Here is a 72,089-nt window from a genome sequence, read left to right as displayed (position 1 = left end):
TGTACTTGGCTGAGTCTCAGAAAGTTCTGTGGAATGATAATGACAACCTCACATATCAAAATAGGGGTTTATGAAACACTGTTCATTCTGAGGGACCTTTTAAGTTAAAGGGTTATTGACCTTGAATTCACATTGGTGAAAGGTAAAGAAGTGATTATTTCATATTTTTATTTTAAGAAAGAAGACATTGTGAAATATCATGGCTCTAGAATACCACCACTTAATAGTAAAAATGACACATGTTCGAATTGAAATTCTTTTTTGTTCATTTGTTTTATTTCTGTTATTAAATATTTTTTATTTTTTAATATACACATATATTATTACACGTATTTACAATAATCTACTAACAACAAGAAGAACCATGAAACAATCAGGAATTATATAAATGTTATATTCTTAGTGTTTGGCTATTTGTCCAGACTAGACTTATATAAAGTCTGCCATAAAATACTTCCAGGACATCAAAGAAAATTCTAAGTCAAGGACTAGAAATGTAGTTAAGTTGATATAGTGCTTACTTAGCTAGCATAAAGCACTGGGTAACATCCCCAGTACTGCATGAGTAAAACAAGTAATAGTGAGGTATATCTAAGCACAGCACTAAAGAGAAAGACAAAGGAAGATCAGAAATTTAAGGTCATTCTTTGATAAATTCAAGCCAGTTAGTTTAGTGAGTAAAGGCACTTTTCAATTTTGATGCCCTCAATTCAGCCTTTAAACCTTCATAAATGCATTGTGCCATGTGGATGCCTATACATTTCCTTACACACATATGTACACACACACAATAAAGATGTATTTTTTTTTTTGTGTGTGTGTGTGTGTGTGTGTGTGGTTGGTTTTTCAAGACAGGGTTTCTTTGTGTGCCTCTGGCTGTCCTAAAACACATCTAGTAGACCAGGCTAGCATTGTACTAGCAATACACTTGCCTCCCTCTGCCTTCTAAATTCTGGGGTTAAAGGCATACACTACCACTTACCATCTGGTTTGTTTATTTTAATTTTATCAGTCCAAGAACTTTTTTTCTGTGTACATGTACCACGGGCATACCTCCCACATTTGGTGGCCAGAAAAGACTGTCAGATCACCTGGAACTCGTGTTTCATATGGTTGTTAACTTACATGTGTGTGCTGGCAATTAAAACTCGATCTTCTGCAAGTACAGCAAGAGCTTTTCATTATTGGGACATCTCTCCATCCTCTTAAAAAGAACTCTTTTTAAAAACAATAGCTTATGATTAGCCAAAGTGGCAAGAGATGCTGACACAGGGCTCAAGGGGAAAAGAATGTGATCACTTGTAGCACCACCCACATCATCACTGTTTTCTTCGTGAAATATAATTTGTAATTTGTCTTGAAAGTGTTCATCTTTATGCAGTCCTTAATGATCAGGAGGAGCAATGCCTGGTTTTAGACTAGAGTCCTCTACCCCCGCCCTCCACATTTGCTGTACCAGATATGCCCCTCAAAGAGAAAGCAATGTAAAAGACTTATCCTTTGAGCCAACAACTTTTTTAGACACAAATTCAAGCTGGCCTTGAACTCACTATGTAGCTGAGGATGACTCTGAACTCCTATTCCCCATCAGTCCCTATTTAAAGTACAAAAATCATAAGGATGTACCACCTTCTCAGGTTTATGTGTGGCTGGAGATGAAATCTAAGACTTTCTTCTTGCTATGTAAACACATTAGGAATAGAAATAAACTTCAGCACACACCTATACACTCTGGAGTTTAGGGTCCACTGTATTTATTCTCCAGGTAACCCTCATGCCAGCCCTGTGTATGTCACTAAAAGAAAGACCTGCACATTTTAGACAGATAACATTTTTTCATCTCACAGCTATTAAATATAACTCAGTATATTTGCCATCTAATCCAATGCCTTGCTAGACCATAAAACAGACTTCCTGGGTCTCTTTGATCATGCCATCAATCATAAAGAAAGAGACAAAGAAAAATAATTTTTGAAACAGATACCTGAAAAGAAAAGGCTAGAGTGAACTGAGTGGATAAATCACAGTCAAGTAGTTTGACTGGAAGTAATGAATGTGACCAGCACAGGCAGGTGAAAAAGGTGATGGATGGGATACTGTGTGCATCACAGCTAATGCAGGCATTGCAGTGGCCTGGAAAGGATAATGCATGATTCCACAAACAGGTAAGTCCTGTTCTAAAAGCAGTTGGTTGTATGTAGGTTCCTTTCTCCAGAAGGGTAAGTTGGAAATCTTGTAACAGAGTTTTCTTCACCCTTCTAGAGGATAGCTGAGAAAAGCTCTATCTGGAAAAAAAAAGTAACAAGGAAGGCCTCCTCAGCAATGAGGAAGCTTTCTGGTCAGATTCACTAGGTTGAGGGAACACAGGGTGGCCTTGTGCTTAACATGGATTGAGACAATGGGAGTCCATATCCCTTCCAGTGGGACTCATAAAAGTCCAGGTAACTGACCACACTTGCTTAAAATGAAGATAGTCAAGAGCCAACGAGCTAGAGTTAATTTACAAAGTTTAATGATAAAAGAAAGCAAAGAGAGGGAGAAATGGAGGGAGAAAAAGGGAGTGTGTGGTCCCACCCCAGATCTCTGGGTTTTTTAACCAAGGATATCTGAATTGCAAGAGCCATACCTAGGATATTTGGATGGCTGAGCTTGTCTCCAGGTTAGCTTTGATATGTATTTATTCAAAGAGCCAACTTTTGACACCTTTTGTCCTAAGGTCTATGTGGTTTGTTTTGGAAGTGTCCCTGCAAGGAACTAGCATTTTAACACATTTGGGGTCTAGAGGGCTGTTGCCAGCAAGGGCTATACTCACCCATTTTTTGAGCACAAAGCTTACCAGGAGAAGGCATCTCCTCCACCTACATACAAAGGCCCACAGTTGTGGTAGGAACTACAGACAGGTATGTATTCCTTCCCAAGAAGCTCTTGGTGGAACTCTGTGGCTTTTAAATTAGGTGCAAATTGCTTTACAGGAAGCCAACCTTACAGTTATAAAGGATCAAGGGAAGGTAGGTCCTACAGGATAGGTTCCTGGACCAGACTTGTTTTAACAGTAAGATGATTTGAATTTAAAAGAAATATGTTCTAACAATTCCATATCCATCTTGTATTTTATTTAATTTTGTATTTTCTCTTTGTTTTTGGATGGGTATATCAAACTTAACGCTTTTTCAAATACTCAACTCTGATTGATTGATGTCATGTACTTTTCTTATGTTTCCTTATTTCTCTAGTTTCTACCCTAACATTTATTATGTCTTGCTGTCGACTGGGCTTATGATCAGCTTCATGCTTTTCTAAAGACTTAAAGAAAATCATTAGGATTCTTACCTTACATCTGATTTTCTAATGTGAGTACTTTCCACTATATAATTTTCTCTAGCAATAGAGTGTCATAGCTGTGTCCCTGAAGATCTGTTAGGTTATAACTTTAATTTTTGTTGTTGCTATGAATTTCAGAAGTTTCCTTTCTGATTTTTCAAATTTGTATATTTAATATATTTTACTAAAATGCATTGATTCCAGTAATGGACTCAGAAGGTTTATTTTATTTATATATCTTACATGTATATGTAAAATATTAATCCAAAGGAAAAATATATACTGACAAGTTAGAGAGATAGCTCCATGGTTGCAATTCTTTCTATGAAAGAGCACATGTAAACATAAAGACCTGAGGTTAAATCCCTAGAACCCATGCAAATGCCAGAGAATGTGGTTACCCACCTGTACTACCAGGTTCGGTGGTCAGAAGAAATAGTTCCTGAGAGCAAATTGATTACCCACACTAACCATATGGAAATCTCTGTTTGGTTGAAAATAGTGATCAATGATGATTCCCAACATGCATAAGCACCTCTGCTCATATATGAGTTCATATATATGGAAATATAAACATACATACACACATACCCACATATTGCATAAATATACATACATACATTCATACATATATACATACAAAATGGAAATGGAAAGTATATTACTCAGTCTCTACAGATATTTAGATTCTTTATTCTCGGTGTTGAGTTCTATATTTAGTCTAGTATCCTCTTCAAATCACCCTGGAATGGCTTTGTTGCTTCACTATTGAAGAGGAGTGAAATACCACATCAGGTGTAAGGGAGAACTCCTAGCTTAAATTGACCCTTTTAGGCTAACCTTTGTGTCTTTATTTATTGCTCATAGAATTGGGTACTAGGATTTGCCTAGTTAAAAGACCAATAGAGTGAGACATGAGGGTTGATCTGCTTCTTCCTGGTATCTGGTGGGTAGTAGAGCTGGTACTGCAATCCAGATATAATAATATAAACTTCCACCACATGTGACTCTGGAAATCATGAAAATCCAGGCCAAGCTAATGTTACCAGTTTATGATTTAGATTGAGAGATAATTGACAATAAATACAGAGTACAAAATTTGTAGAAAAAAAGATTGATAAGCATATCCGCTGAGATTGCTAAACTCAGTCATCTGAGTCTATTCTTGGAAGCCCAATTTAGAGACAGAGTCTAGAGTCGATGCAAAAGCAAAGGAAATAAAAAGCTCCAAGGAGATGGAAGATGCCATCCTGCAAAAACTCAGGGTTTAAATATCTTTACAGAAATAGAATATAGTGACAATAGCTAGTTAAAGAGTGCTAGGCTAACAATAGGGAGTATAAGAATGGTGAGATAAATTCTAAGAAGGATGAGATAGGGGTAGTAAATTCCAGGGGCAGGGTCGAGATGGAGGCTCGAGGAGAATTTTTAACTTGTTCCTCTCAGTTAGCTGCTACTTTGCTTGCTCTTGTTATTATCCTGACATTCTTAACTTGTTTGCTCAAATGACAAGGCTATTGTCATGATGACTAAGTCTAGGCCACCTGGAATCTTATATTTCCTTAGCAAATAATAAAACACCATTTCCTTAACTAATAATGAAACACCATTTCCTTAGCTAATATTGAAACATCATTTTCTTAGTTAATAATGTCACTGCTGAATTCAGGCCATCTAGAATCTAACATTTCCCCTTCTTTCTTGTAACTATTCCAATCTTAGAGTAGTCTGATTACAGTTCATGCTCTGTTATGGTGCCCTCATTGTCTAGGTGGGCATATTGTTGTCTTGGTATCATTATTTTTACAGTATGTATTCTTTCCTAGGTGAAAGTCAGCAAGTTATTGAGAACACATGGGCCAAAGGTTAGAAGTTGGTGAGGATGAGGAGGGGTCTTAGGATAGTGGAAATTAAAATTGTGAGCCATGGAGAAGAATTGTACCAAGACTCAAACCACCCTTGATTGGCTTTTCCATCTTATATGCATTTGGCTAGGCCCTCATGGTCATTGGCCACAGAGTCCTCTATGACTCCAGAATGGTCAGCATAATAGCAACATTTTTCTTTAAGGGCTGCATTGAGGCCCCCTCTTGTTTTATAACACCATTTCGGATAGAGAAGATACAAAGTTTGACTGGTTTAAACAAAACTAAAAGTCTATTTTTTTATAGTCATTTGTCTCTCATGCCAGAGAGTTGTTCTTGACTTAGCATTTCAGCCAAAAAGATGGGAAAACAGGCATTGTAGTCTTTTCTGTAGCTTATTCAAGCTGACATTAGGTCATTGTTATTAAAGTCTAGAAAGGATGAAAAGCTAGTCAAGGGCTACTGGGGCACTTATCAAGAGCATCTGTTCAACTGATCCAGTTGAAGATACAGGGAGTAGTCATCTCTGTAGGAGTGGTATACATCAGCTTACCACAGGTCCAGATCTCAGCAGCTCTTCATGAAATCTGTTAGCCAGGGAAAAATCTGCTGAGACAAATACAGACTAGGGACAGAAGTTACAATTGTGTCTACAAGACAGTTGGAGAAGGCTTTGAAATCCAGTAAAAGTTTGATCATTTTTTCAGTCCAGAAGACTTGATATACAGATTGGTCAGACATTTTTTAGCATGATTAGAAGCACCTGTAAGTCTATATTTAGGATACAAGCAAAAGGAAATTAAATTTTTGAGCTTGGGAATGATTAATAAGCAACCAGTACTCTATCAATTTATTATAAATATTGATCTCATTTTAAATTTGTAACTGGCACTTACCAACATTTAAGCATTTTCTTAGACCCACAAATATTAAAAACTTTCTCAGACTCTCAATCTCTTGTGTTTCAACTTGAAACACTTTTTTATACACAACCTTAAAACACTTTCTTGGAAGAGATTTTTAGGTGTTTTATCATATTTACCTTGGATGTATCAACTTTTAAACTCTTTCTCAAACACTCAAATACTTTAAATTCACCTAACTTAAAATTTCAGATCCTTACATTTTATATAATCTTCATCTATTTTTATCAATTATTTACTAAGAGACACAGGCAGTTGAGTTACACTAAAAACTGTTTCTCATTTAACATGAAGCCTATGAGTAAAGCAAGCCTGTTTGTCTTTTTAAATAAGAGAAAAGGCCTAGTACCTAGTAGTTTTAACTAGCTAATGAATTGACTAGTATACTAACAGTAGATCTAATTGTCCTCTATCAGTCAAGTTACCACTAGATCAGCCATCAATGTAATCAGAGACCCTGGAAGGATAAATTGTAACCTAGATGATATTATGTACCAATAAAATTACAGCAGTGGCTAACCATATCCTGGTACCTAGACAGTTGTCCCAGTTGTCTCTTGTAGTAAATGACACTATGGTCAGAGACAGTCTGGACATCAGGCACAGAGGCACCGAATATGAGAGGCTGTTTCTGTGGAAGGAGAAAACAGAAGAGATTGACCTCACTTTATATTCAGCAACGTGTGACAATAACTCTCCAGGGGTACCCAGTTTGTCCACAGTACATGCTGGGCTCAGCAGCAGGTAAAGTATTGGGGCAGTTTTGCCCAGTGATTAGAAAACACAATTCAGAGTTGGAGTCATCCGCCACGCCAAATTTTCTCAGAGACCCTGGGAGTTACTGCTAAGATATAGGATTCTCTGTTTTAATTAGTTGAAATATACATAATGGAATATTCAGCAGATCTCTGATAAGCATGAAGACCAGCATCTCCGTCTTCAATTCTTGTCTGTCTTTAGCTATCTGTTTTGATTTATATCTTAAGAACATAAAGCAGAATTTTATAATCTATAATCTGCAGGAAAGTGCTAGAGGACCACATCTGTCTAATTTCAATATATCTGAATTGCATGTTTCTGGCTGTATATGGTTTTATTATTTCAGAAAACACCTGTGATTAACTGAACTAGTACCTAACAAAATCATAAGCTTTAAGATATTGAAACAGTTTGTGATAATAACTCTTAACCTTACATACCAGTTGTAGTTAAAGTGACAGTACAGTTTAAGAATGTTTATTAATAGGCCTATAATTATTATTACAGCAGTATTTTCTAACCCACTAGCAATTAATCAAGGCAAAGAAATATGTTATATTTTAAAATAGCCTTGGTTAACCTGGGGCAGGGCAGATATTAATCTCCTAAACTATTTTTCATAGTGAGGCAGGTATGAGATCTCTGTTGCAATCCCATGTCCTCTGTTTTCAATAATTTTTTTCAAATTATTTCCAATCCACAATCTCAAATACTCTTTAATATTTTTTATCTCGCCAAATCTCCATCTAAGTCAGCCATGTGCTTATTTATTTATTTATATTATTTAATTTTTTTTTTTCTCTGTAAAAGCACTTAAACTGAATATTTTTATTCAGGGGGGAAAAAAGAAAGAAAGAAAGAAAGAAAGAAAGAAAGAAAGAAAGAAAGAAAGAAAGAAAGAAAGAAAGAAAAGAAAAAACCCAAAGCTACACAAAAATGTCCATATCACTTGCAGTATCAGTCAGCTTTCAATTTGGCTCTCCTGTCCAGAAGTGTCTCATGTAAAAATCCATCTTTCCGAGCCTTTTTAAGAATTTTACTATCTTCTTTGCTTATTTTGAGTTTGTGGTCTTGGAAGCTCTGAAATTTCTTTACATAGTTGATTTCACACTGTTTCACATTTCCTTTGTCTTCCTCTGGGATGTCATCCTTTTTCTTGGTTTCTCTTATTTAATTTTTTAATAGAATTTATGGCTCTTTGTCCAGGGTTTGGCAATGATTTCCAGTGTCCCAGTCCAACACTGTGTGCAGTCTCTCTGAGGACATCTCTGTTAGGTTAATGTCCACTTATAAGTGAATATATACCATTGTTTTTCAGAATACACATTTTCCTGTATTCTCAAAGGCACAAGTTCTTTCTACTGGAGTGGCTTTGCCCTTAGTGTAAGGAAATAGTAACAGCTGAATAATTTTATAACCTACATTAATTTGTATCTCCTGCTTTACACTTGTCATGATTTTTATTTTTTTTAAATAATCTTTATTTTTGTTGTTGTTTTTTTGTTTGTTTTTCGAGACAGGGTTTCTCTGTGTAGCCTTGGCCATCCTGGACTCACTTTGTAGACCAGGCTGGCCTCGAACTCACAGCGATCCACCTGCCTCTTCCTCCCGAGTGCTGAGATTAAAGGCGTGTGCCACCATACCCGGCTTAATAATCTTTATCTATAATACTAGGATGCACAATAAGACCTTGAGAAGGCATATAACACTTTTAAGAATTATATACAATACATTGAAAGAGTTAATTCATAGTATGCTGTAATAAAAATAAAACCATTCTGACAATCACTCATGATCATAAGTACAGTAAAATATATTTTAGGAATATAATCATTCATGAAGCAATGGATAATCTGTATTTTTAAAATTATTTTTAATAGTTAATAATAAAACAAAAACCATTAAATTAGAACTCTTTTACTTCAGCATCAAAATCTCTAAATATAAGGGCTGGAAACTTTCCTTACTCTTATATGGCATCATAGAATAAAATCTTAACTTTATATCAATACACAAAGATTTGAACAACCAAAAACCATCTATTCCACATGGGGAATGAGGCATCATTCCCTTGGAAATGTTTTATTAACTATCAGGTAACTGATCCATTGATATAGCTGGCCATAAACTGTATTAGTTATTAGGACAACTTTAAGTATATTTCTGAACTAATATCAAAACTAAGCTTTTAATCATAGATACTGTTCAATGGTTGACTGGCAATCTTGTTGATTTTTTCAAACTCTGTCATTATGACTGAAAAGTAAAGGGTGGCTTAAAAGACAGTATTAAAGCAAGGCAACTGAATGTAGTTGGCAGCCTTCAATAGAGAGGCTTGAGTTTCACATAAGCAAACTGGCTGCTAGCCTTGTGACTATTTTTAGCCAAGATGGCAGAGAGGCTATGACCTCACTCATTTTTATGACTGAATGAACATGGTGGCCAGCCAAGTGGTATTAAAGGCTGGGATGGGCAATTAAACACATAGTTATATTTAGAAAATAAAGCCAAACACATTTTTAAGGCAGCGATTTTTACCATTTTGATTATGAAGGTAGAACATAATAATCGTAAAATTAGAAAAACCCAAATTTTAACAGTTTAAACAATTCAGTTGAATAGCTCTAAAATTAATAGTTCTTAACTTAAAAGTATCTTTTAGAGTCACCCATTTCCACAGTCTGCAATACAAGTGTCTGTTAACTTGAATTAACCTTTATAACAAGCAAAGAACTCATTAAGACCAAGTGGCTATAAAGTTGTTGTCATATTCATGTGGCTATCTCAAGATGATGGAATCACAGGGCAGGTAACAGTAGAAACATTTGTGTTACAAACACAAATGCATACATATGTGTTCTAAACAAGTATTCAAACCTAAATTTTAAACATCTTATACATAAGTAAATAATAAATCTTTAGATGAACATTCATAGTATAATCTTAAGCTATATACCCTGGAGATGTACTTTTAATACCTTATTAAAGAAACACTGTTTTGTAAATCTTATCTTTTAAAAGTATAGTTTTAAATATAGCACAATAACTACATAAAAACCTTAATTTAAAAGTACCTTGTGATATCATTTTCCTTATGTCATTTCTTGTTTAGAACATCTACAACTCTAACTTAAAATTTTTTTTTTTTTTTTTTTTTTTTTTTTTTTTAATTTTTTTTTTTATTAATTTATTCTTGTTACATCTCAATGTTTATCCCATCCCTTGTATCCTCCCATTCCTCCCCCCCCCCACATTTTCCCATTATTCCCCTCCCCTATGACTGTTCCTGAGGGGGATTACGTCCCCCTATATATTCTCATAGGGTATCAAGTCTCTTCTTGGCTACTTGCTGTCCTTCCTCTGAGTGCCACCAGGTCTCCCCCTCCAGGGGACATGGTCAAATGTGAGGCACCAGAGTATGTGAGAAAGTCGTATCACACTCTCCACTCAACTGTGGAGAATATTCTGACCATTGGCTAGATCTGGGAAGGGGTTTAAAGTTTACCTCCTGTATTGTCCTTGGCTGGTGCCTTAGTTTGAGCGGGACCCCTGGGCCCAAATCTGCCTATCATATTGTTCTACTTGTAGATTTCTAGGACCCTCTGGATCCTTTTATTTTGCTGTTCTCCCATGCGTCTCTCATTTAGAGTCCCAATAGGATGCCTTCCCCTCTGTCCCAGTTTCCTGGTAAGTGAAGGCTTTCGTGGGACATGCCCCTTGGGCTAGTATGCAGATATAAGTGAGTATATACCATTTGATTCTTTCTGCTTCTGGGTTAACTCACTCATTATGATCATTTCTAGCTCAATCCATTTATCCACAAATTTCGGGAATTCCTTGTTTTTAATAGCTGAGTAGTATTCCATAGTGTATATGTACCACAGTTTCTTTATCCACTCTTCTACTGAGGGACACTTAGGCTGTTTCCATGTTCTGGCTATTATGAATAAGGCTGCTATGAACATGGTTGAGCAAATTTTCTTGTTGTGTGCTGGAGCATCTTCTGGGTATTCCAAGGAGTGGAATAGCTGGGTCTTGAGGAAGCCCTATTCCCATTTTTCTGAGATAGCACCAGATAGATTTCCAAAGTGGCTGTACTAGTTTGCATTCCCACCAGCAATGAAGGAGTGTTCCTCTCTCCCCACATCCTCGCCAGCATGTGGTGTCGCTTGAATTTTTGATCTTAGCCATTCTGATGGGTGTAAGATGGAATCTCAGAGTTGTTTTGATTTGCATTTCCCTGATGACTAAGGAGGTTGAGCATTTCTTTAAGTGTTTCTCAGCCATTTGATACTCCTCTGTTGAGAATTCTCTGTTTAGTTCTTGTTATTGTCCTGAAATTCTTAACATGTTTGCTCAGCTGACAAGGCTGTTGTCATGATGACTAAGTCCAGGCCACCTGGAATCTTATATTTCCTTAGCTAATAATAAAACACTGTTTCCTTAGCTAATAATAAAACAAAATTTTCTTAGGTAATATGTCACTGCACAGTTCAGGCCATCTAGAATCTTCCAAGATCGCTTGCTTCTACAGTAACCTGAGGTAGAACCCTATAAGAAAATACTCCTTTTTCCAGTTGTAAAAAATAGAATGCTTTGCTTCCATTGTCTACACAGAGCACTCATGTGGAGACTTCGCTGTACTTTGAGTGGCTCACTCTTTACATATTAGTATTTGGGTTTTCCTTCTGAATAGCTCCTCCTTTGTATTCTTGACTGTGCAGAGGGCAAGGTTTCGATGCGGGTTCAACAAAATAACACAGAGTTGAATCAGATAAAGTGCTCTTATTCTGGAAAGACATATGTCATGACCTTAAATTATGGTGGTAGTATGGAGCAGCTGCAGACTCTGATTGATGGCTCAGAGCACTGAGAACAAGAGGTTGCATATCATTAGAGAAGATCTCACTTGCTTAACACACCAGGTAAGGACCTAACCACCTTCATGTTACTTTGAAACCTACATGTCAATATCCTGACTGTATTTTTCTTGACATGAGCTAGAGTCATTGAAAAAGGGGAATTTTCAATTTTAAAATATCTTCAAAGTACAATGTTCCTAATGACTGATGTGGAAGATCCAGACAATTATCTTTGGTATGGGTGGCTGTATAATAAAAAGAAGCAAACAAAAATGCAAAGAAAAAACAAAAACAAAATCAAAACCAAAAATAAACCAAAGAAAGCCTGGAGAAGCAAGCCAATAAGCAGTTTTCCTCCATGGCCTGTGCTTCAGTTTCACTATCAGGTTCCTGCCCTGAATTCTCTCACTACTGGAGTGTCACTTGGGAATTGAGACCTGTAAGCTTTCCTTCTGATGTTTCTTCTGATTGTAGTATTTTATTAAGCAAGGGGCATTTGACAAAAGAATAAGGCTGTAGTGCACTAGATTACTCTGTGTTGAGTAGGGATATGACCCAAATAAGGTGATGAGTCATAGGTTTTTTATTTAGAGCATATCTATTGAGTCTATATATGTCTTTATTTCTTCAGAAAACACCATGACAATACACATCCTAACAAAGTATCTAAAAGAGGAATTTCCTTTGTTTCATGGTTTGAAGCCCATCATGAGAGGGAAGGCATTGTGGCAAAAGCTGGATGGTCTGAGGCAGCAGGAGAATAAAACAATTGCCTGCTCCTATTTTAGAGGCCCAGAGAGCAGAAAGTGATAGTAACAATGTGTTACATTTTTTCATTTTCCACCTCATTAAATTCCAAGACATGTTTGAGACATTGTTATCTATGTTAACCTGAGTGTCCTCTAACTCCACTTATAGAACAGGCTAACCTTGTACTCAGAAAGATTTTCTTTCTGAGGGCTGAGATTATATGTGCCTCTAAACCCATATGTAGTCATTCATTTCTGCAAATATTAATGTAAACTAATAGCTACAAGAGTATCAAATAACCAAGAAAGATAATCAATCACATTCTGTGGCAAAGTTTCATATCCTAGGGCATAGCATTTGCAGATTTAGAGCAGCTATAGAACAAGAGACAAAAAAATGTCAATAGAGTATGCATGGGAGATGCCTAAATTAGTACACTGCACTCTTTGACTAATCTACAACCTTCATTCAACATTCCACCTAAGTGAATTTTCCAGAAAACTCCCCTTTATCTCTTTAAACACTGAAAATATTTTCAAAGAAAATTTAACTATTTGAAATGGAAATACTTCTACAATGGATTACAAGCCTTCTTGCCTTCTTAAACATAGAATTGAGAACATAAATTGGGACGTTTTTTGATGACTCGGGACAATCATTCTGAAATAAATTCCAGAACTCCTGTTGTATTCAGTCATGCTTGTCAGGCTGATGGAATCATGCCCCCCTCTTTGTGTTCCTTTCCTGGCATCTCGATCCCCTCAGACTCCCTCACAATTCTCAATGTCTGTGTTTCTTGATGTATTTCTCTGTCTCCTGGTTTGCCACCTATGCATTTCTGGGCAAAAGGAGAGCCAGATACTTACACTGTACTCTGCAAAATGTGAGGACTTGCTATGGGTTCCTTCGGAGCATTTCCCAGCACAGGACTTGAGGAAGCACTTAGCAATAAAAAAAACACAGGGAAATAAAGAATTAATTATTTTTTCTGACTATCTTTCTTACCTTCTGTATCCCAACTAGAGTTCAAATTATGTTTAAAGATAAAAGGAACAAGGACAATGGGCTAGGACAAAAGACGATATAGGAGAGAGTGCACTACACTCTGGTATGCCTGGGTTTATTTATTTTTATTTAAACACATTTTTATTGAAAAACAAAATATTTCATATTACATCTCATATGCTATTCCATCCCATGCATCCTCCCATTCCTGCCTCCCTCCAGTTTCACCCCATTCCCCTTCCTCATGACTGTGACTGAGGGGGACCTCCTCCCCCTGAATATGATGCTAGGGTATGAAGTCTTTTCTTGGTAGTCTGCTATCCTTCCTCTGAGTGCCATTAGGCCTCCCCATCAAAGGGATATGGCCAAATATGGGGCACCAGAGTTCATGTGAAAGTCAGTCCCCAGGCTCCACTTAACTGTGGAGAATGTATTGTCCCTTGGCTAGATATAGGTAGGGGATTGATGATGACTGCACGTATTGTCTTTGATTGGTGCCTTAGATCGATCAGAACTCCTGGGCCCAGATCTGCCTGTCATAATGTTCTTCTTGTGGGTTTCTAGGACCTTCTGGATCCTTCTATTTCACTATCTCCTATATTTTTCTCAACTAGAGTCCCAATAATATGTCCTCACCTCTATTCCACTTTCCTGGTAAGTAAAGACTTTCATGAGACCTGCCCATTGGGCTACTGTCCAGTTATAATTGAGTATATGCCATTTGAGTCTCTCTTCTTCTGGCTTAGCTCACTCATTATGATCATTTCCAGTTCAATCCATTTCACCACAAATTTTGGGAATTCCTTGTTTTTAATAGATGAATAGTATTCCATAGTGTAAATGTACCACAGTTTCTTTATCTATTCTTCTACTGAGGGACACTTAGTCTGTTTCCATGTTATGGCTATTATGAATAAGGCTGCTATAAACATGGTTGAGCACATGTCCCTGTTGTATGCTGAAGCATCTTCTGGGTATATTCAAAGGAGTGGAATAGCTGGTCGTGAGGAAGCCCTATTGCCAGTTTTCTGAGCTAGTGCCACACAGATTTCTAAAGAGGCTGCACTCGTCTACATTCCCACCAGCAATGAAGGAGTGTTCCTCTCTCTCCACATCCTCGCCAGCATTTGCTGTCGCTAGAATTTTTGATCTTAGCCAATCTGATGGGTCTAAGATAAAATCTCAGAGTTGTTTTGATTTGCATTTCTCTGATAATTAAAGACATTGTGCATTTTTTATGTGTTTCTCAGCCATTTGATATTCCTCTGTTGAAAATCGTATGTTTAGTTCTGAGCCCCATTTGTCAATTGGATTGTTTGGTTTGGTGGTGTATATTATCTTGAGTTCTTTATAAAGTTTGTATATTAGACCTTTGTCAGATGCAGGGTTGGAGAGGATCATTTCCCTGCCTGCAGGCTGTCACTTTGTTCTTTTGACAGTGTCTTCTGCCTTTCTGAAGCTTCTCATCCTCATGAGATCCCATTTATTAATGGTTGACCTTAAGGAATGGGTTGTTGGTGTTCTGTTCAGGAACTAGTGTGTTTCAGGCTTTTCCCTGCTTTCTCTTCTAACTGATTTAGTGTCTCTGGTTTTATGTTGAGGTATTTAATCTACTGGACTTCAGTTTTGATCATGGTGACATTTTGGGGTCTAAATGCATTTTTCTATGTGTATAAATCCCGTTAGAGAAGTACCATTTGTTGAAGATGCTATCTTTTTCTATTGAATAAATTTGGTTTATTTGTCAAAAATCAGGTGACTATATGTGTGTGGATTCATATTTGGGTCTTCAATTCAATTCCATTGATCAGCCAGCCTATTGCTATGCCCAGACCATGCTGTTTTAATTATCATTGCTCAATGGAACAGCTTGACGTCAGGTATGTGGATTCCTCATGACAATGTTTTATTGTATAAAATTGTTTTAGCTATTCTGGTTTTTTGTCTTTCCATATAAAGTTGAGAATTGACCTTTCAATATCTTTAAAAATTGTGTAGATATTTTGATAGGGATTGCATTGAATTTGTAAATTGCTTTTGGTAATATGGCCATTTTTACTATGTTAATTTTCCCAATCCACAAGCAAGGGAGATCCTTCCATCTTCTCAAATCACCTGCAATCTCTTTCTTTAGGGACTTAAAGATTTTTTTCAAACAAGTCCTTCACTTGCTTGGTTAGAGTTACTCCTAGATTTTTAAAATTGCTTGTGGCTAACATGAAGGGTGTGTAGATTTCCTAATTTCTTCCTCTGTATGATTGTCATTTGTATATAGGAAAGCTACTGATATTTTGAGTTAATTTTGCATCCAACCAGTTTGATGAAAGTGTTTTTCAGCTGAAGGAGTTCTCTGATGGAATTTTGGGGGTCACTTATGTACACTATCATATCATCTGCAAATAGGGATAATTTGACTTCTTCTTTTCCCATTTGTATCATCTTGATCTCCTTTTGTTGTCTTATTGCTCTGGTTAGAACTTCGAGACCTATATTGAAGAGATACGGAGATAGTGGGCAACCTTCTCTGTGCCCCAATTTTAGAGGAATTTCCTTCAGTATCTCTCCATTTAATTTGATTTTTGGCTATTGGCTTGTTGTATACAGCATTTATTGTGTTTAGGAATGTGCCTTGTATCCCCAATCTCTCCAACACTTTAAACATGAATGGGTGTTGGATTTTGTCAAATGCTTTTTTTTTTTTTTTTTGTATCTAAGGAGATGATCACGTGTTTTTTTTTTTTTTTTTTTTTGTTTGTTTATATGGTGCATTATATTGATGGATTTTCATATATTAAACCATTCCTGCATGCCTGGAATTAAATTTACCTGGTCATGATTAATGAGATCTTTGATATGTTCTTGTATTAATTTTGCGATCATTTTATTGAGTATCTTTGCATCTATGTTCAAAAGAGAAATTCCTCTGAAGTTCTCCTTTTTTGTTGGGTCTTGGTGAGGTTTAGGTATGAACATGACTATGGCCTCATAGAAAGAATTTGGTCATGTTCAATCCATTTCTGTCTTTTGGAGTAGCTTGAAGAGTATCAGTATTAGTTCCTCATTGAATGTCTGATAGAATTCTGCGCTGAAATTATCTGGCCCTGGGTTTTTTGTTTGTTTGTTTATTTGTTTGTTTGTTTTTGGTTAGGAGACTATCAATGATTGCTTCTATTTCTATAGGAGAAGTAGGAATATTTAATTGGTTTATCTGATCTTGATTCAATTTTGACAAGTAGAATCAATCAAGAAAATTGTCCATTTCCCTTAGATTTTCAAATTTTGTGGCATATATGCCTTTAAAGTAGGATTTGATTCTTTGTATTTCTTCCATGTTTGTTGATATGTCTCCTTTTCATTTCTGAATTTGTTGATTTGGATAGTGTCCCTTTGTCTTTTAGGTAATTTGGCCAAGGTTTTGTCTATCTTGTTGATTTTCTCAAAAAAAAAAAAAACAAAAAAAAACAAAAAACTCCTGGTTTTATTGATTCTTTGAATTGTTCCTTTGTTTTTCTATTTTACTGATTTAAGTCCTTATTTTGATTATTTCCAGATGTCTACTCGTCTTGTGTATTTCTACTTCTTTTTTCCTAGGGCTTCCAGATGTGTCATTATGTGGCTTATGTGGGATGTTTCCACTTTCTTTCTAAAGGCATTTAGTATTACGAATTTTCCTGTTAGCACCACTTTCAACGTGTCCTGCAAATTTAGTTATGTTCTGCTATAATTTTCATTGAATTTCAGGAAGTTTTTTATTTCTTCCTTTATTTGTTCCATGACCCACATATCATTAAGTAGATAGTTGTTTAGTTTCCATGTGTGAGTAAGCTTTTTGTTATTTATTTTGTTATTGAAGTCCAGCCTTAGACCATAGTGATCTGATAAGATACAAGGTATTATCTCAATCTTCTTGTATCTGTTGAGGCTTGCTTTGTGACCTACTATGTGATCAATTTTGGAGAAGGTTCCATGGGGTGCTGAGAAGAAATTATAGTCTTTTGCGTTTGGGTGGAAAGTACTGTACACGTCTGTTTTATCCATTTGATTCATGGCATTGGTTAGTGATGTTATTTCTCAGCTTAGTTTCGGTGTCAATGACCTGTCCTTCAGTGAAAGTGGGTGTTGAAGTCTCCCACTATTAATGTGTTGGGATCGATGAGTTGTTTAAGCTTTGTTAATAGTACTTTTATAAATGTGGGTGCACTTGTATTTGGAGCATGTTCAGAATTGTGATGTCATCTTGGTCGATTTTACCCTTGATGAGTATGAAGTGTCCTTCCTCATCCCTTTTGGTTAATTTTGGTTGAAAATATATTTTATTAAATATTAGGATTCCTACACAAGCTTGCTTCTTGTGGCCATTAGCTTGGAATATTTTTTTCTCAGCTTTTACCCTGAAGTAATGTCTATACTTGTGGGTGAGATGTGTTTCTTGGATGCAGAAGAACATTGGATTTTGTTTATGAATCCATTCTGTTAGTCTATGTCTTTTTATTGGATAATTGAGACCATTGATGTTGAGACATATTAATGACCAGTGGCTGTTAAGTTCTTTCATTTTGATATTTCTTACAGTCAAGAGTTTGTGAGGTTGTGATTTTGTGATGGTGTAGTTATCTATTTCCTGTGTAGTATTGGTTGTAATTCATTCCTGTGTGGTGGGGTTTTCCTTCTAGTAACTTCTGTAATGCTGGCTTTGTGGATAAATACTGTTTGAATTTGTTCCTTTCATGGAATATTTTGTTCATCCATCAATGATTATTGATTGTTTTGCTGGGTAGAGTAGTCTAGCTTGGCATCTGTGGTCTCTTTGGGTTTGCAGGACCTCTGTCCAGGCCCTTCTGTCTTTCATGGTGTCTGCTGAGAATTAAGGTGTAATTCTGATAGGTATCTTCAAGTTCTGAAATTTGTTCCTCCATTTCCTGGATTCTGTTTGAGAAGGCCATCACTTTGTTGGTTGTTTTCTTCTCTATGGTGTCTTGGTCATTTTTTTCTTTGGTGTGTTCCTTATCATAGATTCCATTTTCATCCTCAGATCTTGAAGTGTTTGTTGTTTTCCTTCCTCTGTCTTTTTGTATTTTCCTGAAATTCTTCAAGTGCCTTTCTGTATGACTGTTTTATGTCCTCCTGCAATTATTTGCAGATTTCATTAATTTCTTCCATTATCATCTTTCTTAGTAAGGACTTGAGGTCATTTCTTGCATTTCAGTTGTGTTTGTTTCCTCCGGGTTGTTTTCTTTGGGAAAGCTGGGACGTGGATGTGCTGAGCTGCTTTGGTTTTTGTTATTTGCATTCTTACACTGTCCTTTAGACATTTTACTGTTTCTGATATGGGTGTGGCTTTTGCTTTTCTTCACTGGTGGTTAAAAGTGGATACTTGATAAACGGTTATAGGTCGCATGCTCTTGTCTGTGGTGATTAGGGAGTTTTTCCCCTGACACAGGTAGGTGACCTAATTTCTACTACTGGAGACTTTCCTTACACCTTACGCTCTGGGCTGGGTCAGCAGAAGTAGGCTTCTGACTAGTTTCTTTCTCGTTAGTGTTGTGATTCAGGCCAGCTGTTATGGGGTCTCAGATCGAGGCTGGCAAGCTCTGGATGGGCAAGATGTTCTCAATTGCCTGTACTTCCTGCAGACCTGTAGTCCATAACTTGCCTGACTCAGACCCACTGAGCTATATGCACCTTTTAGACCAGCATATAGTCACTTCTGGTATGCCCAGCTTTTCCCAAGAGTGTGATAGGTCCTGCTTGGTCTTTGTGTAGTTGTCCACACTAGGTTCTAACTGCTTGGATCTGCAGGCTCTTCTCCCTGTGCTCTGTTCCAATGTGGGACCAGTTTGGCCCTCAGCAGGCTGTGTGCTGCTCTCTCTGAGCTAGTTGGCCCTAAGTATCTCAGTACCCTGCACTCTGTTCCAGTGTGGGCCTGAGTTGGCCCCACTGGCTGCACCCCACTCTCTCTGAGCTAGGTGGACCCAGCCCTATGGGAGATCCTGCTAGGGATGTGTGAAGTGTCCAAGCTGGGTTCTAACTTTTGGGATCTACAGGCTCAGGCCCTGCACTCTGTTCCAGTATGGGCCAGGTATGGCCCTTCTGGATGCGCACCACTATCTCTGAGCTAGGTGGGTCCAAGCACCTCAGTGCCCTGTGCTCTGTTCCAATGTGGACAAGTTTTGGTGCTGCAGGTTGCGCACATTCTCTTTGAGCTAGGTGTACCCAAGCAGCTCAGTTCCTGGTGCTCTGTTCCAATGTGGGCACAGTTTGGTGCTGCAGGCTACATGCCTTTCTCTGTCCTAGGTGAACCTAAGCAGCTCAGTAAGCTGCGCTCGGTTCCAACGTGGGCATAGATTGTCACTCTGTTCCAAAGTGGTCCTGGTTTGGCATCATGGATTGCACGCACTCTCTCTGAACTAGGTGTACCCAAGCAGCTCAGTACCCTGTGCTTAGTTCCAATGGGGGCCTGGTTTGGCACTGCAGGCTCTGCTCTCTCTGAGCTACATGAACCCAAGCAGCTCAGTACACTTTTTTTCAATGGGATTTTATAAGAGTTGCTCCCCATTTCTAGGCTCAGATAAAACCTGCTTTTTCCAGACAGGAGTTGACTCAGATTCTGCCCAGAAATATCCCACAGTGTTTTTTTTTGTTTGTGTGTTTCCTTCATTGTTTGTTTTTTTTTTTTTTTTTTTTTTTTTTTTTGGTTTTGGTTTGTTTTTTTTCTTTCATTTATTTATTTATGGTGTGTGTGTTTGTGTGTGTGTGTGTGTGTGTGTGTGTGTGTGTGTGTGTGTGTGTATGGGCATTTTGTTGGTTGTTTCTGGGATTTTTTTCTTTTGGTTATGTTGTTCAAATTGTTCTATACTTTTGTTTGAATTTTCTTTGTTTCTGTACTTTTTTCTTAAGAGAAGAAGGCTAGGAAGTGGAAAGGAAAGATATGCAGGGAAGATCTAGAAAAGGATTAAGAAAGGGAAAATGTAATCAGAAAATATCATATGAAAATAATTTTATTTTAAAACTTTTTATTATTTAAAAAATACAAAACAAAATTAACTATAAGCCTCACCAATTTGCTACATAAAGATTATTTTAGATCATAGTATTTTGCCCCTGGTCTATAATGTCTCATGGTGATCTTATAGTGAAAATTAATTAGTCAATCCTTGAAGAATCTCCAACATCTTAGTAGTTCTAACATTGTTCCAAGACCCAAGTTCAAAATGTGCTTTAACACTAACTCCACTGACTTTGAAAATAAATTGGAAAATGAATGATGCTCTTCAATAGATGTTATTCAGAGTAAATATTCCTATCCAGAGGGGAAGAATGTTTCATAGGAAAAAAAAAAAAAAAAACAGTCCTGGGACCAAATCAAAACTCTGCATTGAAAACCAAAACCATACATGTGGTTTTGACCTGATACACATGACCTGGCCTTAGTTTTACAGGCCTCATTCTTTTATGTTAGATGATCACAAAACTGACATGGCCTGTTCAAATCCAAAATCTGTAGCTAACTGGAAATGTAACTTGGAATGTTGACAACTGCATGGCTGAATGTGTGAAAAATCTTAGGTGGCACTATTTGCATATCCAGTGGGATTTTTGTTCAAAACTCTTAGTGAAAAGTTTTCCAATACATATTATTGTTCCACTTAGAGGCTATGAATATGTGCAGTTTTGCCTGTCACCTTTCTTGTGATGCTTGCACAAAGTCAGTGAATTTTCATTAATAATATGTTATCAATTACATTACTTTGTTTTTTCTAAACTGACGTAAAACTAGAAATCTAAGTACAGCAAACAGTACATATGTTACAACATGTTTGCTGTGCTGTCTTTAAAAAATTCTTCATCCAGAATACATAAAACAAATGTATATAATAGTTTTTATCGTTTGATATTTCTGTATAGGAGACATGTAAAGTAAGAGGATGGAAAAGGAAAGCTGCAAACCTTAATCTTATTTGATTCAGATTCTTGTGTAGACAAATCTCACCAACAGCTTAATCATTCCTTATAATCTCCAAAGGTACAGGTCTCAACATGAGCAAACTGAGGGTCACAGAGGCCAATAAGGTAACAGCAACTCACCTTATGTATAACTGTGAAATTTTACCATATTAATCACCCTCACTCTCTCTCCTATCCCTACTCTTTTGAAAAGGGGAGCCCTCCCCACCCATTGCCTCTCCATGCTCCCTCTACCAACACACTCTGGCACATCAAGTCTCATAAGTACTGAGCATATATTTCTGAAGGGGAACAAGGGCTGTCTCTGACATGGACTATGTTGCCTGTTTTTCTATCCCTTCCCTAAGGTGAGTCTGCCTTGTCTAGATTCATTGGATGAGGATGTGCTCAGTCCTAAAGTTATTTCTTATATGTGATAATCATGAGTGAATTTACAGAAACTTGTTTGAAAAATAATAAATGCCACCCTTTAAACAGATAGGATAACTCAATAAACTTAAATGAACAAATATCTCAATGTATCCTGAAGACTTAAAAAGACGTCTTTTGTATCAAGTTGACCAGATGACTATAGCAGGTAGTCTAGGTCTGGGCTGCATCTTCTCCTTTAGTGTACAGAAGAATATAAAGGATCTTCTCCTTAACTCTCCAGTTCTCCTAAGTGCCTTGTTAATTTTGGTTGCTTGGGAAAACACTGAGACCACAAGCAATCCTAGAAGGAAAGCATTAGTTTGCCTTATATTTTTAGGTCAAGCCCATCCTTAATGATAGTAAGCAGAAAGTCAAGAAAGGTGCAGAGGCAGGAAATATGTAGTAACACTGCTTGTTGGCTCATCCATGGGCTCATACTTCATTAGCTTTCTTGTCTATGTCAGGACCATCTGCCAAGGAAAGGTACCACTCCTAGCAGGCTGGCTCTCTTAAATAAATGAATAGTCAAAAACCACATCCCCATGCAAATATGACAGAGGCCAGACTGATCTATGTAATATCTCAATAAATGCTCTTTTTTTCTGTCAGTAGGCTCTGCCACTTTGAAAAAGTTAAATAGAACACTTTGGCAGAAGGAAAAAAAAAACTATAAAATGCTTTGAACATGCTTTAGCACCCAAGCAACAAAGAAAGAGATAAATTAATGCAGCCCTGCTCATAGAAGGTGGAAAATAGAAATAATTGGCACATAATCTTAAGGAACACATGCCTCATTGACAAAGAAATAAATGCAGAAAAAATAGACTAGAAAACTCAATTATCAGTAACAATGGCTGGTGAGATGCATTTGCAGAATGACTCCCCCGTATTTCCTGTAGAAGGCTCCTTCCTATGCCATTTCATTCTTTCTCTCACCCTCTCTCCCAGCCTTTCTTTTTTTCCTAGTTTCCAAACCAGAGTATTGAATGTTCCACCCAGTGATTATAACTCCAACCACCAAAATTTTATTATTTAAAAAAGTAAGGCACACTTAATGAAATATGTGAAACCTATAAAGAACTAAATGTTATGTCTAATTCAAGGACTTTATTTGTATATTGCCATTTCAGAATGTGTATGTACATTTTAAATATTATTTTTAGGTGAAATAACATTCTGTTCATGCTGAAATTAGCTTCCCTATTTAGATTATATGATTTGTATTTTTTCTTATTAATTGCAGTAATAAATATGAAGTTTATATTTGAGTGGCATAATATTTTCATAATTTGAAAGGAAAACTTGTTTCTAAAAATAATTTTAATTGTACATAGAGTTTTGGAATGCATTTGTGTAAAACTGTTTTCATATGCATATGGTAATATGTGGCTTAAAATTATATACTTTTTTTTTAAAGTTCTTTTTTTTAAAGGCTCTTTTTAAAAGTTCTTATGTGGAGGTTTGTGATGGCATAAAATTGACTCTATATCATTCACAGAAACCTGGACTCAGTAGTGTATAACTGTCCACAATGTTCTTTCAGCAAGACAAAACACAGAGTTTTGAGACTCTCTAGAGTCTCAGAGGCCAACTAGACTGGCATACTCACTGTTGAACTGGTGGAGTCTTGTCCCAATCAGAGTTTAAATCGAATACAGACATCCATTGTTTTTGGACTAAAAGAATGCTTAGGGCACGCTTGTGCTCATTCACTAGAACACACACACACACACACACACACACACACACACACACACACACACACACATACTCATTGGAGAGAGGCAGGAGTGGGGAAGGAGAGGAGAGGAGAGGACAGGAGAGAGAGAGAGAGAGAGAGAGAGAGAGAGAGAGAGAGAGAGAGAGAGAGAGAGAGAGATTAGAAAATACTATGCAGTTATTTAACTCATAGAAGCATCCCCCTTGATACCAATTAGGTTCTTTTGCCTGTGCATCTTCTCCATATGTTTGTATATTTATAAATGTGCACACAGTTAGAGTATGGATCCTTGAGGACACATTTACACTCAAGCTCTGAAGCCTGTCCTAACAAAACAGTCAGTGAAAGCAATGTAGGCCCATGAAAGCCTCCTTGATTTATGCCGTACTAGACAGTACTCATACCCATGAACATACAAGAAAGCTCCCAACTTTGGGTATAACTTAGCTTCTCAAATTGCATTAGCCTCCTACAGTAGCCTGTCTGTTGCTATCTACATCATTTCCAAAGTTTACCTTTATCTCTTTAGTTACTCAAAATACTACAAGTGTTTAAGATGTAGAAAAAAATAAAGGAGAAGCTGAAGCTTCTCTACATTAAAAAAACATGAAGACCCTTATCCAAGGGAGTACATTTCAAGCCCTCTACTTCAAGGTTCAAACCTTAGCATATAACACTTTACGCCTAGCAAAAAAAAAATCATGACAAAGTTTAATTTATAAACTAGATACAATAAGCTACAGTTGAGAGTAAATTATCAGAAAACAGAGCAATTATAAGTACAAAGTGCAGCTGGACTGCTCCAGTGTAGGCTCGACAAAGGATCAATTCTACTGCCCGGTGTAATAATTTGAGAAATGATCATTCTTTTTGAAAAAAGACATACTGATTCAAATGTATGAATTTTTTGTCTCTAGAATTGTCCACTTATTATTTTGAAAGTGCCTTAGTTAGGGTTTCTATTGCTGTTACAAAATACCTTATCAAAAAATAAAGATGGGGAGGAAAGGGTTTATACTGCTTGCACTTCTACATTGGTGTTCATCAACAGGACCTGATGCGGAGCCCATGAATGGTTGCTGCTTACTTGCTTTATTTCCCTGGCTTGGTCAGCCTGATTTCATATAGACTCCAGGATTACCATACCAGGAATGGCACCAATTAAAATATGCTCAGCCTTCTCCCACTGTTCATTATTCTGTATAGTATAAAGTCATTTACAAAACTAAGACTTCTTTCTCTCTGATGACTCTAACTTGTGTCAAGTTGACTCAAAAACGTACAGTACAGCAAGTATTTTTAATTAAGAATAGCTTAGACTTTAGAATTTCCTAAGTGGAATTATGAATATTAGAAGAAGGTAGTATCTGAGAAAGGATGGAGGGAAATATCATTAAAATGACTAGATTGATAGGTGTTATGGAATGATTTAAAGATCCTTGTAACTGATAAGGTTAGTCTGAACAAATCCAATTATCTGCCCTGAGTGACAGGGGATTGGAACTCTTCTCTAAAGTGTCAATTGAGAACATTCTGGTGTTAATCAATGGACACCTTTAAAAGTTACCTCCTTCCTTCTAGCTGAAAAATGCTAACACTTAACACCTCAGAGAAATTCTTATCCTCCCTTCTGCACTTGAGATGCTAGGTTTCTGTATCCACAACTGGATACTCATTTCTTTAATATTTTGAGATATCATGTCTTTCACACGTCAAAGATGAGGTTTTTGCTTCTGGGCTTCAGTATTTTATTATTAGATAGATGGATCACACCTGTGCCCTGGTGCTATTTCAGTGGAGGTAAGCATAAGTGCCACCTCTGGTCATACATTAATAGAGTCTGGTCTTCAGTACACGAGGTCTCTCATGCCTCAGGTAACACTAACTTCATTTCTCATCCTAAGGCATGCTTAAGCACACAGTTTACTTAGAGGTTAAGAGTTATGAATCTAATTAAGAGGATGGAGAAGTTCTACTACATTAACATTAATAGTGCATGGAAAGCACTCCCAGAGGCTCCATTCTTTAAGAAGCGGCCATTTCCATGTCTACTCTCTTTTCTCATTTTGTCTTCTAGAAAAATTTAATAAAAATTTTATACTAAAACTGACACCTACATTCAAGAACGATGAACAGTGGCTATTCTTTCTGCTTACTTCTTTATCATCCTAACAGGCAGGAAGGCTAAGCACAGTTTCCAGGAAATAATTTGCTTAGTTGACCAAGGCTGTCGTTGAGGTAGAGAACCAAAGGATGAAAAATTATCATGAAATGTGTAGTATAAGGAAAAGATGATGGGTCTTGCTCACCAAATAAAATGTGAACATTTTCTTCATATTAAACCTGAAAGGCCATTACACTAGAAATCCATTTCTATAAATATTAAACGTAAATGGCAGGTGTGATATATCAGGGAAATCCAAGACCTTTCAAAACTACCTACTTTCAGTTTGTCTTGGACTGCTTCAGTTTATACACAACAATTAGAACTCAACCTCCACCAGCTAAATTATATTTTACTCATGCATTTATCATGGTTAATCTTGGACATCAGTGGTGCTTCCTCAATACTCAGCCTAGAAGTTCTAGCATGAAAAGCAATTATCTTTGCACATTTACCTGGGGACACTGCTAATGGAAGGGCAAGTCCTAGAGTAGCTGACCTCTTAAGTAGCACATTGGGAGGCTTAGCTAAAAATGTTTAGCAAAGTATATGTTTCAGAGGTATTGAAAAACACTTAAAAAACTGTTTATGTTGAATTATAAAAAGAAAGAAAGAGTGGATTCAAGATGTTATTAACAACTATGCACTGTGTCTCAGAGGCAGGATGGAGACAATTGACCTGGATAGGAGCTACCCACCAAAAGACCTAAAGAGCCCTACACTAGAGGGATACATATGGTAAACATCACACGTGGGTCTGGCCTCAGGCCATCCAACTGGGCCATGGAGGACAGGGGCCAAATCCTCAGAGACTGGCCTCATATACACCAGTGACCTACAGTTGCTCTCTATATCTTGGACACTGTATCTTAGATGGAATTGTAGGCAGTGAAGAACCACCATCTGAAACTGCTGACTACCCCAGGGGAGAACTCAGGAGAATGTGTAGAAATGACCTCAGACCACCTGCAAGTCCAGAGAAAGTCCCAGGGTCCTGTGGCCCGGGGAGCTTCTTGAAAGTCCAGCGCAGCCTATTAGGCTGTACCTGCACTATCTCTTACTGAACAGAGGCTTACAGAATACCACTGACAGTATCTGATGTCTCCGAGGGGAGCCCAGAGTGTGGATCTGGCAGAGATGTGACTTCAGATAACCATGCCACTACATGAAAGGATCCAAGGCCCAGAGGGGAGAGGGGGGAATGGACCCCAGGCTGTGGCATACAGGCAAACATGTTCTCTCACCATGCCCCATGGCCTAAGCAGGAACTGGCAGAAACCTTAGCCAGGAGGTGGGGGAAAGAACTTAATTCCCATAGCCTGAGTCAAAACAGGCAGAAGTCTAAGCCATTGGGCAGATTCCACATACTCTGGCATTTTAAATCAAGACCCCAGGGCTCCAGTGGCCGAGGGCAAGGTCTCTGAAGCATAGCGAAAGGAAGATAGTACCTACACAATGTTGGATTGAATCGTGGGCTGCAGAGCACTAACACTAGTCTCTACTGGCTCAATGGTGAGCTGTGGAAAAACGTTCTCTTGAGATTAATCCAGGTAACCTGGTTGATCCCACAGGTGAAAGGCCTCGACCCATAGACAGTCACCAATGAACTACTCTCAATGACCAATGAAGGACACAAAAACTACCTCCCAACATCAAAAAGCAAGTTGATCAAAAGCCAGTTTAAAAACACAAACAACAAAAGCCACAATAATATTGCACATCCATAACATAGTTATCACAAAGAATTCAACACTGGGAACTCAAACACAATTGAAGCATGAGAAAATTAACTAAAATCCTTAGTAATAAAGGTGATAATGGAGAAAACAAATAAAAACCATGAACAAACACAGGAATATGTAACCAAACAGACTTCGGACATTAGAGAGGATATGACAAAAGCTTATAGAGAGGAAATGAAGAAATCAATGGAGAAATTCAGGAAAATCCAAACAATCAGATGAAGGAAATCAATAAAATGCTTCAAGCTCTAGAGATTGAATTGGAAACAATGATGAAAGCACAGACAGAAGAAAGTTGGGAACAAAAGAACTTAGAGAAGAAGAAAGGAAATGGAGAGGTAAGGTTCACTAACAGAGTTCAAGAGAAGGAAGAAATAATATTGGGTATGGAAGATACAATAGAAGAATTTGATGTAACTATCAAATAAAATGTTAAGTCTGAAAAATCCCTAACACAAAACATCCAAAAAACAAGGAAAACATGAAAAGACAAACCCTAAAGATAACAAGAATTGAGGAAAAAGATGTGCGCCCCAGAAAAGATTTTGAACCAAATCATAGAAGAAAATTTCCCCCACTTCAAGAAAGAGATATATATGGTCAAACAAGATGCATACAGAATGCCATTTAGATTAAACCAGAAAAGAAAATCTTCCAAGCAAATAATAATCAAAAGACAAAATGTGCATAACAACGAAAAAAATATCAAAAAATGGCTGTGGAAAAAGGCCAAATAACATACAATGGCAAACCTATCAGAATTGTAACTGACTTCTCAGGAGAGACCATAAAGGCCAACTGGGCCTGAGGAGAGGTCCTGCTAACCCTAAGAGACCACCGATGGCAGTCAAGGCTACTATACCCAGTGAAAATTTCAATAACCACTGTTGGAGAAAACAAGATATTCTATGGCAAAAACAAATTCACACATTACCTATCCACAAATCCAACCTAACAGAATTTACTAGAAGGAAAAATCCAACCAAAAGTTACAAACTACAACCAGAATAATACAGGAAATAGAGAACTACACTGTTGCAAAAATTAATCACAAAAACATTCTCCCAAAATCAACATTAAAATCAAGTGACCTAACAGTCACTGGTCAGTAATATCTCTCAACATAAATGGTTTCAACTCTTCAATAAAAAGACACATACTAACAGAATGGATTCATAAACAAGACTCATCATTCTTCTGCATTCAAGAAACATAACTCAGACACAATGATAGATATTGCCTCATGGTAAAAACTATAAAAAGATACTCCAAAATATGTACACAAAAATCAAGTTAGCATAGCTATTCAAATATCTAATAAAGTAGACTTTCAAGCAAAATTAATCAAAAGAGATGAGGAAGGACAATTCTTACTTATCATAGGAATGTTCAATTAAGATGACATCACAATTCTTCAAATCTATGCCTGCAATACAAGGGCACCAACATTTGTAAAATAAATACTAATAAAGCTTAAACCACAAATTGATTCCCCACTCATTAATATTGCAAGACTTCAATCCTCCACTTTCACCAAAGTATAAGTGAGTGAAACATAAGCTAAATGAGAAATAATGAAACCAACTGATGTCATGAATCAAATGGGTCTAATACAGATCTACAGAAATTTTCACACAAACACAAAAGATTATACCTTCCTCTCATTACCGCATGGAACCGTCTCCAAAATTGACCATATAGTATTTAACAAAGCACTCCTCAACAGATACAAGAAGATTGAAATAATACCTTGTATTCTATCAGACTACTATGGACTAAAGCTGGACTTCAACAACAGAAATGATAAAAAGCATACACACACATGGAAATTAACAATTCTCTACTCAATGAAAACTTACTCAGGGAATAAATAAATTAATGAATAAATAAATAAATAAATAAATAAATAAATAAATAACTTTCTAAAATTCAATGAAAATGAAGGTACAACATACCCAAGTTTGTGGGACACACTGAAAACATTGTTAAGAGAAAAAATAATAGCACTAAGTGTCTTCATGAAGAGATTAGAAACATCCAAAGTACGGAACTTAACAACACATCTGGAGGCCTAGAAAAAAAAGAAGCAAAAGCACCCAAAAGGAGTAGAATGCTACAAATAAATTCAGGGCTGAAATCAAGAAAATTGAAACAAAAAGAACAATTCAAAGAGTCAACAAAACCAAGAGATGGTTCTTTGAGAAAATCGAAAAGACAGAGAAACTGTTAGCCAAACTAACTAAAAGGGAGAGAGGTACTATCGAAATCAACAAAATCAGAAATGAAAATAAAGACAAAATAACAGACACTGGAGAAATACCGATAATCATTAGGTCTTTATTCAAAAGCTAATACACCACAATATTTGAAAATATAAAGAAAATGAACAATTTTATTGATGGATTCCTCTTACCAAAGTTAAATGAAAATCAGTTAAACGAATCAAAAAGTCCTATTTTACCCAGAAACAAGAGCAGTCATCAAAAGTCTTCTAACCATGAAAATCCCATGGTCAGGTGATTTCAGTACTGAATTCTATAAGACATTCAAAGTAAAGATAACACTGATACTCTTCAAACTACTCCACAAATTAAAAATGGATATAACATTACCAAACTCATTCTATGATGCCACAGTCATCTTGATACCAAATCCTCACGAAGACCCAAAAAAAGAAAAAGAATTTCCGAACAATTTCTCTTATGAATATTGATGCAAAATACTAAACAAAATACTCACAAATCAAACTCAAGAACACATCAAAGATATCGTTCACGAAGACCACATTGGCTTTATCCCAGGCATGCAGGGGTGGTTTAATATATGGAAATACATCAATGTAATCCACCATATGAACAAATGGAAAGAAAAAAAACAGTATGATTATCTCTTTAGATGCAGCGAAAGCATTTGCCAAAATCCTACACCTATTCATGTTTAAATTCTTTGAGAGATCAGGCATACAAGGCACATATCTAAAAATAATAAAGACTATATGCAGCAAGCCAAAAGCCAACAGCAAATTAATGGAGAGAAATTAAAGGAAATTTCACTAAAATCCTGAACTACAGATCTGTCCACTCTCTGCATATCTCTTCAATATAGTAATTAAAGTTCTAGCTAGAGCAATAAAACAACAAAAAGACATCAAGGGGATCAAAATTGGAAAGGCGTAAGTCAAATTATCCCTATTCACATAAGATATGATTGTATACATAAGTGACCACCCAAACACCAATAGAGAACTCCTACAGCTGATAAACACATTCAGCAAAATTGCTGGATACAGATTCAACAAATAACGACAGTGCTGAGAAAGGAATTAGGGAAACTACACCTTTCACAATTGCCACAAGTAATGTAAAGAATATAGGTGTAACTCTAACCACGAAAATAAAATGAATGCAGATATAAGTGAGTATATACCATTTGAGTCTTTCTGCTTCTGCCTTAACTCACTCATTATGGTCATTTCTAGCTTAATCCATTTGTCCACAAATTTCGGGAATTCCTTGTTTTTAATAGCTGAACAGTATTCCATAGTGTATATTTACCACAATTTCTTTATCCATTCTTCTACTGAGGGACACTTAGGCTTTTTCCATGTTCTGGCTATTATGAATAAGGATGCTATGAACATGGTTGGGCAAAGTTTCTTGTTGTGCACTGGAGCATCTTCTGGGTATATTCCAAGGAGTGGGATAGCTGGATCTTGCGGAAGCCCTATTCCCAGTTTTCTGAGGTAACACCAGATATATTTCCAAAGTGGCTTTATTAGTTTGCATTCCCACCTTCACTTACCTGGAAACTGGGAAAAAGTGGAGGACATCCTATTGGGACTCTATATGAGAGAAGCATGGGAGAATAGCAAAGTAGAAGGAACCACAGGGTCCTAGAAACCTACAAGTAGAACATTATGATAGGCAGATTTGGGTCCAGTGGTCCCGCTCAAACTATGGCACCAGCCAAGGACAATACAGGCCGTAAACTTCAAACCCCTACCCAGATCTAGCCAATGGACAGGACATTCTCCACAGTTCAGTGGAGAGTAGGTTATGACTTTCACATGTACTCTGGTGCCTCATATTTGACCATGTCCCCTGAAGGGGAGACCTGGTGGCACTCAGAGGAAGGGCAGCAGGCTACCAAGGAGAGACTTGATACCCTATGAGCATATAAAGGGAGAGGAAGTCATAGGGGAGAGGAGTAAGGAGAAAATGGAAGGGAGTGAAGAATGGGAGGATACAAAGCATGGGATAACAATTGAGATGTAACAAGAATAAATTAATAAAAATGATAAAAAAGAACATTTAACATATTTGACATTAAAAAAAGAAAAGAAAATGAAATGAATGACTTGTATAAAAAAACTATAAGTTTGTGAAGAAGAAAATTGAAGATGATATCAGAAGATGTAAAGATCTTCCATGTTCATGGATTGGAAGAATTAACATATTAAAAATGGCCATCTTACCAAAAGCAATGTACAGATTCAATGCAATCCCTATCAAAATACCTACACATTGAAGGCACTCTACTGCCTGAGCCATCTCCCCAGCAGTGGGATGAATTATAATGGTCATGGTCACAATCTTTAGGTATGTTGAGCTTATTGTTAATATTCATGGTGCTGTCCTAATTTAGGGGTTTAAATGATTAATTCAGATCACTCCATCACATTAAAATTAATGTATCCTTGCTTGTGCTTCCTTAATAACTTTATAGTAGTGATTATATATGTGATTAAGCTTAGTAGGAGGCTCAATTCCAGGTAGGATGTGAGTAATACTTTGTTTTAAACAACACCAAGGTATCAATGCGTTTTATCTACTCGTTTCTCCTTGTTCAGCCAGATGTAAAATCAAGTAAAAATTAATTTTCCTTAATTTATGTGTTTTTAGAAACCAGATATGAAGAGACATGGCAATTTCCAAGAGTCCCTTGAAATTATCGTTCTTTTATATATAATATGATATATATAAAATAATGTGTGTCCTGTGCTAGAATACCAGGATAACTTCAAAGGCCATGATATGAATGAACCATCAGACATACTATTTTTTTATAGAGCCATATTCAAGATACAGAAGAGAAAATCATGAGTGATTCCTGTACAGTCAAAAGTTTAAAAGAAAAATGTGAAGATTTAAATTTAAATATTTTAATCCAAAGCCTTATAATATTTTTACAATGATAGAAATGTAAAGAAGTAGAAACTGAAAGATTTTTTAATATAGATACAACTTGTTATATTTCCATTCACCGTAATATATAATGCAATGGGTTTTCATACCTTAGAATTCAAACACTACTGAAATGTACTTTTAGAATATTTCTTATCCAAAAATAATACCTCCCACTAATTACCATTTGTGGTGGTTTGATTAAGAACTGTCCTCCATTGGTTCATGTTTTTGACCATATGGCCTTTGACTGCTGGTGCTACTTGTGAAGATTATGGGACGTTTAAGAAGTGGAGCCTCAGAAGAAGTGGCTCATTTCTCACTGGGGGCAGAGCCTTGAAGTTTCATACCCTGGACTACTCAAATGTTTCCTGAGGAATTTGTACTACTGCTGACATGTCTTTCCTCCCTGCTACCAAGAGGAACTCTATTCCTCTGAACAGGAATGCCAAAACAAGTCCTTTCTCTCTAATCTGCCTCTCTCAAGGTACTCTGTTACACAAGAAAAAAAAAAAAACTCAATAGAGTAAATTGTAGACATTCCTACTCCCATCCTGTTTCATTCATTTAATCCCAATTCCAGTAGTGGTGTTTCCTCTTCTGTTTCTGATTATAATATTTTCCCCCTTTCTTATTCTCAGTTTAAGTAAAAGGTAAATTTTTTGAACTCTTTGAACTCTTATTCTCAACCCTGAAGAAGATTTCATGCACAATTGGAATTCTGTTACCAGCTGATATTTGTAGTGTCCTCCCTATACTAGGTGGAGCTAATGTGTAATATTAAGGCTTCTCTGTTCTACCTAATCTATTGCTTACTACTATTTACAATGAACACTAGAATAATGGATTTCATAACTATTATTGTTCTCATTTCATCTCAGCACTCCTTTCTGTGCTTCCTTCCTGATTCTACATATCTATGCTAGGTGCGTATGTATTTGTAGTAAATATATATCCTCCTGATTATATGCCTTCCTTATAATCATATTAAAATATACTTTTTTGAAGTAACAATTACTTAAAATATACATCCTCTGATATTAGTACAGCTACCCTTGTGTCCTTTTACCAATTTTAATGTATCACTATTTTTTGTTGTTGTTTTCTTGTTTGTTTGTTTCTTTGAGACAGGGTTTCTCTGTATAGCATTGGCTGTCTTGGACTCATTTTATAGACCAGGCTATCTTCGAACTCACAATGACCCACCTGCTTCTGCCTCCTGAGTGCTGGGATTAAAGGCATTCACCACCATCCCCGGCCAATGTATTATCTTTTAACATTAAATTATTTTCAAAATATATGTTTCCTCAAGTATTACATAGATATCATAAAATATATAGAGTATAATAACATTTTTGAAATATGTTTTCCCCTTTTCGTATTTTATTGAGTTACTTATCTTTATTTTTTATTGCTGATGGGAATACTATCTCCTATTTTTCTACTTGCTTTTGTTTCCGTTTCTTACAGTTTATGAAATGCTTCATTCTATTTTCTTTTCTTTTGCTATGTATGTATATTCTAATACAATTTCAATCCTTTCAATAATTTGTTACTTCCCTCATTGTATTATTTCATTTTGTTTTGTATTTTATAACTGCTTATGCTAAAATTCCAATTGGTATCATAATTTAAACAGCAAATATAGCTTTGGTGGTACATACCTGTGATGCAAACACACAGGAGTCTGTGGTATGAGGGCTCTGAACACAAATTTGCATATCAAAATTAACACACTTGAACACATACACACAAAGACACATGCACAGATTCACACATGTGCACACACGTACACACACACATATACAACCACACAGTCTCAGTATAGTATGCATAAATATTCATTTAACTTCAACAGTGTTCAAAAAATTTGCTACAACATAGTCTGATTTCCTCTTCACTCCTTTCTCCTATAATCAAAAAAATAAAATTTTATATTCACTGCTTTATAAATTTTATCTGTTGTCATATTGTTCTTTAATTTGTATACATAATTTATTTATTTATTTGAATTTGAATATATTTATGACAATTGAATTAAAGCAAACTATGAACTTGGGAAGTAGTTGCACTGACTTTTCTGAAGAGGTCACAATTGCTTGTTTTTGTTTTTTATTGTTTTTATCACAGTTGCTTGTTAAGAGTATTTTCTAGGTCTTTGTTTCTCTTAATTCCTTATTCTGCCACATTGAATCTTAAGTCCCATATCCTGAGCTTTTCAAAGTTTCTGATGCCTCATTATGCTTGTCTATGCTTATTTCTTTTTAGTGATATTAGAAGAAATTGTCACTGTTTTACTTTCTGTCCACAGTGTTGTTTCTTCTCTGAGACCTAATCTAGTAACAATGCTTTTAATTTTAGAGTTAAAAAAAAATTAAATATGACTTTATTTTTTTCTTCACTATCTTAGTTTCATAATTGAGATTGCCTACATCTGTTGCTGGCTTATTACTCTTCATTACTGGCTGCCTATCCACACTCTGAATCCTGCCTTGATCACTTGATCACCTTGGATCATCTATCTACTTGTGGCTTGGGGGTTTGTTTTTTGTCATTGGTTTTGTTTTTAATATTTGATTTTAATTTTTGTGGATGTGTGTTCCTGTATGAGTTTATGTGTACTACATACCTGCATGTGCCTGAGGAGAACAAAATACTTTGTTAGCCTATGAAGCTGCAGTTAGAGTTGCCTGTAAGCTGTCAGATATATGGGCTGGGAAGAGACTCAGGGCCCTCTGCAAGGACAGCAAGCACTGGTAATTGATTAAAAGTCTCTCCATCCTCCATTCAAGTTTTTATAAGAAGACATTTTTTTGTGTGACATTTCATTTATTTCAGTATCATTGGACTTGGTAATTGCAACTTATGATCTCTAAAAAATTAGATTTCTTTTGTTTTTGGATTTTTTCTGTTTGCACATCTCATTTGGTTTTATTTAGGATATTTCTTTACAAGTAACGCACACTTAATGACTCAGTGCATGGTGCTTCTCAGAAAGGCCATAATTAATAATAATAACAGCAGCCAAGTATGATGTAGACATACAAGTAAAATAGATCATAGCTAACACAAATCACCAATAGTTATGAAAAAACCCAAAAGAAAAAAATAACTCAATGTCATTATGTCAATGAACCTTTTGATAAATATGGATATGTTTAAATTTATCAAGCACATTATAAAGGAAATGACAAAATGTGGGCATACTCAGCCATAATGAATGTCACCTTCACAATGTTAGCATATTGTGCCATCCATGACTTCTGGCTTAAGGGTAGGAAAGAAGGTTCTAACATCTTTCAATATCCCTGCTTAGCAACAGACATGTAGGGGCAGGAATATGATTGATACTGTGTCTTTTGTTTTCTGTTTCAGAAGTCCTGAGTTTTGTTTGTAGCACCAACACTGGGTAACTCACAAACTGCTTGTGACTTTAGCTTCGGGGAATCTAATATTTCATGACTCTGCTGCCAACTGCATGCTTGTACATGGAGACATAGAGATAAAAAAATTAACCATAAACTAATTATTTAATTATTTAAAATATTTTAATTTTAACTGTGTGAGTGTGTGTGTGTTTGTGTGCATGGGTGACACACACGTGTCAGAGACTTTCAGAGGTGTATTCAGTTACTCCAGAGTTAGAGTTATAGGTGCTTGTGGTTGCCTGACATGAGTCCTAAACAACAAACTACAGCAAAACTTGCTGATAATACCTGGACTGTCCTTCAAGTAGCAATGAAAATAATTCAGATAAGAGAAAGAGAAAAACAAACAAACAAACAAGCAAACAAATATGAGTGGTGTTTTTTCCCAAAGAGAGAGAGAGGGTTCATGCACATATAGGCACAACCATGTATGCCAAAAGAACTCTGGGTCTTATAAATTCCTGAGAAACTTCCTACTACAAAGCTACATCTTTAGTTGTGATTCTGTCTTAAGGGTTTGCTGGGACACACTGATTAGACTCTCTGTGTCTTAAATAATGAACTGGGCAAGTCACAGGTTATTAATAGTGCAAATATGGATTCATTAGAAATGACTGAGAAGGCATACTTTACACTGCACAAAGTAGCAATCATCCAAGGCAAGTTATACACTCTTTGTAGTGACACTATAGGGCTTATGGCCCTATTATTACTCGGAAAAGAAAAAGGAAAAACAAACGAAAGGAAAGGAAAGGAAAAAAAAGAAAAGGAAAGGAATGGAAAGAAAACATGACTACTGCCTGTAGGTATGGTGGAGGAAAAGGTTGATAAGTGGGAGATCATATTCAGGGGTAGGAACCTATAGGAGAGTCCAGAGTGGCCATAAACTGACTGAGTTGTACCATGTCTGAGAGAGAGGAGAATGGTGAGGGAAGGGGAGAGACGAAACCAGGTGCACCAGCCAGGAGTATCAAAGGTACCAAGAGAGCAGATAATCAAAATTGTTGGATTATATAAGAAGGGGTTAAAAGCTCCCTAGGATGGGACTTGGGGTATACCTCACAGAAGGACCTTTTGACAGGTAGAGCCTGAAGATACTGGGAGCTCAGTGTGGCCAGGTTCAATTTGATATATAAAATAGGCAGCTCAGATATTTGTCCCGGGTTTGTAACTTGACAATTACTTAAGAGCAGAGAGCTTTAGAATAAGTGGACCCTTTAGAGGTTAATTGTAATAATTGATTTTTTTGTGGAAGGGATACTATCTATAGCTTTGGATGGGTCTGGGGCACTCTCATATGGCATGAAATCCCTTCTTACTAGCAGGAATGAGGAATTAGTTTCCTTACGGCTTATACCCCCATGTCTGACCCTGTTCAACACTAGAACTCAGAACTTACTTTTGGGCTTCTAAGGAATGTGCTCTCTAACCATGCTACAATGAAGGACTTTGGTGAACACAGAATACAAATTATTCATGTACTTAATATAAAACAGTGTTCAGTCATTCAACATATTGCCTAAATTGAGTTACATGTGAATAATGACAGGGATCATCATATATTTCAACAATCTAAGAAAGTTCTTTCTGTACTTGTTACAAGCAATAATGGGACTGGATGCCTTGTGCTTGTTTGTGACCATGACGGTTGTTCTTGGTTTTTTGTTTGTTGTTTGTTTTTGAATTTTTTATTTATTTAAGTAATTTATTCAGATTAAATCTTATTTGTTATTCTCTCACTTATATCTTCCTAATCCTGCTTCCTCTGTCTTTCATCCTATGCCCTTTCCCTAGGTCTGTGACAGAATGGGACCTTGTCCCCCACCATAAGATCATAGCTTCTCAGGTCTCTTCCTGGTAGCCTGCTTACTTTTCCTCTGAATTTCACCAGGTCTCCTCACCAACGGGAAGTGGTCTAATAGGGGGCACTAGAGTTCAGGTGCGAGTCAGTCCTTGCTCTCCACACAATTGTGGAGAATGTGCTGTTCATTGGCTAGATATGTATAGGGGTTCTAGGTTTACTGCATGCATTGTCCGTGGTTAGTATAGTAGTTTGTGCTGACCTGCCTGCGTCCAGATCTGCCAGACTTAATGATCTTCTTGTAGGTTTCTAGACCGTCTGGATCCATCTAATTCCCCATTCTTTTTTACCTCCCTCACCTGCAGCTCCAATAGGAAGTCCTAGTATCCATCCCAATCACCGGCTAAGTGAATCCTTTCATGCGATATCTCTGTTGATTTATTGTTCAAGTATAAATGAGTATATGCCATGTTGGCCCTAGGTTCACTCACTCAGCATGATCTTTTCCACTTCCATTCATTTGCCTGAAAATTTATGAATTTCCTCATTTTTAATAGCTGAGTAATATTCCATAGTGTACATGTGCCACAGTTTCTTTATCCATCCTTCAAATGAGGGATATCTTGGTTGTTTCCAGGTTCTGGCTATTAGGAATAAGGCTGTTAAAAACATGGTTGAGCAAGTGTGCTTGTTGTATGGTGGTGCTTCTTTTGGATATATTCTAAGAAGTTGGATAGATGGGTATTGAGGTATCCCCATTCCCAGTAAAACCATTTTGGAAATCATTCTGGGGCTTTCTCAGAAGATTATGGTTGTTTAATGATAATATTTTATTGAGATGAAACCAACTATTCTCAGAATCTCAGAAAAAACATTTTGGGTGTTGGTTTAGTGGGTCTCAGTTATCAAAGAGTGTCCATAAATAGAATGTTGCTTAAGTGTGAATACCAGAAGTTGCTGATTATGGTGTCCCCATTTATGCACAATGTACATGCTTATATGTCAGGGTACTCGATTCATGCATTGATTTCCAGTGTTATGGATGGAAAATAGAGTCTCATACATCCCTCATCTGTGTGTACATGTGAAAGGACATGTCATATGTTGGCATAAGGTGTCTTTGTTCATTGCTTTTCACTGTTTAAACTGATGCAATGTATCCTACTTGAACACAGTGCTCACCGACTGGGCTAGTTTAGTTAACCAGCTTGCTGTGGGGGATCACCTGTCTCAGTCTAGCGCTATGGCCTTTTAGGTGGGCCATTACACCTGCACACCATTCACATAGGAAATGGAGATTGAATTCTGGTTCTCATGCTTGCAGAGAACATATTCTATTTCACAGACTTGTCTTTTTTTTTTTTTTTTTTTTTTTTTTTTTTAATCAAGGAAGCCCAAGAAGCACTTTCCCTAAATTGCATTAGTGTTTATTTTTCTGGCCCTTAGTCACTTTGTTTCTGTTCATTTATCTCAATTCAGCCTCCTATTGAAACATAGGTAGTAATATATTTATAACTAATTCTCCTACCTTTTAACAATAAAAATGGAAATAAAATTTTTTAAATAAGTTCTGACAAGTTTTAGATAGCTACCATTAACAGATTGATTAGATCCTAGCTCTTTTGGTTGAGTCATTGTTTTATCTATGTGATAAACTAAGGAGAGATTGTTCTGTGGACAGCTATCCCAGACAACTGTTTTCTACTACAATAGGCCTGGGCATCCTTCTAGACTGGTTGTACTAAGAACAGCATGTTTCCAAAGCTAAGATTTATCACTCATGAAACAGACCATTTGCAAAACTAATAGGTAAATTAGCTAAGAGAGACAGACTATTAGACACAATGCTATGGTTTGGAGTCTGGGTTGGGGAAGGAAGCAAAAGAGATATGTAGAAGCCAAAGTTCCCTGAAATGACAGGAACTATCAGTCTGTGGTGGAGGTTGTGGTCACTCAAAGAGAAGTGCTGTTAGTATGCGTTATCAACACCCACTATCATTTAGGATGCTCTTTGAGTCAAAAGCAAATCTAGACACCTCAGTTACTGAGTATGTTCAAATGCATTATATGGTATGAAAACATGCCTGAATTTATTTACATTCGACATTTTATTGTTACATTTCAATGCGTTATGTATCATGTATGTGATATATGGGTATAAGCATTCATATGTGTTTAAGGCTATGTATGTGTGAGTGTGTGTGTGTGTAGACTGGATTCTGATTTTTGATGTCTTTCTCAATTGCTCTTAATTTAAACAGAATATTTCATTTAATATATTTCTCAGTGACTGTCTAAATTGGCTGACCAGCAGACTCACAGGCCCATCTATCTCAGATCTGATTGTGCAGCTTTAGACATGGGAGCTGGAATAGAACTCATATCTTCAGGCTTTATAGAAAGCACTTAACCTACAAGGCCATAGTCCCATCTCCTCTACTAAACATTTCTGTGATTATTCACAGCCTTTCTAGTAAGCACTTTTTATGTGGACATATTAGCAGGCCTTACTTTATTCCATTGTTCTGGCTCTGCCCTTTTTCTTCCTACATATGTCAATTTGAAGTAGCAATGTAACAATCCAAAAGGCTATTGGCCATATTGATCAAAGCAGGATCAAGAAAATCAAATAGAGTATTTGATAGTGTATGCAGATCTCAGAAAGTTTATGAGGTTCAATTTCATGATATGTAAAATGAATATAATTTCACCTTGTAGATGGCTTTTAATTTTGATAATAAATAGAGAAACAGAATAAGCAATGCTAATCATAGGTGATTCTAAATGAATCCTAGGAAACTTATGAGGAGATTTACATGCATTGTGTCATTTAAATCTCACAGCAAACCTGCATCATGAAAGCTGTTATGGATTATATCTTTTTTCATTCAAATTTTTATTTCATTTGTATTAAGTATTTTATATAAAAATATATATTATCTACATCAAGAAGAACCATGAAACAATCAAGAATTATATATATATATATATATATATATATATATATATATATATATATATATATATATATATGTTACATTCATAGTATTTTGGTTATTTGTATTTGGCAACCTTAAAGAACACATCTCTCTCATCTTAGTGAATCTAAAATTCTAAAAGTAAATCCATATCTGTCATATCTCATCACTGTCAATTTAAAACATCTATGTAGACCTAGAAATATCTTGACCCCTAAACAACAAAGCTTAGTTGTAAAACTAAACTACCTGGTCTTCAACCCCATAAGAGACTTGAGAAGAAACAAAATTAATTACCTGAGTGTACAGGGGGTACAAGTTAGCAGCTGCAAAATGAGATGATGACAGAAAATCTTTGATGCCTGAACAATCATCCAAAACACTCTATGATGTTGGAGCATCATCTTCAACCTTCTGGTACAATATATCTGACAGACATATTTGTGAGGCAGAAACTATTGAGAACTTTTTTACCCTGCCTTGGCAGGGTTTTGCTATTGACTCTGCATGCATATTATGTTTGAAAAAGTGGCATGTGGAAGGTTGAGTTTCTTTCCCAATGATACTGAGCTAATGAGTTCAGGGAGTGTTGCCTCACATCCAAGATTGTTGGCCCCAGAGGCTTGACTAACAGCCACCAGATACGGCTGTCCTAATAGTGTACTCAACAGATGTTTCATTCCAGTGCTGGAGAAATAGCTCAGTGATTAAAACATTAACTGCTATCCTCAAGACCATAGTTGGATGCTTAGTACCCCTCTCAGGCCATTCACAACCACCGTAACTCAAGCAGCAGGTGATCTGACACCCATTCTGGCCTGTGAAGATACCTGTACTTAAACAAACATATTTCCACAAACATACATATACATACATAAATGCAATTAAGTCTTAAAAACATATCCCTCTTGGCTTTTATTACCACCTCTTTACGTCATGTCTACCACAGGGATCAAAGTTCAATTTGAATTCCTTTTTACCTACCCTCCAAGGTACTCCGTCTTCAGATTGGTTAATAAAGTGGAAAACTGCTTTATCTTCAAAATATCAATTACTTTTGAGCCTGTGTGCTCATGGATGAAAATCCCAGTGGATCCCTCTCACTTTCTGCTGCTAAATGTGGGAGCTCTTCTTCCTCTTGCATCTCCTATAAATTTGAGTGGGCACATGTTTCCATTTCCTTGTTGCACTTTCCTTAATATTTGGGAAGCTGTGTTGAATAAATACTGAGAATGGCTTGTTCCTGTGCACAACTTATTTCTTTGTATCCACATTTATCATCATAATCACCTATAAGGTAACATCAAAGGGCTCATGCAATAATTCTTTGAGTCCTACTTAATTGCTGTTACAATCTGTAGGTTTGTATGTGCGTATGTATGTCACTATATGCATGTGGAGGCCAGAATTAACCTAGTACACCATCCTTCAGGATGTTGTCCAAATTGTATTTTGAGAAAGATTTTTCTCATTGCTCTAGAATTTACTGATTTGAATAGATCATCAGGCCAGTAAGCACCAGGGCTCTGCCTGTCTCCTCTTCCCCAGCAATGGAGGTTTAAACATATCCCACCACGCTTAGGATTTTACAAGGGTTTTGGGAAGAAAACATTCAGGTCACAGAAAATATTTTAGTGCCTTAACCACTTCCCCATCCCCTGTTTTGCTTGTCTGTTTTTAATTCTAATTATTTGCTTAGTTTTTTTCTATAGTGAATTCTTGCAGTTTGAAGATCTCACAGTTGTTTTTGAAGCAGTATGATGCAGAAGAATATGGAATCAGGGTTGTTAAACTTGACTTCTCATGCAATACACTTTTCTCCCTCAATTCCTCCCATAGACATTGCTGGGCACTTTCTAATTCCTTGAGTTGGATGAAGAGTCAATTCAATCTTTTGTTCATTTTTCGCTTAACTTGGGGAAAGCATTTATGTGGATGTATGCACATGAGAAGAAGTACAATAAATAAAGTACCTAATAGACAAGGTTTTGTAGTTAAAGCCACCTAAACACTCTGGACATTACTAAAATGTTCTTTATGGACTAGTGGTAAGTAGTCTGATACTTTCTATTGATGTTCTCAACAATAGCAGCTCTGGTCTCTAGCAGCCACATCATCTTGAAGATGACCAACAGATTCTGTCTACTGCACCATGTTGCTGGTGAGTATGTGACAGAATAGGAGTTTTAAATTTATTTCCTTCCTTAAGATGCTTTCAAGTTCCAATGGGTTTCTTTTGATCACAGATTAATATGTGTCTGTATTTAAAAATTAACTCTCCTCTGAAGCCACATTGTTTTTGCATATGGAGGGGCTACATAAGGAATGTGTTTTCATTTACAGGTTGAGGGTTGAGCTCTGAGGATGACTTAGTGAGAGAATATGTTTTTTTTTTTTAATTTTTGATGTTTTAGAATTTATTCATGTTACATCTGGATTTTTACCTGCTCCCTCATATCTTCCCATTCCTACCCTTCCTCCCTTTTATGCCCTATTCCCGTCCTTTACTCCTCTGATGGGGTGAGGACTCATCCCTGACTCACCACATACTATCAGATCTCGTCTGCCTTCCCCTTCCTTACTACAAGAAATGGACAGCCCACAACAGGAAGAGATCAAATCTAGGGCAAGAAAGTTCATGTTAAACACAGTTCTCAATCCCTACCACAACATTGACATGGAGTATGAGCTGTGGATCTGAACAAGAGCCTAGGTTCTCTGAATACATTATCTTTTCTTGGTGCATCAATTTGTACAGGCCACCCTGTATCCAGATAGCAGACTTTGAGGGTCTCCTTGTCGAGTTCATAACACCTTTTCCTGCCATATGCCCACTTTCCCATACCATTCTCAGCACCAACTTAGTGTCCTTTTGTGTGTCCTAAGATCTGTCCCAATCACTCGCTGGGTGGAGTCTCTTAGAGGACTTCTATGTTGGACTAATATCTACTTAAATGTGAGTATATACCATGCACATTTTACTGGGTCTGGGTATCTCACTCAGGATGATCATTTCAATTTCCATCCATTTGCTTGCAAATTTCATGATTATGCTCTTTATGATAATTGAGTAGGATTCCATTGTACTAATTTATCAATATTTCTGTATCTATTCTTTGGTTGAGAGACATCTAGGTTTTTTTTTCTTTTTTTTCAGATCTGGCCATTATGAATAAAGCTGGTATGAACATAGTTGAGCAAATATCATGGCTGTATGATAGAGCATCTTTCAAGTATATTCTAAGAAATGGTATAGGGGGTCTTGAGGTAAAGCTAATCCCAGTTTTTTGAGATAGCAAGAGATTGATTTTCAAAGCAAAATCGTACCAGCAATGGAGGAGTGTTTCCGTTTCTCCATATCCTCTCCAGCATGTGTGGTCACTTGAGTTTTTGATCTTGGCCCTTCTGACTGGGTAAAATGGATCTCAGTGTCATTTTGATTTGTATTTCCCTGAAGAAGTTTATTGAACGTTTCTTTAAGTGCTTTTCAGCCATTCAATATTCTTCTGTTTAGAATTTTCTATTTAGCTCTGTACTCCTTTTAAAATAGGAATATTTGGTTTCTTGGTGTTTAGTTTCTTAAGTTATTTATATATATATACATATATATTATCCCTCTGTTGGATGTAGTGTTGGTGAAGATATTTTCTCTGTCTGTACGTTGCCATTTTGTTCTGTTGCAAGTGTCATTTGCTTTACAGAATAATTTTCAATTTCACGAGAATCATTTACTAATGGGTGATCTTACAACCTGTTCTAGGAAGGTTTCTACTATGTCAACTGAGTTCAAAGCTCTTCCCTGTTTATAGTCTAACAGATTTATTTTGTATGGTTTTATATGGGGTATTTATTGCACTGTATTAAAATTTTACTCCAAGTAAATAATATGTATCTATTTGTACTATTCTACATATAGATATCCAGTTAGGCCAGCACCATTAGTGGGAGATGATATATTTTTTCCATGGTATGGTTTTGGCTTCTTTAAAAAAAATCAAATGTCCACGTGTGTGTGTGTGTGTGTGTGTGTGTGTGTGTGTGTGTGTGTGTGTATTTGTATTCTTGTGTCTTCAATTATTTTTGTCACAGTACCATGCCATTTTTATTAATATTGATCTAGAGTACAGCTTGAGATCAGGGATGGAGATACATCTGGAAGACTTTTGTTACACAGAATTGTTTTAGCTTTGTGGGTATTTTGCTTTTACATATGAAGTTGAGAATTGATCTTTCAAAGTATATAAAGAATTGCAAAGATATTTTGAGAGTGATTTCATATCTGTAGACTGCTTTTTGTAGGATGGCCATTTTGACTATGTTGATCCTCACAATTCACCAGCACGGGAGGTCATTCAATCTTCTGATATCTTCTTCAACTTTTTTCCTCAGAGACTTGAAATTTTTAAATACAAGTCTTTCACTTGCTTGGCGAGAGTTACACCAATATTTTTTATATTATTTGTCCCATTGTGAAGGGTACAGTTTCCCTAAATTCTTTCTCAGCCCATTTGTCTCTAAGAGCATAATCTGATGTGTTTTTAAGCTAATTATTACTTCCTTTCTCTGTGACCCACCTTTTAAACAAAAAAGGCCACCACCTGAGCAAGGCAAAAGGAGATAGTTGTCACTAAATTTTCCAGGATTAGGGAGAAAGAGAGAATCATGGAAAGAAGAAGAAGAAAGAAAAAGACCATAGGAGAAGGGAGAAGAGGAAGGCCACCATGGGTTAGGTGGAAGAAAACCATGTGGCCACCATGAACAGAGGATTTGACCCAGATGAAAAACATTAGCAAACATTTGGTATTATGGATGGGAGGTAGTTTTATAGAATTTGTTAGAAACAGATGACACGGCATGAGGCAGGTATGGGATAACTGCCCCTCTATGGAAAGTAGTTTAGAGGATTAATGTCTACCTTGCCTGAAGTTAACTAAGGTTGTTTAAAAATATAACAGGTGTCTGTGTCTTGATTGATTGCCAATAGGTTTTACTGAAGTAATGATAATTGTAGGCTTGATAATAAATAATTATTAGGCCATACAGATAATTCAAAAACATTTGTCATTTGTATATAGGACAGCCACATGTTTTTGTAATTAATATTGTATCCAGCCATTTTAATGAAGGTGTTTATCAGTTATAGATGTTCTCTAGTGGAATTTTGGTGGTAATTAATGTATAATACAATATCATATGCAAGTAGTGATACTTTGAATTCTTCCTTTCCAGTTTGAATATCATCGATCTCCTTTTTTTTTTTTTTTTTTTTGTCTTATTGCTCAGCTTAGAATTTGAAGTGCTATACTTACAAGATTTGAAGAGAGGAATCTGCCTTGTGTTGTCACTGATTTTAGTGTAAATGCTTTGAGTTTCCATTTAATTTGATTTTGGCAATATTTTTTCTATATGCAGCCTTGATTATGTTTTTCTATGTGGCTTTTATCCATAATTTCACCTTTACTTTAAACATGAAAGGGTCATGGACTTTGTTGGATGCTATTTCAGCATCTAATGGCATGATCATGTGTTTTTTCTTTCAGTTTGTCTATATGGTGGATTACTTATATTGATAGACGACTGTATATCGAATCACCCTACATGACTGGGCGGAATCCTACTTCTTCTTGGCAAATAATGTTTTTGAGGTATTCTTAGATTCAGTTTACTAGTATTTTATTGAATATTTTTCGAGTCAATGTTCATAAGAGAAATTGGTCCGAAATTTTCTTTATTTGTTGGGTCATTGTGTTGTTTAGGTATGAAGGTGACTGTGGGTTCAAAGAACGAGTTTGGTAATGTTCCTTCAGTTTCTTTTTTGTGTAATAATAAAGTATTATTTAATTTACTTACCTGATATTGATTCAACATTGGTAAGTGGAATCTACTAAGAAAGTAGTCAATTTCATTTCGATTTTAAATTTTGTGCCCCATAGGCTTTTGAAGTAAGATCTAATGATTCTTTGGATTTCCCCAGTGCCAGTTATTATGTCTTAATTTTCATTTCTTTTTTTTTTTCTTTTCTTTTCTTTTTTTTTTTTTTTTTTTTTTTTTTTTTTTTTTTTTTTTTTTTGGATTTGGATAATGTCTCTCTACCTTTTAGTTTGGCTAATGTTATGTATATTTAAGGAAGCTTTTTATTGCTTTCTTTGAAATCAGGTTTCAGTTTGATTTTTTCCATCCACCTACTCTTCTTTGGTGTGTTTGCTTCTCTTTTTCTAGTGCTTTCACATGAGATGTTATGGGGCTTGTATGAGATAATTTCAATCACTTTATGAATGCACATAATGTTATGAACTTTCCTCTTGGGCCTGCTTTCATTTTCTCTCAAAGTTAGGGTATGTAGTACCTTCATTTTTATTAAATTTTAAGAAGTTTCCTTCTTTTTTCCTTTCTTCCTTCACTCCTTTACTTTCTCTCTCTTTCTTTCCCTTTCTTTCTTTCTTTCTTTTCTTATTTATTCCCTTCCTGGTCCAGTTGTCACAGAGTATAGAGTTGCTCACAATCCAAGTATGTACAGGGTTTTGTTATTTCTGTTGTTGTTGAGCTCTAACGTTTTTCCATGTTGTTCTGCTAGGATAGAAGGTATTATTTTCATCTTATTGTATCTGTTGAGGCTTGGTATTTTATACTCAGGTTTGGAGAAGGTTCCGTGATGTGTTGAGAAGAAGCACATCTTTTGTGTTTGGGTGAAAAGTTCTCCAGATATCTGTTAGGTTCACGTGGCTCATGACTTTTGTTGGTGTAATCATTTATCAGTTTTGTTTCTGTTTAATTTGCTTATCCTATGATGAAAACAGCATGTTGAAATTTTCCACTATTATCATGTAGTGATCAATGTGTGGTTTAAACTTTATTAATGATTGTTTTACAAAAGTAGGTGCCCTTATACTTGTGGAATAGATGTTCAGAATTGTGATGCCAACTTGGTTGAATTTTCCTCTGATGTCCATCCTCATCTCTTTTGATTACTTTTGGTTAAAAGCTATTTTATTAGATATTAGTATAGCTTCTCCAGCTTGCTTCTTGTGTCCATTTATGAAGAAGATTTTCTTCCAGCGTTTTCCACTTTTGATTTTGGAGGTCTGTTTTTGTACTTGTCTAACTTTTGTATTGATTAAGTCAAATTATCTATTTACTAATTATTCCTGAATTTAATTAACCTCTTTGGATAGAGATGTCCTTCTAGTAATTTCTTTAGGGCTGATTTTGTCTATAGGTACTGTGTAAATTTGTTTTTGTCTTTGGATATCATTCTTTTTTCATGTACGCTTATTGAAAGTGTTTCTGCTTATACCTGTCAGTACAGGCATCTGTTTTCTTTATAGTAAAAATGGCCATCATACCAAAAGCAATCTACAGATTTTTTTTCTCTTTTTTTTTTACTTTTTTTTTATTAATTTATTCTTGTTACATCTCAATGTTTTGTGCAAGGTGACAAATATGGGTCCAGTTTCATTTTTTTACACATTTACCTCCAGTTAGACCAGCACCATTTGTTGAAGATGCTATCCTTTTTCCATTGAATGGATTTGGCTTCTTTGTCAAAAATCAAGTGACCATATGTGTGTGGATTCATATCTGGGTCTTCTATTCGATTCCACTGATCAACCAGACTGTTGCTGTGCCAGTACCATGCTGTTTTAATTACTATTGCTTTATAGTACAGTTTGAGATCAGGTATAGAGATTCCTCCAGAGCACCTTTTATTGTACAAGATTGTTTTAGCTATTCTGGGTTTTTTATTTTTCCATATGAAGTTCAGAATTGAACTTTCAATGTCTTTAAAAAATTGTGTAGGTATTTTGATAGGGATTGCATTGAATCTGTAGATTGCTTTTGGTAGGATGGCCATTTTTATTATGTTAATTCTCCCAATCCATGAGCAAGGAAGATCATGCCATCTTCTCAGGTCATCTTCAATCTCTTTCTTCAGAGTTTTGAAATGTTTTTCATACAAGACCTTCACTTGCTTAGTTAGGGTAACTCCTAAATATTTTATATTGCTTATGGCTAATGTGAAGGGTGTGGTTCTCCTAATTTCTTCCTGTGCAAGCTTGTCATTTGTGTATAGGAAGGCTACAGACTTTTTTGAGTTAATTTTGTATCCAGCCAATTTGCTGAAGGTGTTTATCAGCTTTAGGAGTTCTCTGGTGGAATTTTGAGGGTCACTTATGTACACTATCATATCATCTGCAAATAGGGATAATTTGACTTCCTCCTTTCCCATTTGGATACCCTTGATCTCCTCTTGTTGTCTTATTGCTCTGGCTAGAACTTCGAGTACTATATTGAAGAGATATGGAGAGAGTGGGCAGCCTTGCCTTGTTCCCGATTTTAGAGGAATTTCCTTGAGTATCTCACCATTTACTTTGATTTTGGCTATTGGCTTGCTGTATATAGCCTTTATTATGTTGAGGATAGTGCCTTGTATCCCCGATCTCTCTAAAACTTTAAACATGAATGGGTGTTGAATTTTATCAAATGCCTTCTCTGCATCCAAGGAGATGATCATGTGGTTTTTTATTTTCAGTTTGTTTATATGGTGGGTTACATTGATGGATTTCCGTATATTAAACCATCCCTGCATGCCTGGAATGAAGCCTACTTGGTCATGATGAATGATATCTTTGATGTGTTCCTGTATTCGTTTTGCAAGTATTTTATTTAGTATTTTTGCATCTATGTTCATAAGAGAAATTGGTCTGAAATTCTCTTTCTTTGTTGAGTCTTTGTGAGGTTTAGGTATCAATGAGACTATGGCCTCATAGAATGAATTTGCTAATTTTCCATCCATTTCTATCTTTTGGAGTAGCTTGAATAGTATCGGTTTTAGCTCGCCCTTGAAGGTCTGGTAGAATTCTGCGCTGAAACTATCTGTCCCTGGGCTTTTTTTGGTTGGGAGACCATCGATGATTGCTTCGATTTCTGTAGGCAAAATGGGACTATTTAGCTTGTTTATGTGTTCTTCATTCAATTTTGGCAAGTAAAATTGATCAAGAAAATCGTCCATTTCCCTTAGATTTTCAAATTTTGTGGCGTATATGCTTTCAAAGTAGGATCTTATGATTCTTTGAATTACTTCAGTGTCTGTTGTTATGTCTCCCTTTTCATTTCTGATTTTGTTGATTTCAATACTGTCTCTCTGCCTTTTAGTTAATTTGTCTAATGGTCTGTATATCTTGTTGATTTTCTCAAAGAACCAGCTTTTGGTTTTGTTGATTCTTTGGACTGTTTTCTTAGTTTTTAATTTGTTAATTTCAGCTGTGAGTTTTATTATTTCCAGGCGTCTACTTCTCTTGGGTGTTTCTGCTTCTATTTTTTCTAGGGCCTCCAGTTGTGTTGTTAAGATGCTTATGTGCAATATTTCCAATTTCTTTTTAAAGGCACTTAGTGCTATGAATTTTCCTCTTAGCACTGCTTTCAATGTATTCCACAAATTTGGGTATGTTGTTTCTTCATTTTCATTGAATTTCAGAAACTCCTTGATTTCTTTCTTTATTTCTTCCCTGACCCAGGTGTCATTTAGCAGAGAGTTCTTCAGTTTCCAAGTACGTGTAGGCTTTTTGTTATTTCTGTTGTTGTTGAATTGCAGCCTAAGAGCATGGTGATCTGATAAGATACAAGGTATTATTTCAATCCTCTTGTATCTATTGAGGCTTCCTTTGTGACCTACGATGTGATCAATTTTGGAGAAGGTTCCATGGGGTGCAGAGAAGAAGGTGTATTCTTTCTTGTTTGGGTGAAAGGTTCTATAGATATCTGTTAGATTCATTTGACCCATGGCATTGGTTAATGATGTTATTTCTCGGCTTAGTTTCTGTTTCAATGACTTATCCTTCAGTGAGAGTGGGGTGTTGAAGTCTCCCACTATTATTGTGTGGGGATCGATGTGTGGTTTAAGCTTTTTTAGGAGATCTTTTACAAATGTGGGTGCCCTTGTATTGGGAGCATAGATGTTCACAATTGTGATGTCATCTTGGTTGACTTTACCTGTGATGAGTATGAAGTGTCCTTCCTCATCTCTTTTGATTAATTTTGGTTGAAAGTCTATTTTGTTCAATACTAAAATGTCTATGCCTGCTTGCTTCTTGTGACCATTTGCTTGGAATATTTTTTCCAACCTTTTACCCTGAGGTAATGCCTTTCATTATGGGTGAGATGTGTTTCTTGAATGCCGAAGAATGTTGGATCTTGTTTATGTACCCATTCAGTTAGTCTGTGTCTTTTTATTGGAGAATTGAGGCCATTGATATTGAGAGATATTACTGACCAGTGACTGTTAAGAGTCTTAATTTTGATGTTGTTTCCAGTCAAGCGTTTGTGTAGTTGTGTTTTTGCCATGGGATAATTATGTTTTTCCTGGGTAGTTTTGGTTGTAGCTTGACCCTTTGGGATGGAGTTTTCCTTCTAGTACCTTCTGTAACGCTAGATTTGTGGATAGGTACTGTTTGAATTTGTTTTTGCCCTGGAATATTTTGTTTTCTCCATCAATGGTTATTGATAATTTTGCTGGGTAAAGTAGTCTGGCCTGGCATCTGTGGTCTCTTAGGGTTTGCAGGATCTCTGTCCAGGCCCTTCTGGCCTTTATGGTCTCTGCTGAGAAGTCGGGTGTAATTCTGATAGGTTTACCATTAAATGTTATTTGGCCCTTTTCCCTTGCAGCTTTTAATATTTTTTCTTTGTTCTGCATGTTTTGTGTTTTGATTATGATGTGGTGGGCAGTTTTTCTTTTCTGGTCAATTCTATTTGGTGTTCTGTAGGCCTCTTGTATGTTTATAGGCATTTCTTTCTTTACATTGGGGAAATTTTCTTCTATGCTTTTGTTGAGAATAGTTTCTGGGCCCTGGAGTCTGATGTCTTCTCTTTCTTCAATGCCTATTATCCTCAAATTTCTTCTTTTCATGGTGTCCTTAATTTCTTGGATGTTTTGTGTCAGGAGTTTTCCAGATTTGGCATTTTCTTTAATGGTTGATTCAATATCTGTGATTGTATCTTCTAGACCTGAGAATCGTTCTTCGATCTCTTGGATTCTGTTAGAAAAGCTCACCTCTGTGTTGCTCGCCTTCTTCTCTGAGGTCTCACGTTCTTCTTTTTCTTCTGTCTGTGTGTTTATCATTGAATCCATTTTTATTTTCAGATCTTGAACTGATTTTTTGATATCTTTCATCTGATTTTTTGTATATTCCTGAGTTTCTTCCATTGCCTCTCTATAGGTCTTCAGAGCTTGAACTGTTTTATTTATTTCTTTCATCTGGTTGTTTGCATTTTCCTGCAATTTTTCCAGTTCCTCTCTATGTGCTTCTTTTATGTCTCTCACCTGTTTGTCTGCGTCTTCCTGCATTTGATTACTAATTTTATTTGTTTCCTCCATTATTATCCTCATTACTAAGGATTTGAGGTCATTTTCTTGTATTTCCGTTGTATTTGAGTTCTCTGGGTTGTTTTCTTTGGGATAGCTGGAAACTGGAGATGCCATGTTGTTTTGGGGTTTTTTGCATATGCTTTTTCGTTGTCCTTTAGACATCTTGCCATCTTTGTTTTTGTTGGGTAGCTTCCAGAGTTGGATGGAGGTAGTCTGATGATAGATTCACTTGTTTTCTCACAATTTCCCTAGGCTGGGAGCTCAAAGCTTCACTGGTGTGGATTTTAGGAGGTTAGCCCTGTTGTTCTGGTCTCTCACAGCCAGTGATCTTCAGCCCCCCTGTGCTGTGGATCCTGCAATTGTTCTGGGTCTCTGAATGAGCGTTGCACCAGGCCAAGGTATCCACAGTCTTCTGTGTTCTCTGACAAGTCCAGCCAGAAAAACTGAGCCTGAACCACGGGCTGAACTCAGCCAGATTGCCAGGGCCTGAACAATCTGCTGAGCTCAGCTAGGGATTCTGGGCCCAAAATGCACACAGGGTCCAGCCAGAATTTTTGGGCTGGGACTACGCACCAAGTTCCGCTAGGGCCTTTTGGCCCAAAGTGCCTGCTGTGGTCAGATAATGACTCAGGGCCTGAACTGTCCACCAATCTCAGCAAGGAATTCTGAATTCAAACTGCACACTGTGTCCAACCAGAGTCTTAGAGCTGGGGGAACCGAGCGCTCTGTCCAGCCTGCGCCACAGTAGGAGAACTGCGGTTGCTCTGAGTTAGTGCCAATGGTGGAACCAAGTGCTCTGCCCAGACTGTGTCAGTGCAGGGGAGCTGCCGCTGAGCTGAGGTGGCGCCAAGGGTGGAACTGAGTGCTCGGCCAAGCCTGTGTCACAGCAGGAGAACTGCGGCTGCTCTGAGTTAGTGCCAATGGTGGAACCAAGTGCTCCGCCCAGACTGTGTCAGTGCAGGGAAGCTGCTGTTGTGCTGAGGTGCTGCCTAGTGTAGAGCTGCATGCTCCACTATGCCTGCGCCACAGCAGGGGAGCTGTGGCCGAAGCTGAGTTAGTGCCTCAGGCAGAATTGCTTGCTGGGCTCAGCCAGTACCCGGGACTCAGGGGCCAAACTGTTCGCCGAGTCCAGTCTGGGTCCGAAGGCTCCACGGGACCCAAATCCTGCCCCAAGTCCCCTCTCCCGCAGCAAATCCCACCAGCCACCACACCAATCGCCTCCACCGGAAGCTGCAAACCTCAGCCACCGCTGCTGGCACGCTGGTGCTGCTGCCTCTCCACTGCCTCTCCGATCAGAGAAAATCCACGCTCCTCCTGTGTGCAGGGGCACGCAGGTCCTCCGCACCCTGGTCCCTCCGAACCGTGGAGCACTCCCGCTGCTGTGACGTTCGGACCTCGGTGTTCCTGGCTCAGAAATCTGTGCAATTCCCTGAATTGTACACTGGAGCCTCCAAATGCGGTCCACACTGCTCGCTGCCATCTTGGATCCCTCCAATTCCTATTATTCTTGAATTCATCTTTTGATGTTGTTCTTGAGGACTTGGATGTTTCATGTCAGTAATTTTTTAGGTTTAACATTTTCTTTTATGGTTGCATCAAATTCTTCCATTGTACCTTCTATACCAGAGATTCTTTCCCCTACCTCCTGTATTCTTTTGGTGATGCTTGCCTCTGTAGTTCATGTTATCTTTTGTAAACACGTTCTTTCCAAAACTTTCTCTCTGTGTGTGTTTTTATTTTTATTGATTCCATTTCCATGTTCAGATCTTAAAACATTTTATTGATTTTTTTAAGTGTTGTTCACATTTTTCTGAATTGTTTCCCACTATTTCTTCATTTCCACTTTATAGGTCTCTTTTAGAGCCTCTCTAAGTGTCAATCTCTTTGACTGTATCTTCTTGTTTTTCTTTATGGATTGTATTTATTTGCTCCATTATCATCAGCATAAGTATGGATTTGGCATCATTTTCTTTTGTTTAACATTTGTTAATGTGTCCAGAGCTCATTGCTTTGAAAGAACTGGGTTCTGGAGATGACATATTTCTTTGGATATAGTTGTTTGCATTTTTACGCTGGTCATTTACCATTTTTCTGCCTCTAGCATTGTGTGGTAGTTTCTGGTGCCCTTCACTTACTATTGAGAGCTTCTCATGTGTCAGTGGCTATACACTGAGATCACAATGCCAACAGGAACCAAGGGACCCCTCTATGGATCACCTGAGTGATCTAAGGTCAGATATGGGAACTTTCTATGGACCAGTCAATTGACTTGAGGTCAGATTTACCTGTGTTGAACAATGCAGTCCCTTCTCTTGCTGGGAGATTCAGACATTGATATTTTGTGGCTCATATTTCATTCTTATACAATGAGTTAAGTGTTCTGTGTGCAGGTATCTGGCTAGATTCTGGAGAACAAAGTCCCACTTACATGATCTGGAAATTTTTATGTAAATTAACCAGGTAATTTAAGGTCATATCCACTTGTGTCCACACTGTTGGGTCTCCTCAAGGTTGGAAGATCTAGACATTGGTGTTTTGTGGACCATGGTTTAGTCCAAGATACTGAGGGTATTGTGCTGTGTGAAGGGATATGATTAGATGATGGAAACAGCCAGCACGCTTGCAGTGGCACAGGGACTTTTCTGTGAACTAGCTGTGTGACTTGAGGCTGGACCAATCTGTATTTGATAATGTGTGGTCCCATCTCACCTGGAAAATAATAGCACTGTTGCTTGGGAGCCCAACATTTAGTCCTTCACAGGATGCAGATCACAGTATGCAATCACTGCTATCCTGCTGATCAGACACAATATGTGATCTGAGATGCCATCTACCTAGTGCTTCAATGAACAAAGTGTTTGGCTTGTAAGAATGAATTACTAGATTTGATCTTCAGGACCCGTGTTTCTAAAAAAAGCATGTGTTGCAGGTACACAAATATAAATCCAGTGCTGGAAAGACAAAAGTGGGTGTTCCTGTGGTTTGCTGGTCAGAAAACCTAGCTTTGCTGATGATATTCAATCCAGAGGAAATCCTTATCTTAAGAATAAAGAAGGTTATTGGAATCTAAAAGCTGATTTGACATTTGAGATTGTTCTCAGGATTTAACACATTCCACAGATACTTACATCTTCTCACATATGAACAGACACACACACAGACCCATACACACACACACACACACACACACACACACACACACACACACACACACACGGAGGAGAGAGAGAGAGAGAGAGAGAGAGAGAGAGGAGAGCAGATGAGGAGAGAGAGAGAGAGAGAGAGAGAGAGAGAGAGAGAGAGAGAGAGATTTGAAGTGACATATAAACACTGGAATGCTAGGAGCAAATTATTTCTGAGGGAATTAACTGGTATAACAATTATGGAAAAAGTGTTATTTGTTGTCAATGGACAATATTCCTTAAATATGAGTCACTGCAAAGAGGAGGCCTCAGAACTACTTGGAAACAAGAGGAAAGGAATGAGGTGAGCAGCTTTTCTTATAGATATGCCAACACACTCACCATTGCACCATGTCATATATGGGAGGAAATCAACTTAGACATTCCAATCCCATTGTCACCTGACCACAAACAGTGGAGACAGTTTAAGTACAGCCACAAAAGAAACCATTCAGCAAGATCAAGTCCATTCTGTAGGGTTGTGAGAAACAGAAAAGAGTTCTTAACTTCTGCAATCATTTGTGCTGGTTGATTTTATAGATATAGCTCAACAAAAGGCTAGAGATTTGAAGCTTTTTTGAATTTTTTACTAACACATAGACATTATATTTCCATCAGTAATGAGGTAATTCATTACTTTACACATCTGGATATGAGTTTTAAGTGAATTATCTAAAATCCCAAGTAAACTCTCCCAAACATTACTATCCATTAAAACACTGTAATGGTAAATGTGTTCTATAGGCACAAGTTCATGACAAGTTGGATCTATATTTGTGTGGTGTGTGAACTCACGCATTACCAGAGGTCACTCTCTAGACTGAAGATTTCTATGTCCTTGGTATCTATGAAAGGAATCAGAATTGCACACACAAATTATAGTGTAGCAAGGGAGATTTATTCAGAAGCAAAGTCATAGGACAGATCCTATGTGCTGCAAACAAGTTAAGGGATTCTTGAGTTAGAATAATCAAAGCCTTATATCACGATCTGCAGCCTTCCTTTCAGAGGTGTTGGAGAAAGAGGAGTTTTGTTGCTGAGGAGCATAGTACAAATGTTTCTCATGTTTTGATTGACAGACATAGAATGTGAAAGTTGTAGCATTTCTCTATAGCATATACTCTTTTTTCCACAATATATCTGATTTTACTCAAATACATGAAAAAATTAAGATTCTAGGTTTCCAAGGACTAAACATTTACAAAATGGATGTGTATGCAACACATGCTAAGTCAAATCTTAAGTTGGTAAAGTATTTGTTTTCTATATTTGCCTATAACACACACAAACACACAGACACACATGAAAAAAATAGAGATATTTAAAATGACACACTTAATTTTCTGTTCTATTGAATTTGAATCAGAAGATATTATTATTTTAAACAACATGGCTCCAAAACTAAGAGCAGACATATTTGAGTGATGCACTGTACAACTCATCATGTTTCAAATCTAGACACTGAATCATTATATTCTGTGGTTTAAATGGAAATGTCACCTAAAGGTTCATATATTTGAATACTTGGTCTTCCGTTGGTGGAACTCTTTGGGAAAGCTTTTGAGATGTGGCCATGTTGGAGATGTGACACTGGGGTGGGCTTTGACATTTAAAAACTTACACAATTTACAGGTTGCTTCATGTATTAGCACAGAAAATAGAAAAGTCACTAAGGCAATGGCATACAGACAATCTGAAACTGGACATGTTATTTCCTGTATGGCTAGGGCTTCAGTATGAATCAGGAATAGTGGGAAGGCTGCTACTAAGACTCTACATCATTGACTCTCAAATCATGGAATTTAGGCTAGTTGTTTTTCTTATTGATTTGATAAAATACATTGGCAAACACTTTTTCAAGTAGTAAGTGTATCTTTGTCTTTTGTGGTATGTAAAGTATAGTGCAGGAATGTGGGACAACTGTTCATAATATATCTAATAGCAGGAAGTAGAGGGAAATGAAAACTGGTCTTTGGCCCACTTTCCGTTATTTATCCAGTTCCACACCCCAGCCTACAAAATGCTGTCTTCCGTATCTAATATTGATCTTTCTAATTCATTAATCTAATTTGGAGAGGAACATAAGAAAATGATATAATTTTTAAAATATATTTTATTAATTTATTCATATTACATCTCAATTGTTATCCCATACATTGTATCCTTCCATTCCTCAGTCCCTTCCATTTTCCCCTTACTCCCCTCTGCTATGACTGTGACTGAGGGGGACCTCGTCCCCCTGTATATGCTCATAGAGTATTAAGTCTCTTCTTGGTAGCCTGCTATCCTTCCTCTGAGTGCCACCATCCCTCCCCAACCAGGGTCTATGGTCAAATATGGGGCATCAGATTTCGTGTGAAAGTCAGATCCCACTCTCCACTCAACTATGAAGAATGTCCTGTTCATTGGGTACTTCTGGTAGGGGTTCACAATTTACTGCATGTATTGTCCTTGGCTGGTGTCATAGCTTGAGCAGGACGCCTGAGCACAGATCTGCCTGTCATAATCTTCTTCGTGTAGGTCTCTAGGACCCTCTGGATCCTTCTACTTAACCATTTTCCCATGCTTCTCTCATCTTGAGTCCCAATAGGATGAAAATTTCAGGATGTACTTTAAGTAGGGGAAAGGGAAGTATGTGATGTACCTTTTCATTAGATGGAGGTGTAGCTTGTCCTCCAGGGTATAGGGAGTTCTACCATGGCTTGCCCAACATTCATTAAGCATTTCATCCTAGTTTATGCTGTGCTGTGCAATGCATGCTGTGGAAGTTTTATTATGGTTCACAGGTTTCATTTTCAGCTAATTATATAAATTTCTTAAGTTCCTCTCCTAATTACTTAGAAAATGTTGATGTGATAGGTGGTTGGTAATCATGAAAAGAAATTTCTATATTCAGATATGTTTGTACTTGCTGTACATAGAGGTGGCAGAAAAACCTTCGATAGTATATAGGAAGATGTGATCCAATTATAGAGTGTAATAAAACTAACTTACTGGCTGTTTTTTTTTCCCTTTGGGAAACTCTCCAGATTATACTAATGCTTGAAGCATTATTTCTAATTATCAGCAGCCATGTTCAAATGGTAACAGTATCGGAACAGTGACAAGGAGAACTGTGTCTCTTTAGTACCTGAAGGTTTGCCTTTTGATTTTTTTTACTTATAATGAGTCACGTATTCACTGCAAAAGTAAAAAAAATTCAAAACTGAAGAATTTTTTCAAGAATAATTTATAGATATTAACTCAGAATGCATGGGTTTTAAATTTATAAATATGCTGTATTCGTGTTAAAAACCCTGTATTTCCAGGGTCATATATTTGCAGCAACTTGTTGTTGTATCATAGATACAACAGAAAATCCTACAATCCAAAAGACACAACACTGGGTAAAATCTTTCCACAAACCTCTTTCCTGAGACAGTTCTCACCACTGTCTAAAACCTACAGAACTCTCTCTCTCTCTCCTGCCTCCATATCTGTGTGGGAATATGAGTGCCATCACTTGTGCTTGTTTGCAGGCTAGAGTGGTCAGCCTTAAGTATTTTTTCCAATAGCACTGTACCTTATTTCATAAACCATTGTCTCTCTCGAAACCTAGAACTCACTCTTTCAGATTAAATGGTGTGCCATTGAGTATGCCCCTGCCTCACCATCCCCATTTCCTCCTGTCTCCCATTCACATGGTAGGCTTCACATTTGCGTGCTAGAACTCCAAACTCCAGTCTTCATGCTTGAGCAGAAGAACTTTACACAATGAGCCATTTCTCCTGTTCCCCCCTAACTTTTCCATTTAATTGATATTTTTGAGACATTGGCTCACTATAATTCTCAATACGACTGCCAGTATTGTTTTAGTGGATTCTCTTGCTCCAGTCTCCAGAATAGCTATTAATGGGCTTTTTTTGCCTGACTTTGGTGTCCATTTATTAGATATGCTACTGTCCCTGAGCCTTTTGACTATGGGACATTTGGTAATATTGGAATGAACTATCTTATTGGCACATAGAAATCAGAAGATACATCACTGTTATGGAATACTTTATGTCTTGGAGTCTTCATTTGGACAGCCACAGTCAGGAAACAGACTATGAAATGGAGATAGATTGAAAACCAGAAACTCAATTTGATTTACAGATCCTATGTCTGACATTTTCAAGAAGTAAGATAAAGAGGCAAAGATTTCAGGAAAACTTAAGTTTCTATTAATTTTTTAAGAATTTTGAAGTATAACGATTTTAATCAACATGAGTAAGCAAAGGGCTGCAAAAGTGAATTGAAAAAGTGGCTTAAAAAGAAGAAAGACTCCTCTGTAGAAGAAAAGGCCTGTGTTTGTCTGGGAAGACAAGTAAGATGGTAAAGACCCTATGCGGTGAAAAATAATTCCAAATAAAGATGAAACATATAGAATTTCATGGGCCAATTATGCAAGCACATATTGTCCAACTAGTGAAATCCATTACCTTTAAGTAATGGTGCATATCAGAGTTAATTACTGCATATTGAGATTATGGGTGCTTCCTGAAGATAAGTTCAACTATCTTATATTATGAATAATTCACTGGGAAAAGTTAGCTGTAAAACATGATAAAATAAATGAAGGAGGGAACTATTGAGTTCAGTGATAATACCTGTGTATGTGGGGTGTGAATGTAGGTAAAAAGAATTGTCAGGTTTTGTGCATTATCATACTCCATTTTACATTATGATGAAGTATATTTTCTTTTTCTCTTTTTTATTAATTTATTCAGATTACATCTCAATAGTTATCTTTTTACTTGTATCCTTCAATTCTTCTTTCCATCCTTCCCTCTTTCACTCTATTCCCCTCCCCTAGTTCTGTGAAAGAAGGGGACCTCCTTCCTCATCATATGGCCATAGCGAATCAACTCTCATATTGGTAGCCTGCCTATTATTTCTCTGAATGCCACCAGGCCTCCCCACCAATGTTATATGTTAAATTATGGGGCACCAGAGTTTATGTCAGAGTCAGTCCCTGCTCTCCACACAACTGCGGACAATGTCTTATCTATTGACAAGATCTGAGTAGGGCTTCAATTTTTAGTGCATGTATTGTCCTTGTTTGGTGCAATAGTTTAAGCAAAACCCCCTGGGTACAGATCAGCCCATCATGATATTCTTCTTGTAGGTTTCTATGATTCTATAGATTCTTCTATTTCCCCATTCTCCCATAATTCTCTCATGTAGAGTCAATATAGGAGGTCCACACATCTATCTCAATGTCTGGGTAAGTGAAGACTTTCATCAGACATCCCTATTGGGCTAGTGTTCAGTTATCAATCAGTATCTACCATGTGAGTCTTTCTGAATCTTGGTTAATTTCCTCAGTAGGATCATCTCAAGTTGCATACATTTGCCCACAAAGTTTGAGATTTCCTTGTTTTTAAAAGCTGAGTAGTATTCCATAGTGTAAATGTACCACAGGTTTTTTATTCATTTTTTGACTGAGGGACATTTAGGTTGTTTCCATATTCTGGCTATTAGGAATAAGACTGCTATGAACATGGTTGAGCATATGTCCTTGTTGTGTGGTGTAGCATCTTCAGAATATATTCCAAGGAATGGAATAGCTGGGTCTTAAGGTAGTTCTATTCCAAGATTTCTGAAAAAGTGCCAGATTTATTTCCAAAGAGGTTGTACAAGTTTTCACTCCTACCAGCAATGAACGAGTGTTCCCCTTTCTCTACATTCTCACAAGCATGTGCTGTCACTTGAGATTTTGATCCTAGCCATCCTGAACAGTATAAGATGGAATCTTATAGTCATTTTTATTTTACTTTCTCTAATGACTAAGCAAATTCATCATTTCTTTAAGTGTTTCTCAGGCATTCCATATTCCTCTGCTGTAAATTCTCTGTTTAATTCTGAGCCCCATTTCTTATTTGGGTTATTTGTTTTGGTGGTGTTTAATTTCTTGAGTTCTTTATATATTTTGGCTATTAGATCTTTGTCAAATGTAGAGTTGGTGAGGATCTTTTCCCAGTCTGTAGGCTAACAATTTGTTCTGTTGACAGTGTCTTCTGTGTTACTGAAGCTTCGCAGCCACATTAGTTCCCATTTACTAATTATTTACCTTAGAGCCTGGGATATTGGTGTTCTGTTCAGGAAGTTGTCTTCTGTGCCAATGAGTCCCAGGTTTTTCCATACTTTTTCTTCTAACAGATTCAGTTTCTCTAGTTTTATGTTGAGATCTTTAATCCACTTGGACTTGAGTTTTGTGCATGGTAATAAATATGGGTGTCCTTGTATTTTTCTACATGTAGACATCCAGTTAGAACAGCACCATTTTTGAAGAGGCTATCCTTTTTGCATTGAATAGATTTTGCTTCTTTGTCAAATATCAAGTGTATATGTGTCTGTGGATTTATTTCTGTGTCTTCAGTTCGATTCCATTGATCAACCATCCTATTGCTAAAGCAGTACCATACTGTTTGAATTACTGTTGCTCTATATTACAGGTTGAGATCAGGCATGGACATTCCTCTGGAGGATCTTTTATTGTACTGGATTGTTTTAGTTATTCTGGGGTTTTTGTTTTTCCTTATGAATTTTAGATTTGATCTTCCAATGTCTTTAAAAATTGTGTAGGTATTTTGATAGGGTTAGTTTTCTGTCTTATCCTTTCAGGGCTGCTCAACCTCTGCTGACAGCATTGAAGGCCCTTCTAGGCTGTGGTGATTGGCTAGGCTGGGTCTGTTTTGTCAATTGTGCAGGGATAATCCTCTGGTACCAGTAGCCAGGTTACTGCCCAGTCGGTTCAGACCACACACCTGAGGTAGATCTGTCCTGATATGTTGAGCTGGCTGGAAAGTTTTCTGTCCTTTTCCCTCAGGCCTGGCCAGCCTCTCCTGAGAGCATGCTAGGCTGTGGAATCTGGCTAGGCTGAGTCAGTTCTGAAAAATTTTGCCAGGACAGTCCTCTGGGGACTGCATCTAAGCTCCTGCCCTGCTCAGACAGAGCTGCTGTGTCTGGACAATTTGTCCAGAGTCATCTGGCCCCATGTATCACCTGGGCTTTCTCTGTGGACTGGCATGGGGAAGGTTGGGGTGGGTATAAGGACAGATTCACCCATTTTCCTGAGATTTCCCTAAGACAGGAACTCTGGTGCTTCACTGCTAGCAGTTCAGTTCCAGTTTGTACTGCAGAGCAAGGCCACTTCTTGCAGTTCACAGGCACACTCCAGTCTTGACTCTGAGGACTAGACTCCCAAACATCATGGGAAACTGGATGACCAGAAGCCAGACACATCCACCCATGGTGCACACTATGTGAACCTTTCTCACCCAGTGTTCCCTAGCTCCCACTGTCTGGGCGACCAGTAGCGTGCTCACTCTCTTGATACAGTATATATTCACTGAGGCTGGAATTCAACAGTTAAGCTAGACTGTCCAGTAAGTTCTGCAGATCCACTCACCTTCAGTCAGTAGCACTGAAGTCACAGTCTCAATTTTCACATGAGTTCTGGGAGTCTAAATTCAGGTGCTCCTGCTTCCACAGCAGTCACATTATACTGACTACGCCCTCCTCTCATCACTGGATTCTGCTGATTGAGTGAAGAATGCCCTTAGTCATCACAGGAACAGTGGGACAAGTGCTTTAAGATTTTGCTGATGCACCTAAAGCAAGGAGAGAAGGTGCCAGATGTGAAATGAATTGGATGCAAGAAATTGTCATTCTTCAGTTTTCTCCGGACTACCTTCCCACTAGCTTCTCCTAAAGTGAAATATACATGTGTTGCACTTCAATAACCATTTATTCACTGTTATGATATTCCTGTGTTTTGACACATATGCTCAATTTCTCTCATTATCACACATACCAATGTACTTTCCCATAATGATTCAATTAAATAAATCATTTCTTCTCAGCTGTAGAACAATGGTATACACCTATAACCTCAGTAATCTGGATGGGTGTAGGAAGATAGGTAGTTTAATCCTTTATCAAAATGAAAGAGATGGATATATATACATACATACATATATATATATATATATATATATATATATATATATATATATATGTATGTTCTGTCTGTATGTCTATCATATATATTATATATATCATATATATTTTTATTAGCGCATTTAATTATATTCCATTGTCTTATTGCATGAAGTAATTACCTCTTTCAAAGGTGAGTCACACTAACACACACACATAGTGCAAGAGAGAGAGAGAGAGGAGAGAGAGAGAGAGAGAGAGAGAGAGAGAGAGAGAGAGAGAGAGAGAGAGAGAGAGACTATAGAGTCATGTACCTACTCAGTATTGATTCTGCTTCTGTGAATCAGATGCCCTGACTGCATTTAATACTAGTTAGTATTTTAGAACTTTTTTTAGATTTAAAACTAATTAATCACAGATCTGAACACATTTTGGTTGTCATCAACACATAAAGTAGTAATTGTTCATAGTCACAGACCTGTAAATATCCAGGTTGGTGGAAGTCTAGTTATCTTAGTCTTCCTTAGTCATCACTAACTATCTCACTATTCCAGGTCTCATTCAGGACAGCGTTGCATTTGCTGGTAATGTCCTTAATCCTCCTTTTGACTCTGACAGTTTCTGAACTTTTGATGCTCTTCAGAGTTCTGAGGAAGTATGTGTTTTTTAGACTAAATTCTTGATATATAAACCAGCATTATGTACATTAAATGAATATATCTCCTCCCAGTAGATCTACCTTCTCTTATATGATCACTATCTATCAGTAAGTTGATTGATACAGCAATGCCTGGGATGATGGGAGAGCCTGTAAGATGCTTGCTTTGCAGAGAGGCAGACTTGAGTTCACACCCAGAACACATGAAAACATGTTGGTTACAGAGCTTAAACTTGTGATCTCTTTATGGTAGGTTAGAAAGAAGAGTATATTTGAGTTAGTTACTATGTAGCCAGTCTACCCAAATCAGTGAGTTCCAATCTGACCAGAGACCATGCATTAAAGGAGGAGGAATGCAGTCCTGAAAATGACAGCCAAGGTTATCCTCTGGCCTCCACATATATACAAAGATATTGACAAGTGAGTGTGGTATCACACATACATATACACACATACCAACACCACCATGAAGAAAAACAGTCATATGAATATTCCCTTCAAGAGTTTGATAAAGGTTCGTAAAGCTTCACCAACAACTTGGTCTATAAATTTCTTCCAGAGCAAAGATGTTCCCTACCAGGGCAGCACAGCAGCGCACAACCAATTGCTAGTAAGTCAGACCACTTATTTTATGATTCTCTTTCTATTTTTCACCCTGGCTTACAAATAATTGATACTTCCCTTGCACTTTTATTTGTGAATCTGATGTCACCATTATGACTTAAGCTCTTCTGTTGTACCCATTTTGTATGAATAAATAATGACATACATTAGGATAAAGTGTGTACTGAGTGCTGCTGAGGCACACAAGGTGGCTTTCAGTAATGTACAAATCACTTCAGTGTAAAAGAGTGAATTATAGGGCTGAGCTTAAGAGCAGGGCAAGGTATAGTGAATCTTGTTAGTCATTAGAAGGTCACAAATCTTCCCATGTGTGAAGAGATAACAACAGAAGCATTTTTTAAATGTTAGTGACTTCTGAGGAGTATATTTTAAGGCAATTAGTTTCTAGTAGGACACCAGTGAATGCACAGGCTGGGTGGAGTGTGTTACACAGTCAAAGTCAAATGGATGTCCTGAATTCAAGGTAAAGGTGAGGACAGTATATCATCATAGTAATGTAAAGTATGTCAGCTTTTCCACCTTCCAATGGAAGTTTCTTAGTAAGGATTATTTCTGAAGCTTCACACATGCTACACATTTTACATTTGAGCTGTAGCTGCAGCCCACCTTCTTCTTTTTAAAAGTATTCTGAGACAGGTTCTTGGTTGTTCCATAGGCTGGATGTGAACTCACTCTTACTTTTGGACAAACTTATTATATATGGTGTATATTCCTAATTAACATAGGGCAACATGTTTTATTCATGTGTGAGTGTGTGTGTGCAAATACATTAATTTAGTGATATTTCATGAAATTTCTATTGCTGTGATAAGACATTGTGACCAAGGAAATTTTCAAAAAAAAGTTTATTCAGGACTCATAGTTTTTACCATATATATTTTATTCACATTAACAAGAAAAACAACTTATGTATCAGCTTAGAAAGAGGAGAAAAAAACACAGGTTGTTATTCTGCTCCATTTCTCTTGAATTTGAATGTATTTTCATGATTAATAGTTCTCAGAGAAACTAAAGTGAGAAGAGACTGTTAATTACAGGTCTCTCTCTCTCTCTCTCTCTCTCTCTCTCTCTCTCTCTCTCTCTCTCTCTCTCTCTCTCTCTCCTCCTCCTCCTCCTCCTCCTCCTCCTCCACCTCCTCCTCCTCCTCCTCCTCTGTATCTTATTTTTCCAATCCACACACTCAGGGCATTTGGAATTGGGGTGGATCAGTGTTCCTTCTGTGGCGCTCTTGAGCAGGCTAGATGTGAAGTAGATTCTGTGCATCACAAGCTGGGTTAGAAGGGGCAACTGTTCAGAGTCTCCATATCTGCTTTTGAAGAGTTAGAAGAGATTTCTAATGGATGATGACAAGGCATATTTATCACATAAGTCCTTGTCATACTTGAGGGTGAATGAGTTATTATTCTTATGACCAAAGTTTTTTGTTCAACACTGAGGTCATTCAATACACATCTCTCGGTTGTAGAATTTTACACCTATCTTATCCCTGACCTGTTTCCATCTCTCCCTCAAGAGCCAATTCATATACTATAAATTAATTACTTTAAAGTGAACATTCCATTGGTTTTTGTTCCATTTATAGGTTATATGATTATTACAAATTAATAACTATACCAGACACTTTTATGAGCCCAAAATAAAATTTCTCACTTTCTAAATAACTAGATCCAGTTGTTGCCAACGGACAGAGGGAAGACAGAGAAGAATTTCTAAGATAAAAACTCTAACAAAAGCAACTTAGTAGAGAAAGGCTATATTTGCCTTATAGTTGCTGAAGGGTGATGTCCATCATATTAGCAGTCAGGGAAGACATGGCAACAGAAACAGGTCAACTGTCTATAGTGCATCTGCACACAGGGACCAAAAAGAAAACAGAAAGTAAGCTAGGCTATAATATCATATATAACACCTACAGTGACTCATTTTCTTTAAGTTTTAAAATATATATGACTATGGGAGACATTTCACATTGAAATCACAAGTCCAGGTGAATTAACCCATCCAGGATATTTACAAATAAATACACTCACTTCACAAATAAAACTGTGCAAAATTTTGGCAATTTTTGTGAGTTAATTGCTTAATGTAATGTTTCCATTATACTCTCATATTGTAGTGCTTCCCAGCATATTATTTTGTTTGACTGATCATTTTCTATTCTTTGTACCTTTGATGTTTTATGTGGCCACTTGTCAGTTTATTTACATTTGGATCACATCTAGTTTGGTTGTTATGAATTATTCTGATAGAATTATTATGTATAAATTGTCATAAGAAAATATTTACTTGAGTTTATATTTAAGAGTGGAAGAGTTGGATAAATATTAATTTCATCCTAGACTTTTAAAGAAAGTACCAAGTTACTTTCTACATAGGATTTTAAAACTCTTCATTTTATCAGCAATATTTAAGAAGACTACTTTTTCCTCTTCATGTCAATACTTATTTTCTCTTTTGTTTATTAATCTTTTAATACTGTGTCATGCTTCATTGTAGAAAATATCAAAAGGAACTAACAATACTACACTCTCAGCTTGCTGAGAAGTTAGGACTCTAGGAGAATACCGTCATGGATATCTTACGGGTTTTTCTTTTGCCATTGTAATGATTGCAAACTCAAAGTTCATAATAGTTGATTTGCATTTTCCTAAGGACCCACAGAATTGAATCATTTTTCCTACTGAAATATTTATCATTTCTTAGAACAGAACTACTATATTTTCCTGTGACTCTGTGAGTGGTATACATGAGTTTATTCATGTTTGTTATTATATGCATGTACGCAAATGATTGTAGAGGCATGTATGTGAGTGTACATGCTGAGACCTGAGGTTTTGTCAGGATTCTTTCTTTGTTGCTTTCTAGCTTGTTCACTAAGGGAGAGTCTCTCTGTTGAACCTGAAATGAAACAATATGGATAGTCTGCATTGCCACCTGCTCCAGAGCTTCCGGTTTATATGAATTATAACTTTTCTTTCCATGTATTCTGGATACTAGACCATTACCTAACCTAATATTTAAAATATTTCCTGAGTCCTGGAGGTTTTATTTTTATTTTGTAATGTAAATACATTTATTGTATAAACATTTAAAATAAATGTCATATATAATAAAAGTCAATTACCCATAACCCTTTTGGTGTATATTGGAAATCTTGTTATAGTTTGAATGTAAGTATTCCCCCAGAGGCCCATGTGTTGTATGCCTGGTATGCAGCTAATAGGGGTACATGGGAAAGGTAAGACATAAATGGAGAAAGTAGGAAACTAGAGGCTGGTTCTTGGGGAATTTTAGGCTATTTATCTGCTCTTGCTTCCTATCTTCCTTGAAGATATAAATCTTCTTTGCTATGTGTTTAAACTGCCTTGATGATCTGACTAAGCCATGATGCCAAGAACTGAAGTCTCTGAGGCTATGAGCCAAAGCAAGTCTTTATGCCCTGATGTTTTGTGTCAGAGATGGATGGAGGAAGGGAGAGAGAGAGAGAGAGAGAGAGAGAGAGAGAGAGAGAGAGAGAGAGAGAGAGATTCAGTTCCTGAGCAGAGGTTAAGAAGTTATTAATGGAAGGTGTAGTTCCAGGAACATTATTGCAGCATAACTGGGAGTAGTGAAAACTAGTAGGCTCAAGTTCTAGTGGTAAAGTTATAATCCAATTTGGGTAGAATATAAGCCTAGATTTTCTACAAGGAATAGGAGTCTAAAAGGACCCCCAAAATCTGTCATCATGCCGTGAGAACAAAAAGGAATTCATGTTGGTATTGCCTATTTATTGAACAGAGCCAATGGAATCTACATATGAGGATTCATTTTTATTAGATTCTCACTCACACCCTGCTTCCCTATTGTGAGTTGCCTGTGAATGCAATGTGAACAGTAGGCCTCTGACATGATTCCATGTCTTCTGTCAGAATGAACTTAGGAAATATGGTACAAAATCTTTGTCCCTTAAGTTACCTTTAGAGGAGATTATTTTTTCTTAACAGAAGCAATAAAGTACATAAAACGCTCAAATCTCATTTCATTCCATTGTTGGATTTTTGGGAAGGAGTGCAGTACTTAACTTGATTACCAGTGATTAATCATGAGAATTGTTTTTCCAAAATTCTGAGCACAGCTTTGCACATGAATGCAAAGAATGAAGACTTGGTGGTGAGGCTGGAAAGATAGCTCAGTGGTTAAGAGCACCCCTTGCTCTTAAAGAGATCCTGAGTTCAATACCCAGCAACCACATGGTGGCTCACAACATCTATAATGTAAACTGATACCCTCTTCTGCAGATAGACTTGGTGGTGAAGAGCTAGGTATGGGGGTCACTTGGAAGAATACTTGCTTAGCATGAATGAAGCCTTGTCTTACAGTCACATCATGGCTTAAAGTGGAAATAACAGTGGACACCTGTGTTCTTTTTATTTTTTTAATATTTTTAAAATTTTTTATTAATTTATTCTTGTTGTATCTCAATGGTTATCCCATCCCTTGTATCCTCCCATTCCTCCTTCCCTCATGTTTTCTCCTTACTCCCCTCCCCTATGACTGTGGCTGAGGGGGACTCTCCCTTTATATGCTCATAGGGTATCAAGTCTCTTCTTGGTTCAGGATAGCAGGCAACCAAGAAGACACCTGTGTTCTTGGTAATAGAAAATTGGAGACAAAGGGTTGTAAATTCCAGGTCATTATATATTACGCAGTGATTGTGAGGCCAGTCTGTGGTACTTAAAAACCTTCTTTAAGAAAAGAAGACACAGACGAGACAAAAGTATTTTTACTAGGGAAAAAATGATCATATGGGGAGACCTGGTGGCACTCAGAGAAAGGATAGCAGGCTACCAAGAAAAGACTTGATACCCTATGTGCATATACAGGGGAAAAAATCCCCCTCAGGAACAGTGATGGGGGGAGAATAAAAGGAAAGTGGGAGGAAGGATAAATCAGATAGAGCTTACAATTCTTTTAACATGTTAAGTTCACTAGAATGAAAAACTCTGAGCACGTACCATGCAAAAACACCAATTCTTGCATCTAAGGCTCAGGGAACATCATGGAAGAGGGAGTAGAATGATTGTGAGAGTCAGAGGGTCTGGAAGTAGGCTGTGAAACTATGTCTCTTTAAAATGACAGGGAAACGTCATGCAAAATTTCTCAAAGGTAGAACTGCTCAAAGAAGACATGAATGATGATAATACATGCTGCTGTGAAAGGGGGAAATGTGGTGGAGAACAACTTCTTAAAAAATGACAGCAGAGATTGACTGCTGAGACAGAGAGAATTAGAGCTAGGGATGAGATCTCTAATTAGATTTTCTATATCAAATGGGCAGCCCAGAAATTATATGAAAACAAGAAACACTAAATGAGATTCCAAGATGGCGCCGACCAATAAGCCACGTATCTGATCTACTCCGAGGAGACCAGAGACATAAGAGGACCAACAGATTGCTGGACTTTGAGAACTGTAGGTGAGTGGAGCCCCAAAGGCCACCGACAGAACAGGGGGCCTACCCCCCTGGGATAAGCAACATCCCGGAGGTAGTTAACGAACTCCCCACACTCTGGAACAGAATCCACATGCAAACTGCAGCCTGTATATAAAGCACAGTCTCGCTGTTTGGGGAGGGGATTTTCTGGAGTCCACCACCCGAAGAGTCTCAGTGAAGAGGGTGAATCTGCCCTAGGTCCTCCTTCCACACCACCCCAAACTGCAGAGGATACCTGCCTAGGTGGAGTGGAAACACAGGCTGCGGGACCCAACAGAGACAGCAAAAGTGGAATTGCAGCTCGCTGGCCTTCTGGGGCCCAACCTAACACCGATCATAGCAGACTGAGTCTGCAAACAGAGGCAGTGAGAAACCAGCTTGAACTGCTTTCACAGACCTATCTGGAGACGTGGGTCTTGCCTACAGCGATAGCTGAACATCATAGCCCTGGAGGAAGTCTGGGTTCCACTGGCTTCTGCCAGAGCTCCAGAACCCTATTATTCCTACCCAGCCGCAAGGCACTGTCCCTGCACTCCCTGAACAAAGGAGCCTAGCCGGGCAGGCACTCCCACATTATAAGGAGACGAGACATGTGTGGGTCGTGATTGCAGTGTCTAATTGCTGACCTAGAGCGTTAGAGGAGTGCCAAAGCCCGGCGGGAAGATCTGGTTCCATGGGCAACCACCAGAGCTCTGCAACCCTAAGCTCCCTAACCTCCCAGCTAGAAGGCTCCCACCCTGCACTCCCCGAATGAGAAAGCCTAGCTGGGGCTCCTGGCCCCAACAAGGCCGGTACTCTCACATTATCGAGAGACGAACCGTGGGTCTTGCCTGCAGTGTCTAATTGCTGACAAAGAGCGACCTTCGTTCCTCCAGGCATATAGTTCTGGGAGAGGTTTGACACTGCTACAGGGTATAGAGACAGAGCTAAAAAGCAGTTACAACCCCAGATGATCTGAACTACCTGGGGTGTGGACTACAAAGCCACAGGAAGGACAGGCAGCTGGGATCAACTTACACAACTAGAACGTTTGTGTGCGGACCTTATTCTAGGTCCCAAAACTGTTGTTCTGAATTACAGCAGTAAAGTCCAAACAGGTATCTACTCTGGCTGATTCAGCCTGGAGCCAAACGTGCAGAGGAAAATCACCAGGAGTGAAACCAGATCACCCACCTGTTCCACGGAAATACTCCCTGATCCCCACAGGCAAGAGCACCTGACCTATAATCAGTCATCAATTAACCACTCTCATCCAGCGAAGGTCACTACAAAATACCTTCCAACATCAAAGCCATCAAAATGACAAGAGGACAGCGAAAGAACACTAACAAAAACCAAAACAATTATGCATCTCTGGATCCCAACAATCCCAATAAAAACAACCTAGAGACCCTAACAGCAATGGATAGGCAAGAAAATGACTTCAAGTCATTAGTAAAGAAGATGATATTGGAAGAAACAAATAAAATCTGTAAACAAATGCAGGAGGAGGCAAACAAGAGGGCTGAAGAGTTAAAAGAGTCATATAAAAAGGCACTTGAAGAATTTCAGAAAAATATAAATAACCAGATGATGGAAATCTTTAAAATAGTACAAGACACGAAGATAAAAATGGAAGCTATGATGCAGGAACACACAGAAGAAAAACTTGATCAAGAGGCATCAAAGAAGAAAGCAAACATCTCAGAGGTGGCCTTATCTAACAGATTGCAAGAAATGGAAGGACGAATATCGGGACTTGAAGATACAATCGCAGAACTGAAAACAACCATTCAGGGAAATGCTAAATTTAAAAAGTTCCTAACACAGCCCATTCAAGAACTAAAAGACAACATGAAAAGATGAAACTTGAGAATAATAGGGATAGAGGAAAGAGTAGATAGCTGACTCCACAGCCCAGAACACATCTTTAATCAAATAATGGAAGAAAATTTCCCCAATTTGAAGAAAG

The sequence above is a fragment of the Acomys russatus genome, chromosome 6 (assembly GCF_903995435.1).
Source record: "Acomys russatus chromosome 6, mAcoRus1.1, whole genome shotgun sequence".
Classification (NCBI taxonomy): Eukaryota; Metazoa; Chordata; class Mammalia; order Rodentia; family Muridae; genus Acomys; species Acomys russatus.
This window is presented reverse-complemented; position numbering follows the sequence as displayed.